The 72089-nt window shown below is 43.0% G+C and overlaps 1 protein-coding gene across 1 annotated transcript; it reads left to right on the forward strand.

Moving 5' to 3' along the window:
• The first annotated feature begins 23837 nt into the window (after nucleotides 1–23837).
• Nucleotides 23838–42450, forward strand: CD7 (CD7 molecule). Its single transcript, XM_075720149.1, has 8 exons — nucleotides 23838–23862; nucleotides 25076–25387; nucleotides 26897–27001; nucleotides 28786–28818; nucleotides 36411–36749; nucleotides 38906–39253; nucleotides 41189–41298; nucleotides 42340–42450. Exons 1-8 carry the CDS (start codon nucleotides 23838–23840, stop codon nucleotides 42448–42450), a joined length of 1383 nt encoding a protein of 460 aa, XP_075576264.1.
• The last annotated feature ends 29639 nt before the right edge of the window (nucleotides 42451–72089 follow it).

Consider the following 72089-nt stretch of genomic DNA (forward strand, 5'->3'; position numbering starts at 1 on the left):
GTGGTGAGCAATTGCATTGTGCATCACTTGCTTTGTATATTATTATTGTTATTATCATCATTTTACCTTATTTCAATTATTAAACTGTTCTTATCTCAACCCAGGAGTGTTTCTCACTCTTACTCCTCCGATTCTCCCCCACATCCCACCGGGGTAGGGGTAGTGAGCGAGTGGCTGCGTGGTGCTTAGCTCCTGGCTGGGGCTAAACCATGATGGGTGGGTGTTGGTCTCTTCTCCCAAGTAGTTAGTGATAGGACAAGAGGAAACGGCCTCAAGGTGTGTCAGGGCAGGTTTAGATTGGATATTAGGAAAAATTTCTCCATGGAAAGAGTAGTCAAGCATTGGAACAGGCTGCCCAGAGAGGTGGTGGAGTCACCATCCCTGGAAGTGTTCAAAAAATGGGTAGATGTGGCACTCTGGGACATGGTTTAGTAGGCATGGTGGTGTTGGGTTGACGGTTGAACTGATGATCTTAGAGATCTTTTCCAACCTAAATGATTCCTAGTTTTACTTTCATTAAAAAATAATCCAGCCACCAAGCCAGGAAAAATGAAATTACTTATTACTCTACCCTGAATTGGTTTAGTGGTGGATTTGGTAGTGTTATGTTAATGGATGTACTGGATCATCTTAAAGGTCTCTTCCAACCTAAATGATTCTATGATTCTAAGTGGAAGGGATGGTCCAAAGAAGTCCCCAGGAGAACTGAGCTTGGTCTGACATAAAAGCGCATACCCTTTTTGGCATAATGGGAATGAATCTAAAGGAAATGTGGGGTTTGAGGTCTTGATATAGCTCCTGATTGAATGTTTATGTTGCCAGTGTTTTGCTGCAGTTTTGTGGTGTGAATTTCAATGACTTATGGGTTTGAACCAACTTTGTGTTAAACTAGATAAACTCTACATGTAGTTTGGATGTCTTTCAAGTGTGTTTAATTATGTGTTCTAAATAGTATAAATATTTGTATGTGTTTTTATGTATGAAAATCCAAACACAATGCCTTTTGGCTAAGCCCATTCTCTCCCACCCCTAATCCTTCAAAACCTTGGGGCTGATTGGATTCAGTGCCTGCTGCTTCAGCCATTTCATCCATTTTTCCCCTATCCTCTTCTGATCAGAAAAAGGAACCAAGTTAAAACTCCAAGACCACTTATACTTCTCTTTACTTCAGAGATAAAGAACATCTTGACTTGGCACCTGGTGAGACCAGACCAGCTCCGCTGGCTTGGGCTGGATCCCAACATCCCGCCTATAAGAGTGACCATATATCTGCAAGTGCTTCGCAGCCAGCATATCTCTGGGATGTATCTTCGTAGTGGGCAGCAGTTAGAGTCTCTGAGCTGGAGTTGACATTGAAGCCATAGTGTTTTAAGAGCTTCTGTTACTGCACCTTCTTCCATAGATCTGTCTAATCCCAAATGTACTAATAGTTTCTGGGCTGGCACTTTGTGCTTCTCTTGATTGTTTTAAGCATGCAGCACAACAATGGTTTTTGTGAACCCCACTTTCTTGCCCTGCAAGGACAGGGGAGGTGATATTCCTTATTTTGTTTCTCAGGGTCATTCACAGCTTCATGGACATCTCTTGCAGACCTTTGTTGCTTTTCTGGGCCCTTCCTCCTGCAGCCCATATTTCCTCTGTTGCTTGTGTTTGCATCTTTTCAAGCTCTATTTTATCCTGTTGGAGCACAAGCTAATATGCACACAGATGTGGATACACTGTGGGTTCTATTATTTTGTTCTGTATTTCCTTCCTAATAATCCCTGATGCTCTGTTTCACTTTATAACTGCAGGTAATGCTGCATCAGGGCCCCTGATGTCTCTGTCTTTGAAGGGTTGATAGTTGATTGGGAGCTTACCGCTGTGATGGTCAGATATTGAGTCGACTGCCCACGCTTCCTCCCTTCAGTCCCCTTAAGGCAAAACTCCTCTCATGCTTGTGCCTTCACACATGTGCACCTGGATAATGGATCTATTGCCATATTAATTGAGGGGAAAAAAAGCAGTAAAGGTGTTGTAGGTCTATGTCTGTTTCTAGAGCAGGAATGAAAATTTGAAAGGCTTCAATTTGTCCTCCAATTTCATTTCTACTGTCCCTGCTTGGTAAGCAGTCTTGGGGTATAATGAAGCTGTGAGTTGCTGGGCTTGTACTGCCTGAAGTCATGTTTCCCTCAAACTCAGATCCCTTCTATGTTGCACAATTGACAAGACTTCAGCTAAGAAAATGTTAACAAGAATGACAGCAACGAAGAAAACACATGGTGTGTCAGTAAGTGAGAGTCCTGAGGGACTGGTCTGTAGCATGCTGGCATCTGACTGTGTCTTATGGAAGAAAAACTGCTCTGCAGAGGGAAAGGTTCCAAAGGGTGAAAGTCAATGTTGGAGGAACTGGTGTGAATCCTTAGAAAGCTGCAGTTATGGCAAATGGAGTCAGAAAAAAAAAAATCTCTCCCCTTGGCAAGGGTCAGACTTTGGTATGAAAAGGCCAATTGAGAAATAGGTCAAAGTCATCTTTGTGTTGGGGAAGAGAAACTATGCTCAAATGAGAAAGCCCTTTGTTGCAAATAAATCCACAAATATGGCATTATGCGGCTGTTGATTTTACACAAGAAGTCTATTATAAGTCATTGAACTGCTATGACTTTGTATTGCGCTTTCCACTGCCTAGAGCATGGACTTGTGAAGAGCTAAAGCTCAGAACTCTAGTGCGTCTTGGCCTCAGAGTCAGGCAATGGCTACTCTGGGATGCAGCACTGCTTCTTCTACTCCTTGATCCTTTTTGCCTTGTGCTGATGTGCTCTGAACGGTTGCAGCCTGAGCAGGACAGGCTCCTGCAGGGCAAAGGGGTCCTGTGGGAGCTCCACTGCCCATCATCAGCCTGGATTCTGCATCCTCCTTCTCTCCCTATTTTGATAACAGAAAGATATTCCACAGCAAGCAATGGCTTAGTGTCCCTTGCTGGGAAAATGGAAACTGTAGGATGGGTACTTTGGGGTGCACTAGCTACAGGGTTTTTCCTGTAGGTAGCCCCCAAATGAAGGATGGGGTGATTTACCTGGTGTTTACTCTGGGGTAGGACAAAGATCATTTTACTGTAAAATCGATGTCTTCCTGCAGGTTTTACACTTCAGCTCAGCCTGAAGTAGTTTGTGCTCTCAAGTGTCTCATGCTCAGACAGATTATGTCAATAAAAATCTTGTTTAAATATTTCACCTGAATGCTTAGAAAAACTCACCAATCCTTTTGTCTGAATTTGATCATTCTTTCCTCTGCTAGTGGGGGTGCATGCGGCAATCCTCCGGCAGTGCAGGTGCCGCTCTTGGAGTGCAGGGCCTCTGGCTGCGCCCGCAGCACCAACACCCAGTGGGAGAGGCGGGTCTGGAGCAGCAGCAGTGGGGAGTCCTCGAAGTTGTGTCTTTTATAGGCCAGTCTCTGCCTCTGGTCTCACCCCCTTGGGGACTTATATGCTTCCTGTTCCAGAATGTTCTTCATCTTCTGCACAGGTGCTATTGTGGGGGGTGGTCACGAGGGGCCTTTTGGGGGGGTTGTGAGCCCCTTCCCCAAATGAACTCCACATGACTTCTGGCCATACATGGTGAGTTGTAAGGCACAGCAGAAAGCAGAACTGTGCATCCTCTGACATGCCCCCCTGCTCCACACCAATTGGCTTCTCACATGTGGTGCTATGCAGACCCTAATTTGTTGCTATGGAGATGTTAACTTGTCTCTATGTTTGAGACATTCAACATACATTAACTCTTTCAGTCTCTCACACCACCTAAGGCTGAAGGTTATCTAGAAAGGAGGAAACTCATGAAGCCAATAAATCTGGGGTCATGCTTAATTTGTGAAGATGGAAGAATGTGTCTCCTCCCTTCCTGGTGTGTCTTGCAGTGGCCAGAAGCTGTACTAGAATGATGGCGACTTTTGGCATGGTATTTCTCGTTGGGGAATTTGAGGTTCATGAACCATGTTGGGCCTCTTCTCTCCACTGCATCTCTCCATGGGAGGATTTCCTTGTGGTGCAACCTTGGTAGAGATGTTGTCTCACAAAGGGAATTTGTTACCTGGTGTGCAACAATCCAATTCACACGCTAAGTCGAGATACCGATTTTATTTCATTGCTGCACAGAGGTGGGTGCTAGGTGGTAATTCCACAAAGCTAGCACACCGAATGAGACTTTCTGTGCCTTATTTATACACAAAACTTAGAGTTAGCAATTGTTCTTTTTATGATGATTGGTTAGTAATTACCATCCTATCTGCTATTGGTCAACTATATTCTAATTAGCCTTTCTTGCTATGTAAATTAGCACATATGCTCCTTACGGGTGTGTGGGGGGGGCAAATCCTTTTGGTCCTAAATTGAGTCGGTGGTCGCGATCTCCCCCTGCTGGAATTACCTTTCTCCCAGTTACTGTTTTTCAGCACCTTCTGGGGTAGGATGTTCCCTTTTATCAGTTTCTCAGTACTCCTTCAGGGTCTAGTTGCTCTGGGATATCTTTGGTTAAAGGCTACTGATTATGGATGATTAAGTGTCTTTTACTCATCAGCTTACAAAAACATCTTGGCCTGATGTGATGTTAGCTAAGTTTCAGAGTTAGCCTTCAACAGAGAAGGGGAGTGTGATTATTCTCTGAGGAGTTAAAAAATGCAGAGGAAATCATGAGACTTGGAGATCTGATAGGTGGTTAAGCTGGAAAACAGCTCTAGAGACAGCTCTTTGCTTGGGAGGTAGCTGTAAGAGAGGTTCTCCTGTTGGCACAGCTGCCTCACTTTAGAACCACGGGCAATCTTTTGTTGAGATTCCTATCTCTCAGTCTGATGGCACTGAGATCTGCCCTGATGCTTCAGAAACAGTGTTGGCATCTACATAGCCATTGCAAGATCCTTTTTCACCGTGAGCTGAAGTTGCTCCATAGCTGGAAAGGAGACCCCCAACACCAGCTTGGTCCAGGTGGGAGAGCAGGGAGTGAGCACAGCCCAGAGCACACCAGAGAGGGAAACACAGTGCTGCAAAGGGAATGCTGTCTTAGTTTTTCTGCTATGCCTGAAGTAGTGGACCAACAAGCCTTGCTGCAGAAAGTGTCTGTGCGGGAACTGTATTGGAGAGAACGTGCAAGTCCCTTGCAGTGTCAGGGGTTTTCCCCACCTAACTCCCCATCTGCAACAGCCATCAAAGGGCTTGGGTTGCAGTGGGATTGACAGCTTTTATCTCCTCTGTCCAGTAAATATAATAAAGTCTCAGGCTCGTGATTAAACATGCCTTTTAAAGAGAAGGAAAAAGGGTAAAAATCTCCAGATTCCTGGTACCGATGCAATCTGTATAGTAGGGGAGCAGAAAACAGGCCCAATGTTATCCTCTAGAACATAGATATAAAAAGGGAAACAGTAACTGGTTCTTCATTTCTTGCTGGAAGCAGTGACAATATCTCAGGGAAGCGTTACAGTTCCTTGGATTGCTGGACTCCAGTGTGAGATGGGAGGTCAGGGAAGTAGGAAATCCCTTGTATTTCCTGCAAGGGGTGAAATAATTTCCTTTGAGAGTGAAAACCATATCACACACCCTATTCTTATAAACGGCCAAATTAAGAGCAGTCGTGTCAGATGTGAAGTATGAGTCATACAAGGAAAAGTTCCAGAGGATGTAGTGTGTTCCCAGATGGTTTTTGCTAGCGGTGATTGAGGAAGAGGTGTTCTGTCCGGGAACCTCTGGAGAGATATCTCAGGGCAGAACAAGACATCAGGAGGCAACAGCCCCTCTCAAACCCTATTTCCCACCCCCCAGAATGGCTGTACTGCAATGGGCAAGTCTTAATCCCTGGTCAGAGTTGGTGGATCCAGAAGTCATGGCTTGTTCATGGGAGGATCCTTTGTCTTAGCCACCTCCTGTGTTTTGCCATGCACTTTTCACTGTTATTAGTTTAATTTCTTTTCCCTCTACACTGACCTGTCTGCATGTACTCTTTTCTGGTTTTGCCTAGGAGAATAGATGGTAGCATGTGAAGAGCCTATTCCAGCCTTATGACAACTTGTGAACTTCTTTGCTGTCCCTGATGCTGGTGATTGCCTGCTCCTGCCCCTGTTTAATTTTGAAGACTTTAATTCCCACTGGCAGGTTTGTTTGGTGCTGCTGAGCAACATGCTTGGCTTTTTGCTAGCACACAGTAGGACACCTACAAGAAAGCAGGTGTCTAAAACCTCAGTTGTTCTGTTGAATTGTGTTGTGAGAAATCATTTAACTTCTTATTTTCATACTGAGCTCCTGGGGTTGTGGCTTTGGCTTGTGAGCTGTTGCCCAAGCTGGCCTGAGAGGTCAGTAGTGCTGGGATTAGGACTGAAACTCAGGGACACCAGGCATAGAACTCTGTATGTGGTCTTGGGATGGTTTCCCTGGCTTTGCTTTTTGAGGAGTGCTCCCTACCCCTAGGGGTAGCCTCTGAAGCCCAGGGGTCTTTGTGCTTTTACAGAGGGTAAACCAGAATACGGGAAGGGTAAGTTGCTCCAGATCATATTGTGTGACCACCTAGGAGCTGGGATGTGCTCTTTGGTGGTCTTGGCTTTTAAGCTTGCAGGCTTGTCACATAGTGTATATTTACTTATGGATATATGTTCATATTTTAAGCCTACAAATTTTCCAGGCCACCAACCCCCTGCTGTCTAATAAATGTTCCCAAGGGAATTTATAGCTGATTATTTCTACCCTCTGTTCTGGCCAAAGAGTACAAGAACAAAACATGTGGCCAGGACCGGTGTTCCCAAGCCTGGAGTGGAGCAGAGCTCCTGCTGCAGGTGGTCCTCCCACATGTGCTCTTTGTCTGCTGGAAAACAGATGGGGAAAGCTTGACAGTAGCATAAAACTGATTTTCTCTACTTGAGCATTTCCTCTTGTGAAAGGGAGATCCCATCCTGCTGCTCCAGGCAGTGCTGTATTCGCTTGGCCTTGGGCAGGGCAGGCTGATGTTCAGTGATTTTTAGCTGGCAGAAGCTGAATGAATCCTCTTGTGCTGGGGCTGAAAGGATTGCACCGTTATTTTCTTAGACCTGTAAATCTATTGGTGAGATCCAGTCTCCTGTGGATACCAGATGATGTGGTTAAAAAAAATTAAAAAAAAAAAAAAATTCTGAAGTTGGGTTATTGATCATTATCAGGAGCTACCTTCTCCTGTGGTCCTCATCCTGTCTCACACTGTATAAGCCTCTAGTTTGGGGAACCAAAATAATTTGCTCATTCCTTAATGAGAGTCCCTTTCTTCCACAGACTGCTTGTGACTTGCACTCGAAGTGCTTTCAGTTACGGTCCAAAATGCATGAGTCAACTTTTCAGCTTTATTTTGGTTGCATGTACCACATCCAGTTGTGCAGCAGTTGTAAAGCAAAGAGAATAATACATGTACTTAATTAAACCTTGTCTATACAGTTCAGAATACAATAAATAGATAAAGGAGAATGGGACTGGTGGCATATATTCTTTAGTGGTGAATTTTCAAAGAAGTGCTCAAACAAGCCTGTCAAGCTGTTGTAGACTACAAGAAAAAAGCAGAGGTTAATTTTCCTCTTGGCAGCTGAAGAAAGAACATGAAAGTCACACACCACACACTCCTGAGCAGGAACAAGATTGGGCATGGAAATAACCTCCTGGAATTGAGTGGGTAGGGGTGCAGCCTCCAGGTTCGTGAAGGGGCAAGTCTGGATGGCTGAGACGCTCACAGCTTCTCTGGTGATATCCGATGGTGGTCTTGGGCACAAGGGGAGAGCTCACCTTCCCTGCACCCAGATGCTGTGGCAACAACCCAGACTGTAAATCTCCACTGCATCCATTAACTTGAAAATAAACTTGAGCATTAGCTAAGTGCTCATGTTGCAACAGAAAGCAAACATTGAGAAGAAAAATGACCTGGGCAGGGGGAAGAGGGAGGGAAAATTCAGTGGGTTTTTCTGGAGTGCTCCTTGTCCCAGCGAGTCAGAGCTGCTGCGGGTTAAGCTGTAACCCTGCAGTGGCATGTGGGTCTCTGTTATTGACAGTCCGACGTGATCCCACTGCCTGGCAGCGTGGCCATGAGAAAGGCACATTGTTGGTTCCATCTCTGGCCTTGGATGGTGGGTTTTCATGATTTCCATTTCTAGGGCAAGGTGCTGGGGTTGACATGCACATCTTTGGCTGATGTGCCTGCAGTTGCTGGCTGGGGCGGGCAGGCTGTCTGTCTATTTGTGAGTCCATCTGAATGCACTATGAAGAAACAGGATGGTTTTTTTGGACTCCAGTGTATAAATCCTGGCAGACTTGCTGGCTATGGGGCAAATCAGCAAGCAGGTGGTGCTTATCTTAAAGGGCATTAAGCCCCCTCTAAATATATCTATGTTTTAGGACAAGATGGTCAGGGAAATACCAAATTTCTTTAAAATTATTTTGAAGGAAGTTGTGTGTCTCCATTTACAGGCTGCTTGGAGGATATAGTTTTAAAAGTCTTAAGATGATTAGTTAATGCAAAACAAGGTGTATCATTTTGTTGTTAATAATGAAGTCAGAGTGCTGGCAGTCAAGGCATTTAATAGAAAATCAATATTTCATCCGAGGAGGTGTTTTAACAGCCTACTGTATATCTCAATATGCCACTGGGGTTTTTAAGGTATTAAACCATGGCTTTCTTGGGGGCAAGGGTGGAAATAATCCATTAAAACTTAAAATCTGTGTCACCAGTAAGGTGCATATATGAGGATCATGTACCAAGATGTTACCTTTTAGGAAACCTTAGGCAATGGTTAGACGTTCATATGTCTATCAGTCAGAAACCCCAGGTATCGCATCTGCCACGCAGTGGGAATCCCTGGCTGGAGGAAACTGGGGGAGACTTGTGTGCTTTATGTGTTGATGGGATGCTGCTGGCTGCCCTAAAATGTTTGTAATTTTTCAGCATCCACTTGCAGAAGGCGCAGTTTTCTCTGTCTGTCTTCCGGGTCACGCTCCACTGACTTTTTGGTATCTTGACAAAGCAATATTTTAACCTGAAAGGGGGAAGAAAAAAAAAAAAAAAAAAGTAGAAAAGCCTGAGCTAAAGCATCTAGGAATTTTGGAAAGAAGGCAGCAGCCTGGACTATAGCTAAGAGTAGGCGGATGGGGGGGGAAAGTAGATGTGAGAATGTACTGAAGCGAGATGTTAATTCAGCTTTGTGCGCATGGTTATTACATGCCATCTCAAGCAGGGCTGGCATGTCTGCCAGAAAAAGACAGGGGAATTGGTTGGATTTTTTTTAAACGGAACAGCTCTAATTTAATGCCCTGAGCCTGGACCATGAGAGTGTAATGGTAGACAAATGACCCAGAGTTAAAGTATTTTTCTAATACAGAAGCTGCAGTCTTGAACTATGACTGTAAGAGCAAACCAAATTATCCACAGATTCTCCTAAGGGGCAGCGGTTTTGCAGCACTGTGATTAAACTGAAGGCTGATCATTTATGTATGATGTCTGCTGAATAAAACCCTGAAATTGTGTGTCCCTAGGCTCACCGTCTACCTCTTCAACTACAAGGGCTCAGCATGGGATGGTCACAGAAGGCTAAGCACATAAATCCTTTCAGGAACACTGCTTTCTTCTCAGAACACAATTTGCAAACACAATCAACTTGTTTGGACCTTTTGGTCTGTGGGTCATGTGATTGAAAATAGGGACAAAGTGCGAACAAACAGCAGCTTGGGTGTGGACTGTGGACTGGGAGGAGGCATTGCGCTTCTGAGGTATAGCCCAAGCTTGTAGCAGCATGGAGCTGGGACTGCTGCTTGTGACTGGCTGCACGTTGCACTGCATAGGGTGGCTGTGTACTGCATGGCAATGGTGAGGGACCAGAAAAGGTCACTGTGTGCCAAAAGGAATGGCCAAGTCAAGGAAAAGAGCTAGTGGCTCTGTGGAGCTATCTAGGCTTATAGGGAAGAGGGAAAAGAGTGGGGTCAGCCACTCTCCAGGTCACATTCCTGTTGTAACCTTCTGCTGTGCTTGCTAATAGTTGAAATGAACTTTGATAGTTTGATTTGCTTTGTCTATAGTGTTGTTGGCTGTGAGTGTGTCTGCAAAGCTGGATCTCTGCTTCCTGTTATTCTGATCTTCTGAGATGCTGTTGGGTGTTCATTGTGCTATAGCTGTGACCCCAATCAAAACCAGGCCCCTTGAACACTCAGCGTGCACAGATACTCAGAAAAGGATGGTGTTTCTCCTAAAAAGCCAACAAAACACTTCTTGGCTAAAGTTTCACAACAGCAGATATGGTTTCTGTTTGGCACCCTTGGAGGGCTTAGTGCTGTTCTAGGAAACACTATGCCTTTTAGAGGAAGCTCGTCTGAGGATGTTGCAGAGGCTTTTGGGCATTGCCTCAAACACTGGAGTTGCTAACATTTATTTCTTGCAAGAGAAGAGCTTGTTTACACCCCATCGAGGAATTTTCCAAATGCTGGTATTGGCCAGTACAAACAAGACTCGGCTATGGAAGAGAGCTGCTTTATTCATACTTGTTGTCTCCCCAGATACGGCAAGATTACTGTTTCAACCTGGCTCAGCTAACATCTGCACCTCTAAACAGGTCGACAGTGAAACAAAGCAGAAGCACAAGCAGCATGTGAGCTTGGCATGTAGGGAGAGCAGTTTTTATGCAGGCTTCAAAATAACTCTCCCATCAGTTTTCTTAAAACAAACAAGCAAAAAAAAAAATCATAACAGAAGCTGCCTGATACTAGGGAAGGCCAAAAAGGCAATTGAATCGTTCTGTGGTGAATTCAAATGCTAGTAAGAGTATGATTCAGATTTGTAAAAGAATGTGTGAAGAATATGAACGTTTTCCAGGCTGCCACAAGTCCCTGCAGCTTCTCTAAGGCTCTTGGTGGAGGGAACCTCGTGCAGATGGGTGAGAGTGATTTGGCAGCATTTCTGCATGGCTGCATATGTGCATGGTGCAAGCTCCTGGTAGCAGTGGGTGGTCAGCATGCCATCGCATGACACACACCTGGAAAGCAAATCCTGGGTTGGTCCTTGCTGCCTTGTGATGTTCAAGATCACCTTTAATTTGCACCTTCCAGCAGCTTTGTGATGTTAGGTAATTTTGTTGAAGGAAGTTTGATAATATCAAGATGAAGCCCTGCTGGCTCATCCAGTAGTGTGCGGTCTTCTGGAGTGGGAGACATCATGCCGTTTCCGTGCCTGTTCACAGCATCTTGCATCAAAAGTCATAAAACTGGTGAAACACTTGTGTCCTGGCAGCGGGGTTCTACTCAGCTGGTATGCAGCTTCCCTGTGTGGCCCACGAGCCCTGTCTAGCCTGGGAACTAATGAGGCTGAGGATTTATATGGCATCCAGGGTGTCGTGGTTTAGCCCCAGCCAGCAACTAAGCACCATGCAGCCGCTCGCTCACTCCCACTGCCCCCATGGGATGGGGGAGAAAATTGGAAGAGTAAGAGTGAGAAAACTCTTGGGTGAGATAAGAACAGTTTAATAATTGAAATAAAATAAACTAGTAGTAATAATAATAACAACAATATAATAACAATAGTAATAATAACATACAAAGCAAGTGATGCACAATGCAATTGCTTACCACCCGCTGACCAATGCCCAGCCCATCCCTGAGCAGAGATCACTGTCCCCCAGCCAACTCTCCTCAGCTTATATACTGAGCATGATATCATATGGTATGGAATGTCCCTTTGGTCAGTTTGGATCAACTGTCCTGGCTGTGCCCCCTCCCAGTTTCTTGTGCACCTGGCAGAGCACGGGAAGCTGAAAAGTCCTGAACTAGCATAAGCACTACTTAGCAACAACCAAAATGTTAGTGTGTTACCAATGTTATCCTCAAACTAAATCCAAAACACAGCACTATGCCTGCTACTAGGAAGAAAATTAACTCTATTCCAGCCAAAACCAGGACACAGAGCCATAATTGGCATGAGGTGATCCCTGTGCTGTGCTACCCCATGCAGCAGTGAAGAGTAGCTCCTCTAGTAGAGAAGGTGCACCCCTATGGTTGCAGCATGCATCTCTGTTACTGACTATGGTCGTGAAGTCAAAGAAGTCAAGGATCAAAATTATGGCTACAGTCCATCTATCTGTGGGGTTAAGAAGATAATCTGTCCTTATTCTTGCCCTTGGTCTATCTTCTGCTTCAAGGGCAGTGCCCTTGAGATAGGGGCTACCTCATGGGGTGTCTGCAGGGGGCTTAGCACAAGTATGGATATCCAAGTATGGATATTGCATAAGCGCTGAACAATGCAGCATCTGTGGGATACAGAATTGGGAGGGTGGAATTGCTAATACAGTGATATGGAAACCTCAGAGAACTGCATCTGGTGAATCTTTGCTCAGTTGTCCACTTGGTGAAGAATAAAGTGCTGTGTTTCTTTTCAAAGCAGTGGACTCACATCAGGGATAAATTACGGCCTTTTAATAAAGGTTTTAAAGACTCAGTATATTAACTAAAATTAATGTGGTTCTTAGACTAACCTACAAAAGCTCTTCCTCTAGCAACACTTTGGATAGTTTCATTGATTTCTGTTGCAGTAAGTCACCAGTGCCTAGAGATATGAGACTGCTGTTTTCCATAGCTTCTATTACTGTTCTTGTGAACAAAGTTTACTGTGTATACTCAATTTTGTAAAGCAGCTTTTCCAGAAAAAGCTTTCTCTTTTCTTATGTTCACAACTGTATGTGATGCCTGACTTGGTGAATTACTTAGCAATAAAGATCACTTTCATGATACTACGATGATTGTCATAAACAACTATGGTTGTAATTTTTATGTTTCAGCCATAAATTACTGCATGTGCTATTTTCTTGACGTATCAGTGCCTCGCAAACATGAAAGTGGAGGTTTTGTAGATAAGTGAGATTTGGAAACCAAAACCAATGGCAAAACATGCTGAGACCTATGATATAATGGGACAATGTTTGTTAATGCTGAGACTTGGGATAGATCTCTGGACCTTATTGTTACTCTCTCAATTTCCCAGAACATGAAATAAGATATATAAAAAAACCCCAGGTAATAGTTCTCTGAAGTGAAAAAGAGTAGAAGCCCAAAACACTACCTGTAGTCGTGCATGTACCTAAGAAAAACTTTAGGTTCTTCTGTGTTCACAGTATTTGATTTTCATCTCATGTCTTCTGGCTCATTTCTCATGTGGAGTTTCTGGGTAAAGTTCCAGCTAAAGTTAATGTTAATATTCTGGGCTGGTATTTCTGGATTAAAGAAAGGGGTTTTGTGGTGTCAGGGTGGATCAAAGTAGAAGATTCCTTGGCCATAGGAGAAAGTTCATGTTGGAGGTTATCTCTTTTGGAAGTCAAAATGAAGCCTGATTTAGGAGTAGAATTTCTAGGATTATTGCAATATAAAAATACAGTCTAATAAGGACCCTGATAGTGGTGACATCAGTAAAACAGAATACAACTGTCCGTCCTTCATCCATCAAGTAAGTTGTCTGTAAGTTGGTTGGGCTTTGAGGACAAATTGTGTAAGGAATTTGAAAATTTTGCCTTAAACAGAAATCGGTGCATATGCAGGAGTAGGCTGACAGTCAGCTGTCACAGATACTCAGGAGGTTTTACAAATGGTTTAGCAGATACACAGCATATTGTTTGTGACCTTATTTCTGGAAGATCTCTTGTCACATAATGCAAGACAAGAAGGTTCTTCAGCCCACAAAGAAAAATAAATTCCTAAAGCATATTTCTGAGTGAGTAAGAGAAAGGGAAATTCCTCACTGAAGACATAAATTAATAATATTTTTTTTCTGTTTATCAGGTATTTAATTTATAGTCAAAGGATGCAGTGCAAGCTCGTTCTATATAAACTAAAATAAACTTCTCAGAACAGTTCTTAGATACTGAAGTTCTTTGCCTGTTCCTGGAAATTTTAGTGTAGGCAGAATATGTTTCCTCCAGATTTCTGTTCCATGCTTGTAGAAAGCAGGTGTTTGAGGAACTGGGTATCACTCACAAGGAACACTGAAAATGAAGAACCACATGAAAACAGGGCCAGGGGAACTCAATACTGTGGCCCTTAGGAAGAGGCTAATCTGAAGCACCTCTCGTGTGACTGGGTATTAACACATTTTTGTACTTGGAAACTGACTTCTTGTTCTGTGAAAAATGAATCAAAGCAACAGAAAAATTAAAATTTTGAGTCAGATTCTCAGAATATTGACATTTTTTGCACTGACAGCTTGCACTGGAATTTGAACATAGATGCTATTTAGATGGGCTGGATTTGAGTGAAGAGTTTAGTCATGTTAGCAGTTCCTCAAACCATTCAATTCTCCAGAGGTGCAAAAAACCCCAGTGTGCATCTTTGCTGCTATGTTGCTTGGCTACAACGTGTTCCCTTGTGATATTTGTGTCACACATTAAAACATGTTAAAACAGTGCTGGCCAACTATTTTTCTTGGCAAAGGTGGGGAGTCTGCAAATAACTGTTACTGTTTCCCTAATAAATAACTAAGAGTCTTGTCGCCTGAGTAAAAGGGTTCATCCCGATTGCCTCACAGCTGAGGGATGCTAAGGCGCTGCTCTTGCTTGGAGCAGCCAAAGGATTGACAAAGTTCCAAAGTGCTCTCCACCCAGCGCTGGCTGGGTTTTCAGAGGTCATATCCGAGATGGGCAGTGGCATGCAATAGTGCATGTGGCTGCAAACTTCTTCTTGAAATGTGAGGGGATTCAGCTCAGAAGTAGGGAGCTGCAGTGCATTTCTCTTTCCCTTGTTTCTGGCTGTTCTTTGAGACCACTGACAACCTGGAAACAGGATCAACAGATGATACACAAAAGAAAGAGGGTAGGTATGGATTCATGTGGGGGCAAAAGGGCTGTTGTCTCCTAATGGAGGTGCTGTGTGTTGTGGTACGTAGGACTGAGGCTGTGTGGGGCAATAGCAGCAGCTCAAACTCATGTCACTGTCATATCTCTCCCTGCCCCCCAGGTAGAGGTGTTGAGTCAGCAAGGTGTTAAAAGGTGTTTTCTCCCTTATCTGCAAGTCAAAAGTACATCTGGCACCATACACCTAGGGAAAACATCATGCACAGGGCTTGTTTTAGTTTCTTTTTTAACTGACTGCTTGAAGGCTGCCATGTCAGACCTGTTGTTCTTCTATAATGGCAAGTTACTTTTTAATGAGTATTTCCAGATTGTTTCAAGTGGCAGGGAAAGGTGCAATGTGTGATGGGTTAGCTCGGGGTGAGCTGAGCAACTCAACCCCACCAGCAGCAGCCAGTGAGTGTTAGAGATGTTTGCTGCCAGTGGTCTTAAGAGAGGTCTAACCATACCCCATAATATGTGGATGTGTAATCCCACCCATGGTAAATTCTGGAGCCTTTCTCGTATAGATGTGTTCTGACTATGGATTGAGCAGAGAAGATGCTTAGCCCCGTTTTGGAGGAGAAAAGAGGGGATTACACTGTTTCTCCTGGTCATGCCGGGAGCGCTAGAATGTAGAGCAGAGCAGCCACTGCCATTGCCTTGCAGCAAGCCTTGCTCCAAGCTGCTTTCTGACTATGGGTCTTGCCTTCTCAGAAATTATTGTGACAGGAAGCATTTCTGAATAAGTGCAGAAATGAAAGCCCTTTTCTGCATTCCAGATTCAGAAGGAACAAGGAAACAATGATTTGGCTGTTCATTATGAAAACAGACTTAAAGACATTTATTTCCTCTTTTGGTCCACGTCTGTTTATAGGGGCATTGGGAACAAAGAGAAAAGAATTCCTCTCCCTGCAGCTACTTAGTAGCAGGTTGCAGAGTGGGATTTTGGCCTGTCTCCTGACTGTTCCCTGGTTTTGAGATGAGGCTCCCCACTTTTTTTATCTGCTGAGAGGTGCTGTTTACCCTTCAGTACTGTGCAGCTCTTTCTCTTGTTCAGGAGCCATGTCGCACAACTGGTGTTGCAGGCTTTTCTCAGAGCGCAACGTATTTTAGGAGGAACATGGAGGTCTTTATCCTTGAGGAAATGAAAGAAGAATGATCTCTAATAGAGGTTATGCAGCTGGGCTGGGACTGGCTTATTATACCAATACTGATTTTTGGAACAACTCTCTGATAGCTTATTATCACTTACTGTTTCTAGAGAGCAGCTGGCTTAACCTATGGCCTTTTCTCTCTGCTGAACATGGTATGAGCAGAAAAGTCTTTGTTCTTTTTCCTAGTGGTGTTTTCTGACTACTTCAACACACTTATGGGTGTGGGAACCAAATACTGATCTGAGAAAGACTTCTTTCTGAGTAGGCAGTCACCCCCAATGTGATTTCTTGTGCCACTGTAAGACCCTAAGGGAAAAGCTTTGTGGAAAAATTGAATCGAGCCTGTGCGGACACAAAATGTGAGAGGTCAGGTAGACGCATCCCTGATGAAGGAAAACTATGAAACTGAATCAGATGAGAGGAAGTGTGGGCAAGGTACTTGTCCTGAAATTTGAGAGCGAGTAGATGAAAGGGAACATGGAAAGGAAATCTTGCAGCTGCTGTAATAATGCTGCTTTGAGGAAGTTCTCGTGTAGTACCTGTGCTGAGCCCCAGTCAGCTGGGACCTTTCTTTGCTCTTTCCTGAGCCTGATTACTGGAGGATGTGCTCCCAGCTGCAGCCTCCAAGCAGGCAGTGTGGGTGTAGAGAATGTTCCCTCTCCTCACCCTTATCTTCATGGGGAATAGGATACTCCCTGCTGAGCATACATGTCTTCCAGCGTTGCAGGGGGAAAGGAAAAAAAAAAAAAACCAACCACCCTGAGCGGTGATCACTGCCCCCCGGCCAACTCTCCTCAGCTTATATACTGAGCATGACGTCATATGGTATGGAATCTCCCTTCGGTCAGTTTGGATCAACTGTCCTGGCTGTGCCCACTCCCAGTTTCTTGTGCACCTGGCAGAGTGCTGAAAAAGAAGCTGAAAAGTCCTTGACTAGAGTAAGCAGTACTTAGCAACAACTAAAATATCAGCATGTTATCAGCATCATTCTCATACTAAATCCAAAACACAGCACTATGCCAGCTAGTAGGAAGAAAATTAACTCTATCCCAGCCAAAACCAGGACAGTATCCACCCATTATTCTATACCATCTATGTCATGCCCAGCTCCTACCCTTTCCAATGCATTCCAATTAATCACCACCACTTTTCCTGTCTTCTGATATATACACACAGATATCATTCCCTTTGTCTATGGCCCATCCCTCTAAAATGTCCATTGGGTTCATTTAGTCCATGACTTTGGGTTCCGTCTGTCATCACAGTCTTTCAGGGCAGGGGAGATGGTGTGCAGTGTTGGATTGTTGCATGCTGAAACCAGTTCTGGTTCCAACACTGCTGCACTTTGTTCAGTTTCATCAAAGTTCATTCTTCATTAATCTGGGCGATTCTTGCGGTAATACCATTGATGTGGCATATAGCAACCATAAAAGAGATGACATACAGTATTATATAGCAATTAACATCATACAATTCCACTCATTAGCTATTTTCACCCCAAATCAAATCCCTCTGAGGTATACACCAGACTTCCCACCCTTTTGCATTACCCACCAAGTGCATATACATGCTGGAGGTGATTTTTCCAGGCCAGCATGGGCCCTACCTGAAGGAAGGGTACAAGATGAGGGAAATAAGGAAGTCACTGTTTAAAGAAACCTCCCACCAGCCCTATTAGTCCCTGCAGAGAAGATAAACTGAAGCACAGCAGACCACAGAGTGTGTGAAATACTGCAGAACAGGTCCTTGAAGCCTTCATTCCATGGTCAGAGCTAATAAATAACATTTTCTTTATTAAAGAGCAAATGTAAAAGTGGCCCATTGAAAAATGAATACATGTAGCATTAATCTTAAAGTGCTTTGCTAAGGCCAATGAGCATTATTTTACCTGAATTGCAAAAAGTCTGGGAATTAGCAAGGTTTCATTGATTTACTGAGGGCTGTGCAGACTCTCTGCCCTCCCTCTGGTCCCAGCTGCTCATGCCAGGTTATGTGATGGACACAAATTCATTCAAACAGCAGAAGTGCTGCTGAAGCATGCATGTTTTGGCAGGATATCTTTCAATACTGATCCCTGCCAGAGAATAAGCTGAGCTCAGCTCAGTGCTGCAGGCTCTCCTGCGCTGGGACCCCTTGCATGGCAAGTTAGCAGCAGACCTAGGAGCAGATCTCAAATCCAATCCATTCACATCACTGTTGCAATACATAAAGAGACAGGTACCCATAATCAGGTTCCTGGGAGGTTTTCTGTGTGTGTGATTTTTTCCATGCTTTTCAGCTGCAAAGTCCCATGCAGCAGCATGGACTTACCTTACTTGCATTGCTCAGTGACACTGCTGCCCTGTGCTCCGTAAGAAGCTGTACTGGGTTTGCGTGTCAAGGTTTTGTTAATGGGGGAGGCTACAGGGGTGGCTTCTGTGAGAAGCTGCTGGAAGCTTCCCCTATGTCCAATAGAGCCAATGCCAGCTGGCTCCAACATGGACCCACCGCTGGCCACCGCCAAGCCAATCAGCGACAGTGGTAGCACCTCTGGGATAACATATTTAAGAAGGGGCGGCGGGGTGAACCCACAAGGGGACACAAAACTGCAGCTGGAGTGAGAACATGTGAGAGGAATGACTCTGCAGACACCAAGGTCAGTGAAGAAGGAGGGGAGGAGGTGCTCCAGGCACCAGAGCAGAGATTCCCCTGCAGCCCCTGGTGAAGACCATGGTGAGGCAGGCTGTGCCCCTGCAGCCCATGGAGGTACCCGGTGGAGCAGATATCCACCTGCAGCCCGGGGACGACCCCACGCCGGAGCAGGGGGATGTGCCCAAAGGAGGCTGTGACCCCATGGGAAGCCCACGCCGGAGCAGGCTCCTGGCAGGACCTGTGGACCCATGGAGAGAGGAGCCCACGCTGGAGCAGGTTTTCTGGCAGGACTTGTGACCCCATGGGGGACCCACGCTGGAGCAGTCTGCTCCTGAAGGACTGCACCCTGTGGAAGGGACCCACGCTGGAGCAGTTCATGAAGAACTGTAGCCCATGGGAAGGACCCACATTGGAGAAGTTCATGGAGGACTGTCTCCTGTGGGAGGGACCCCATGCTGGAGCAGGGGAAGAGTGTGAGGAGTCCTCCCCTGAGGAGGAAGGAGCAGCAGAGACAACGTGTGATGAACAGACCACAATCCCCATTTCCCATCCCCCTGCGCCGCTCGGGGGGAGCAGGTAGAGAAAATCAGGACTGAGGTTGATCCCAGGAAGAAGGGAGGTGTGGGAGGAAGGTGTTTTAAGATTTGGTTTTATTTCTCATTACTCAGTTTTGATTGGTAATAGATTAAATTGATTTTCCCCAGGTGGAGTCTGTTTTGCCTGTGATGGTAATTGCTGAGTGATCCCCCTGTCCTTATCTCGACCCACAAGCTTTTTGTTATACTTTCTCTCCCCTGTCCATTTGAGAAGGGGAGTGATAGAACAGCTTTGGTGGGCACTTAGCATCCAGCCAGGGTCAACCCACCGCAGAAGTGAAAGTGAAAATCCAGTTGCCTTTTAAAGAAGGGAGAAGCCAGTGGTGTGCCTTTTTCTCTGGGATCCAAGTGGCTTCTGCCTCTCCTGTGCAGGGCTCTGGAAGAGGAGGTGAAGGAACTGGAAAAGCTGCTTGGGCACATGGAGAAGGGAAGGGAAGAGGCACAAAGGCTTCCTTGGAAGCAAACAAGTTTTGAGGTACTCACACTGCCGCCTTCTTTAAGGGATCTTGTCTTACAGCCAGTCTTTTCTCTTACAAATTGTTGCTGTTTCCTCTTTTTAATTAGGCATTTAGAAACAGGCACTAACAAATCTGTGGCAGAAGGGAAATGATTAGCATGTTTCGCATTTTCTCCATAAGGAAGAATGTGTATTACTTGTGTGCGTGATCTTGCTAAATAAATAACACTGCTTTTTACTGCCCTGACTGCCAACTTTCATGTAGTTCTGCACTGCTTTCACATTGCTTGTGTGAATGCAAAAACTCAACAGCTTCATTAAGTGGTGCATTTATATAGAAGTATGAGTGACCATAGAAGTAACAGAATAAATCTATTACAGCATTTTCACCTTCATGTAATTCCCAAATAATTTTTCCCACATCCAATTAACCTTTTTTTTTTTTTCTTGTAGCTCCTTAGCATGTTTTGCTCATATCTCCTTTTCCAAAATTGCCATCCTGTCATATTTGCAAATAAAGGGTAATTTGCTAGGAGGGTTGCAGTAGAAATCTTTCCAACTCTTTTCTTTTTCAATGAGAAGCTCCTACCCAAGCTGGAGCTGGTTGCGCATTGTTTTCCCTGTGGCTACTGCTCCACTCCCAAAAGGGACATGTGTGGACCCTGGTTGCTCTGGCTTCAGAACAAAACAAAACAGAGAACCAAAACAGAAAGTGTCTGTCAGTAAGGGTATTGGTTTTAAAATAAAAGAAATTAAACCAGTGAAACAGTTCATTCTACTTGCCTTAATGTGTTGCAAGCAGAAAATAAAATGTTAGTAGTGTTTTCTAATGGTTACTGTGGAAAATTTTTAAGAGCAGCTGCTGGGAAGCCATGTACTTTAGTCTCAGGATTTTTGCAGAGATTTCCCAGCTCAAGCACAGTGTCCTGCTGATTGCTTTCTGAACTGGCTTGTTGGAACTCTGGAAACAAACTGCACTCATAGGCTTGCTCTGGAAATAGCTGTTTTATCTCTTCCTTTGATTTTTTTTTTTTGTTTGTTTTTAAATTGTAAAAGCTTGTTGAGCATGGTATTCAACAGATCAACAAGGTGAAACCAGTACTGAAAGTAGTAAAAGAATTAGCTCTTTATGTAAATTCTACTCCTTTTCCAGGAAAGAACTTAGAGTGGAAAATAAAATCTGTCAGATCTTCTGAAGTTCTTTGATTTTTTTTTTTTTTTGCTTCCTTACTTCCTTCAATAGTATTATTTTCTTCAAACTGTTTTAAACTTAAATCATCTCCATTGGATACTTAGGGTACCAGATAAATCTTTTCTGAAAATGTATTGCATTATTCCACCAAGACAGTTCTGCCTGACCACATAAGCTATATACTGAAATGTTCATAAAGCTATAGACCCCCAGGAGGTGTGGCTGGAAGAAAGAGAAGAGGCGGGGAAATGCAGTGTTTACAGTTGGAGAATAGCACTGGATCTCATGGGTCCATGACTGCACTTCATGGTCGGTTGGAGAGGGAAGTGCATCTAAACACCAGGGGAGCAGCCCTGCTCTGCCATCTCTTATGGCCGGGACTTTGGGTGACCTCCTGCCACAGCTGTGTGCTTGTCACTATGGGGGTCCCCACTGAAGTGGCAGCCTCAGCTGAACTGTGCCAGAAGCAGAGGTCGCTAAGTCTGAGGATGCACACTGGAAAGGCAATGAGCTAGTTTAACTTGTGATGGAGTAGGAAAATGCAGGTATCTAACCGCAATGTTCCAGGTCGTTAGCTTTTAACTTCTAGAGAGGACCTTTCCTCTGGTGGTAATGGTTCTATTGCATTAATGACTGACTTTCTTGTCTTGGTAAACGTTGGACTTGTTTATTGTGTTGTATTTGCTATGAAGTTATGGGAGAAGGAAAAGCAGGAGAGTTTCAGGTATTGATTTTTACTCAAATAAATCCTTTCAACAACAAAACCAAAAGACCTTGTTAGGGGCTCTACAACTTTCTGTTTCTGGTTAAATCTACTTCCTCCTGCCAGTGATCTCAGGTTAGTTTGTCAAAGCTTGTCAGCTAGGTGTGAATGATTGGTGTTTGGTGAAGGAGCTCCAGATCCTCATGGTCATTATTTTACTTATCTACTGCTTGCAGCTGATCCACTTTTAGGGTCTGGCATTGCTTTATTACAGCTGTGTAGACAACTTCAGTAGCTCTGAACAGTGAAGGTTTGTATTGCCCTGAAAAGAAAGGCAAGCAGGCAAAAAACTTGATGAAAAATATTTTCTATCCAAAAAGCATGTTTCATTTTAGACTTGAGTGGTTTATTGTTAAAGTTAAAACTGATGGCAGGAGGTGGCCAAGACAGCTGAAGACTCTCAGAAATGTGCTAAAAAAGAGGATTGTAAGAGACCAGTGGGAGGAGGCAGAGATTTGGTGGACAGTGTTCTGGCTTTTGAAAATGAAGAGAAGGGTAGTAGGAAGGAATGTCACCAGAGAGAAGAGGAAGGGAGATGTTCTTTGTGCAGAATGAGAGAAGGGGCAAGGATGAGGCAAGAAAACCACAAAAGAGAATAGAAGACAGAATGAACAAGGACAGAAGGTACAGACCTCAGGCTGAAAACTACTGGGGGAAAAAAACACTTAGTGTCCTCAGCCTCTGGGTAAATAACTCTGCCAGATGTGCTGCAGCTGGTCTGTGAGGACTACATCAGGCTGGCGAACATGCTTTGAGGAGGTATAATACTCTGGAGGTATCTAAAAGATGTGTAGACGTGGCACTTAGGGACATGGTTTAGTGGTGGACGTGGCAGTGTTAGGTTAATGGCTGGACTCGATCTTAAGCGTGTTTTCCAAACTACATGATTCTGTGATTCAATGATTCTAAGCTTGGTGACAGTCCCTTGGCACTCTGCTTGCCTGCAGAGGCAGGAGGGACAGGCATTGTTAACTGGTGCGTTGCAAAGCAGGAAACAGAATAAAGTGAGTAATGTGTGAAATGGTACTGATAGATCTGTTTTTGGAAAAAAAAAAACCCCACCCCAAATCAAAAAGATAGGAACTGGTTTTAGATGTATGGAAAGAGGATGAGAAAAGATGCTGAGCTCATTCGATGCTCTGAGTGTTATTAATACATGGTAGGGCAAGAATAAATTCTTGCCAGTTTGTATAGGTGAGAAGGAGCACTGTGCAGAAAATGGAGGAATTGGTCCCTCGTGTGGTGTGAAGTGGAAGTGAATGGGTCACACCTTTGCGGGTGTTCGTGGGGCAGCACCAGGACCTTGGCTGGGTCCAGCATGTCCTGGGTTTGGGCCATGTGTGGGGGTGTCGAGAGCTTGGGACACTGCGGAGGGGCCCCAGATTTTATTCCACAGAAAATTTTGCAGACGGTCTCAAAGATTGCCTCCTGTGCCTGTTGGCGGCTGGAAAGGGCTCATTTTGTAGATTGTGTTCCTTCTGCCTCATGTTTCTGGGAATTGGGGTGGGACTTTCAGCCACTCTAGACTAGCACAGATCACGAGAGATAAGCAATTATTAACTTCCCCTGAAGAATTAATGCATAATTAGTAATTAATGCATAACTAATTTGGAAACTTCACCAAGGCACATCTCAGGTAGTGACATACCAAAAAAACATTTTTTTAATGGAAGCTTCTAATGAAAAGCCCCTAGGGGCAAAACAGTTTGTGTTTTCCAGAGCCAGGCTAGTGAGGAAAGTTAGGTGATTTTTCCAGACTTTTTTTTTTTTTCCCTCCTTTGGAAAGTGAAACTTGTGTTTTACCAAAACATATTTCACAAATTCATGATAGTTTCATTGAAATGATTGAGGACGAATTTCTCACTAGATCCAAGACATTTTGGAAAAAAAAAATAAATTAAGGTTTTTTTTGTTTTTTGTTCATTTAATTTGAACAGTTATTTCCCATCAGGTTTTCTAAATTAAAAATAAAATTAAATTTAACAATAAATATTTAATCTTAGGTCAAGCAAAACACTCATTCAGCATGAAACTTCTTTCTTCCCTAATTTGGAAGTGACAGCAAGTCAAGACGTTATTTGTTACATGTACTACTGGGTGATGTGTGCAGGGCCACTGCCTTGAGGAGCCCGGAGGACCTGGGCATGGAGCCTCCTGCCTGGCAGGCTCAGGAGGGATCTCCCTTTCCCTGCAGAAAGACCATGTGTCTTCTACTGCCATGACTGACCCAGAGATGGAAAGGGGTGAGAGGTTGGCATTTGCAAAAACCATCTCAGAGCGCAGTAGCAGCTGAGCAGCATGAGCGTTTCTTTGCCTGTATTCCAGCTATCTTGGATAGAAGAAGCTTTACGCACTTGGCCTGGAAGTTGTTTCCTTTTTGACTGGATAAAGATAATAAGAAAGATAACAGGTGCTAAACACTACATTTAATGTCTAAACAGGGAGATGACTGAGGGAGGAGCCTAGTGAGCCTGCCCTGGAATTGTGGAGGATCTAGGAGAGCATCCAACACTGCTGGAGCTGAGCACCCAAGGCAGCCTGATGGACTCTTCCCACTTCACGTGGTTATGTTTCCTGCTTCTGACCTTTGCAGCTCCCCATCCAAGTGAGTCTCCTTGTTTGATCTCAGTGCTTTTCAATGCATGTTAGTAGCTAAAAACTTTTAAAATGTTATTAGAAAGCTCAGTTGTGTCCAGTTAAAGCTAAGACCACAAAACCACTAAGGTGAGAAAATAAATTAAAAAGGTGAAGGTTGATTTATTTGACCTGTCACAATCACCTAACTTGGGAAAAGTAACTTTTTGGATCTGTTTGCAGTCAGATGAGGCGAGTCCTCTCTCAAAGAACTGGCTGATTACCAGGGCAGTCTGAATGAGTAAAACCTCTTTGTCAGATCTCAGCACCCAGCCTCAGCATACTCCAGCACTGCAGCCAGGCTGCTTGTGCGTTTTGGTGTGGCTGTAAAACTGTTGCATGCAGGAATACTGAACTGAATCAGCGGCAGTGACCTGGGACACTGCATCCAGCTGTCTGTAGTCTGGCAGCTCAGCTGTGAACTTAATTTGTCCTGGGATCTGGATGTCTGCTGGAGACATACCTGATAGGATTGTGCCAAGGAGTTTTGGAAGGAAAGAAAGTAGGAATGGATGATTCATCTGAGCCTGTCTGGGCAGAGGACCTCTTAGCTCAACAAGAGAAATGTCTTTCAGTTGACTTCCCAAGCTGCCAGCTTCCTAGTTAAAACCCCAGCGGCAGCAGTGGGGGAATTATGTTGTATTTCTACCCCAAAAATTATTCTGGAGACACTGCCCAGTGCCGTATAAAAATTGCCCATTGGCAGACAGTGTCTCCCAGGCAATGACGGGATTTGTCCACCAAAACTTGTCCTGTTCCCTGACACTAAAAGTCTGGGAAGAAAACTGGTAGAAAATAATTTTTCTTTGTTTTCTCCTTTAGATATTGCCATGCCCAGTGATCACTCTGCTGGGGGGACACAAGACTCTTCCGCTGGCAGAACAAATGTGACAGTCTACCACTGTAAAGACTGTGAGAGCAATGTATGCAAATCATCCAATTACGAAGACTTTGTAAAAATTGGTGAAACACAAAGTGCAACATTTTCAGATGAAACAATTCACTTGGTGACCAGTGAAACAGAAATCATTATGTGCATTCAGCAAAAAAATACCTTTCCTGAAGGAATTTATGCCATCGTCTGGGAGAAGGCTATGGGAATAGGAGATTCATGTGGCACCTTGAATTCTGGAGGTATGCTCTACTGGGAGCCTGGCTATCAACATATGGAAAACATATTTCTGGTTACGAAACTGAACTGTTATATATTTGGACTGACAGTGAGGTTAATGAGTAAACTAACTCATCAAAACGAGTTTCTTTTGTGAAAAAAGTCATTAAGTCATTTATAAAAATGAATTAAATTCTCTCAGGTCAAACACTGCTTAGAACTATACTAGTAGAGATTCAGATAAATCCATGTTACCCTGATTTATAAAAATACTTTTTTTTTTTTTTTTTTTTGTGGGGCAACAGCAATTCTCATGGTCAAAATCTGTGCCAGTTTGCAATGTAAAAACCCCATCTACTTCAGTAAGTACGCACTGAAATCCAGGTCTAGTCTAAAGAGCCATTCTGTGTTGCTCTTGCATACAATTCAGTAAATAATCAGGATGTATCCTTCCAGCTTTCTCATAAAACTGTCAAATGCAGAGATAAAAATGCCTGTCAGTACATGTAGCAAGTGGCTCCAAGAGCGCAAAACTTCATGGTAGATCAGGTTGCACAGGCATAATTTAGTTGAACTCCATCCAAGTCAATGGCATTTCACTAGTTAACATCCGATTGAATATGTATTTGGCTTTGACCTCCTGGCTATAGATGATTCTCGGAAAGCAGCTTTCATCACCTCTCTTGCTAGACTTTAAGCTTCCTTTCTAATCTTATTGCTGACAGAAGAAAACAAGAAAAAAATCTCAGCCTACATATGCTCTTGTTCAGCCTAACAATTCCTCATGTATTTAATTGCTGACCACTGTAAACCATTTCTCTCCTGGATTTATGCTTACCACTGCAAAATATCTAGATGCTGTTACCACTGTGTAAAGCTTGGATGACACTAAAATACCCATAGTGAAAACTGGACATTGCTGTAGACATAGATGCCTATATACCCTTGAGAGGGTAACAGGTGGATGTGCTGGGTGTGGGATGTGTAGGTAGGAAGGAGTTTTCAAGGTAATGGCCTTTACATTTCACACCTCTTTAGAATAGGAATAAGTTATGTAATGGTACAGTGGCATGCAGGCTAGGCGGGAGATGCGCTCCAGCGTCTCTGAGATTTATACAGCTGCTGGTCTTGCTTGTTCCTCTTCTTTGGTTCCTGTGGGTAAATGGAAGGTCCAAAATTTTGTCAGAATTATTATTTGAATAGAATTTAAATGCAAAAAGGTAATGATAAGCTTTTTTACAAATTCTTTGGTGTTCTTAATTACATGCGAAAACTTTTTTGCCTTCTTCAAATTTGATTTCCATCATTGGTACATAGAACAGTTCATCAACTTTAATGAGAAGAAGATCTAAATGATGACTGGTGGATTTGAACAGTTGGTGAATTAAATATGATTGTAGCAATCTCCAATTTTTTGTGGCACATGAAGGATCCACTTCTTTAACCTATTAACCTCTTTAACCTTTTTAACCCTTGATTGAAGATCTTATAAATGATCCTTATTTATAATTAAAACTTCTTTTATCTTTCAGCTTCCTCAGAAAATGTCAGGGGTAACAGCATCAAAATTTGCTGTAACGCACAGATAAACCTCTCAGTGCCCAATCCTCCCCTGAATTGCAACGCTGAAATGTCAGGTGAGAAAATCAGAAAATCAACAGCCAACATCACTGATGAGGGAAATCTAGGTTAATCTCTTCACGTGTTTGTTTGTCCTTTGCTTTGAGAGAGTTTTGCCCAGACAGCTGGATGTGAACAGAGTTTTGGGGGAGGGGGGCGGATATACTGTACATTCATACCTTGGACCCACACATGCTGTAGCCATCCAAACTCAGAGACTTTCCCCTAGCCCAAGTAGGTGCCCAGTCCCTGGAAATATATATCCATAGCTATAGGTTTCTGTAACTGTAGCTATATAGCTATAGATACAGGGATGCTGAGGGAAGGCAGCACATGATGGGTGTGCAACAAGTTTCCAAGAATTCCACTTACCAGTAAATGATAAATGAGACTTTACATCCAGACTAAGAGGACATTTGTCACACACAGTTATTTTTATATCAAAATTTCTTTCACTGTAGAAATCCAGTTCTTCCTAGCTGGTGCTTATGAGGCAGGCTCATTTCTTGGCACACCTCTTTCATTCACTTCGACTCTTCATTTTCTTCTACTCTGCAGGCATTCCTCGTATTTCAATTGACGAAAAGAGCAGCGTTGGCATAATCACCCCTGTACTGATTCTTAGGATTTGTGCAGCAGCACTAGCAATGTATTGTGTTTGACAACCGAAATGGTCAAGGTATGGTCTGATAAAATCATAGAATCATAGAATCGTTTAGGTTGGAAAAGACCTTTAAGATCATCCAGTCCAACCATTAACCCACACTACCAAGTCTACTCTAAGCCAATCAAGGGTAGACTAGACTAAACCATGTCCCGAAGCGCCACATCTACCCGTGTTATGTTAAAATGTTATGTTTCCTATGAGTAACATGCCTTACAGGCTGCACTGGTAGTGAAAAAATCATACAGGGTTTTCTTTCTGGATCTCATTTCCATAACATTGTTTACAAGGTTGCTAAATGATGTTCACTGTGAAGGGGATGCTGGGCTAACAGCTGGTATGTACTCCACCTCTGTATTTGATGCCATGGCATAGTTCCCAGTCAGCTGGTTTTATTATGAAAAATAAGCACAGAATAAAATTCCTCACTGCTACAGTAATACAGTCAAGTGATTGCACTGCTCAGCCTTACCTCAATGGGATCCAGTTCCTTGGAGTAGTCTCAGACTGCAACATTGCTGTGCAGCTTCCCCTGCAGAGACATATCCCAGCCCAGGAGACTGCTGAACATCCAGATGTGGGCTGGCAGGTCCTTTAGGTGAATGGTTCCCACTCACAGCTCTGCACACTAAAGAGCCAATTTTAATTTAAGAAAGAATATTTTCCCCTCCTAAGGGGGAGTTTGTTTTGCAAACTAATATGCATGGAAAGAGCTGGGATAGGCTCTGTGGAGTAAATAGGGAGTCATGTGAATAAAATCTTCTGGAAATATCTGCCTTCCCTCGGTATCACTCTCTGCTCTTCCCTCCTCCTTCACAACACAGAGACTGCAGTGTTCTTAACGTGAGATGATATTAAACCACCTCTTACTTCAGAATTAGTTGTGCTACAACAGAGTGTAGAACTTGGGATGCAACTGTGCTGTCATATGGCAAAGTATAATACCTGCCATACATGGTGGGGATTTGTAGACAAAAACACAAGGCCTGTGGATCTGTTTGAGATGGATACCAGTAAATTGCTCAGGAATTTCAGATAAATATAAATTGGAAAAAAAACAACTGCAAGTCTGTTAGTTTTAATTCTTCTAAGTAAATCCTTGTTAATGCTGGTACTTTTTTGCTATTGTTTTCCTAGGACCTGTCATAGTGATCAATCAGATTTTTAATGGTAAGTTTTGACTTTTGGGGGTTTAATTGTGGTAAATGATAAAATCACATTACTACAATGGCAGGAGGGCATTCAGTGAAGGCCTAGATGTGTTTATTAGGACCATGTTCAGTGGATGCCCATTTTCTCCTTGCATCAAGTCTGAGTCAATAGATTTTAGCCCCTACATGACTTTGCAGTGGTTCCAGTACTCATGTGTTGATCACTTACTTCTACAGACACTCCTTGACCCTGACATACAGCTTCCCCCCTATATCCTGTAGCCAACTTGGCTCCAGGGTTTTTGGGACCTTGCGTAATGCCAGAAGCTGAGACATCTCTTCTCAGTTACTGAACTAGTCCATCCTTTAGAAACAAATGTTGGTTGTTTCTTTCTAAGAGTCTAAGAATTAAATTTCTAAGTCTGAATTTGTTTAAGGTTAATTTGTTGGTTAGACATTATTTAAAGCGTAAGATTTTTATCTTGTGCTCCCTTTCTAGTGAATGGAGAGAAATAGCTGTCTTGAAGATGATTCATCTCACCTTAAAATGGTTTTAAGATGAAACAGATGAATTACCTTGTGAAGGTGCCTCTTTCTCTCTGGTAACTTTAAAGGAAGCCAATGGGAACAAGCTGAGATGTTTGAACATCTACAGTTAGACATAACGCAAGGCTATCTGTGAAAAATATGAGTTGCACAAGTTCTTGCAAAACCCAGTAAAGATATCTCGCCGCTAGTTTCACTGCAGTTGTTACATTAAGACATATTAATAGATATGTTGGTGTGATAGGTAAAATATTTGCTGCTAGTGGCTCTCCTGAGGTCCTGCCCTGTGGTGTAACACTCGGTGATGCTTCAGGCCTGTCCTAGAGCCCCTCTAAGGCAAAGGCTGACAGGCCACAGCAACCAAGGCAGGGTTTCAGCCAAGATGCCATGAACTCGCCAGGCAATGCAGCTGCAATCCTTTCACCTTTCAGAGCAAGAGGTGGTCCAGTAGCAGATGGGACAGGGTAGCTGCCCTGAGAACTTCCCACTCCAGATTTCCAGGGTTAAATACGGGCAGTTGGATTATAATTCTCACTGAAATCAACCTGTGGTGGCCTCACAGATATTTTTCCTTCAATTCTGCAGCTGTTAGAAAATCCAAATGGGCTCCTGACATGTAAAACCTCGCACCTATTTGAAAAAACATCTACAAATGAAAAAAACAGGCCTCTATGCCAGCAGCATACTCCTCAGTAATGACAGTGTTCAGCTGAAGAAACAGATGTTCATTTTATACAAGACATCGTGGTAGCTTTCACAAATGTACCTTCACCAAATCCATGCGTTCACTGAGGATGTGATTGCCACAGTTGTCCAGCTCCAGGCCTTCGCGAGCAACATAAGAAGCTCCCTGGATGTCCCATCCTCTCCCGGTGCTTCGCTGAGGACAGCAGTCATTGCAAGATATATGGCTGGCTCAGCAGCACAGGTTTAAACCAGTTGAATTCTCTCAATAGTTTTCATGATTGAAACTATCAGTTCATCTGAACTTCTTCAGAGAACTGCATCTTGTCCTCAGGAAGGATGTGTTGAGCCCTGAGGCAGATGCCCTCTGCATGTCTTCCATTTTGTAATGCAATAGTATGCCCATAGCTCTTTATGTTTTTTAAATTCCAGGTGGCCTCTAGATCCAAAAAAGTATCTTGTATAGGTGACTGGTTTGTTGAATTAGGGGGGTTTGGCCTTTTGAACAGACATTTGATTTTTGCAGCCACCTGCAGGTTGAGGATATCTCCTCTGCATGCTCGTTCCTGTGCAAGGACAGGCGGGAGGGCTATATCCAGCTCCCTCAGAAACGGCATCGGGTCATGGAGGCCATAGCCCTCTCCCAGGCTGAACAGAATTATGATATCAATCTCCCTGATAAATTAGGTCATAATACTAGCAATTTTAGTGTAGGACACTTTCACCAGTAACTCCAGTGGGTAGGAAAGCATATTGATGTACCTACTCTAGTTCCTTATCAGAAAAGACTACAAGATTTCTGCATCTGAAGACAGGTTTGGGTATCCTGTATGCAGATTGTATGTGATGAATACTGCACTTCAGGGATTCCCATTTGGTAGTTCACAAGCAGTATGTCATCTTCAAATGATTTATCATTCATGCTTGATTTGAATAAATCCTCAAAACTTTACATTAGACCTAATATAGTATCAGGCTTTTGAGCAAAAATCATTAGCAGCACAACTGGAAAAGCAGACCCATGAAACAGTATGAATACTTGCTGAATCATTTTTACATGGTTTAATTACTCACAAACCTGTAGCTGAAACTTCCAGCGGGAAATCTCAAAGGATGTAGGATGTTGTGTGACTCTTGAAATTTGCTACAATCAAATCTAAAGGGAAAAGTTCATAATGAAAGACAGCTAAAAATATGTTATTAATTAATTTTAGAAATACACAAAAGCCTCTGTGTTTAAATTTGGTTCTTGTTTGGCATAGGAGAGTAGTGCTGTTACAGGGTGGGGTTTTTTCCCTCCCCAGTGGGGGCTTTACACTCATGCTGATCTAAGATACCCTTTTAACTCAGCTCTCAGCTTATTTGTTGGATTTTGTCCTTTCAATTTTAATGTGGTGGAATCCAGGCAAAACTTCATGAAGAGATGGAAATCCCCAGCTATTTAAAGGCTTGTAAGTATTTACTGAGTATGTTATTTTGACTGATCTGGTTGTTAACTCTGTTATATAATGATGAATGTTATAATATGTTTATTCAATAAGCCAAAGCTAAGGTTACCTGTAAAGAGTCCAGACTGTGCAAGGATTTAGAGATAGAAGGAAAAAGACTTCTCCTTATACAGCACCTTAGCACACCTGCAGTTCCTGGTTTTTTTCCCAGAACAGCACTGCTGCAAGCTTTAAATGCAGTAGAGCTATGTCTAAAAAGAGTGAGGAAGAGGGTTTGGAATAAAAGCCATCTTTTTTGGAAGAAATAACATATCTGCTGCTATAGCCTGGGAAAGGAACACTCAAATCGGGTATGGGCCTTCCAATTTTTGACCCCACTGCAGCTATCATGGATGTTGGTTTTGGTTCTGTTTCCCTCTGGTGTAAGTCGTTGCTGTGGGTGCCTTTGAGGAAGTGCCAAGTGATCCAGCTTACACAATCAAGCTGTATACTGTGCCTCTGGAGATTTCCAGTGATGTACACGTTATTTTCGTATACCTAGAAAAATACTGTCTTAAAATTGAAGGCCATGGCAGTTCTTTTGTATTGTCTTTTAATGAGGAAAACCAAATGTGTCTATGTATATGTGTGGAAAAATCTAGGTGCGTGTGTATATATGGTGTTCCAATCAATGGCTGACACTGGGTGGCTTTGGTATAGACTCAGATTTTGAGTTCTTTGGAAAAGGGACAAAGTGATATTTGAGAACTCACGCTGTATTAACTTGAGGGATTCAGGTTTATTGATGTGCAGATTTAATTTCTACTCTTTAACACCAGTTGGGGCCAGAGAGCTGGACATGTTTTGAGAAGAAAAGTTATATGGAGACCCTGCCTAGTGACAGTGGCTTAGCTAAATTAGTCACAAGATGCAAGTTACAGATGGATCTTTATGGCTCACTCAAGCACACTTTCCTTTACATCTCTTCTTTCTACTGGTGATTATACTGATTGTGATATTCAGAGGCATCACTACCAACTGCTTCACTTTGCCCCTCCTGAGTTGTGTTGTGCTGGTAGACACCAATCATCCCCTGTCTCAGGAAAAACTGTTACAAATAGCTTTAAATAGCTACAGTGTTTGTTCTAAACAACTGCATTGTGTTGTTTTACAATTTACAAATATAGGCAAATATTTGTTTATGAAATAAAAGAATGACTAAAGATACTAAGCAGTCTGACTCACCAAATGCCATAATTTGATAGTTGTAATTTCATTTTAATGTTTTTTTTTGTGCGTTGTTATACTCATTACAATAAAATACCAGCTTAAAAACTAGCTATTCATTGGTAACGCTGTGTTGATCGTATTGTTATTTGGTATGTTCATCTCCTTTAAAAAGAATCACCATCACATGATTCTCAAACTCATAATCCAGTATTATTGTCATGCTTCACTTCTTAAATATTGCAAAAGCAAAGACAGGGGTAAGAGCTGTCTCCTGGCATCTGCTTTTGTATCCAGTAGCGAGCCTTTGTAGGGCTAATTGAAAGCTCATTTCACAACATACCTGAACTCTGTTTTCTTTACAATAATTGATGGAATTTCTAAGCTTTCAAGCATTCAAGAAACTCTTTGGGAACACCCCCTTTCCCTATGTATTCACATAGGGAAAAGTGCCTGGAAGAAGACCTTTTCATCATATCGGGGAGGGAGCAGGAGCTACATGTGAACTGTAGTTGAGATTCCCTTTTCCTGGTGGTTAGCAGCTCTTGTGTACTGCAGACACTACCAAATGTGTTATTAGATGTTGTTGCAGTTTAACCTCGGTTGGCAACTAAGCACCACACAGCTGTTTGCTCACCCTCCCCCCACCCTGTTAAAAAAAATTAAAACCCATGGGTTGAGATAAAGGCAGTTTAATAGTACAGCAGAGGAAGAGAAAATAATAATAATGATGACGACGACAATAAAATAACATACAAAGCAAGTGATGCACAATGCAATTGCTTACTACCTGCTGACCAATGCCCAGCCCATCCCTGAGCAGCGATCACTACCTCCCGGCCAACTCCCCCCAGTTTCTATACTGAGCATGACGTCATATGGTATGGAATGTCCCTTTGGTCAGTTTGGATCAACTGTCCTGGCTGTGCCCACTCCCAGTTTCTTGTGCACCTGGCAGAGCACGGGAAGCTGAAAAGTCCTGGACTAGCATAAGCACTACTTAGCAACAACCAAAACGTTAGTGTGTTACCAATGTTATCCTCAAACTAAATCCAAAACACAGCACTATGCCTGCTACTAGGAAGAAAATTAACTCTATCCCAGCTGAAACCAGGACAGATGTGAAGCCAGGAAGCACACGAGAGGTACATACCATGCTGTTGCTTGGAAATTATGCATGTTGTCATTGCCAAGATGCAGATCAAACCTGTGGGTTTTGTGAGCATGTTTTGTATAATATTTTAAGGTTTACCTGAAGTAATGGAGCATCTCTCATCTACTTGCTCCTTACAAAGCCAAGACTTTCGCATTTGCAGCCACCAATGAGGCAGCCTGCTAAGCCCGTGGGAACACTGTCAGATTGAATTGATTGTACCAAGCACCTACATTTCCAGTAAGGCCACAACAGGGAGATAATTGCCTGACTTTGGCACTGTGAAGAGCAACTCTGAGCCTATCTTTCCTCAGTTGACTGTAAAAGGAGGCAGGTGCTCACCATAGAGACTCTTTCTAATCCTGTCCTCAGGGTTGGGGGTTGTTCAGTAGTAGGAAACCATGGGCGTTTCACGTGTGAAGTCAAAACCAAGATGTACCTCTCAAGAGACATCTCTCTTCCCCCTCTCTGTCACACTCGTTGTGATACTAAGACAAAAGAAGCATGTTGCTAACTTCTTTTAGTAGGCAGCTGATGTAGCTGGAAGAAAACAGGCCAACTTGTGGCATACAACCCTTTCTTCGGGTCTTTAACTCATCAGTCAGATAATTGAGAACAACTAAAAGGACCTTTGAAATGCTGTGGGTATCACGTCTCCCAGCTGCATCTCTCTCTCTTCTGCTTCTCCCGTGCTTCCATGGCCAGAATGGTATGTACAACATTTCATTTCACAAGTTTCCATGGTTTTTTTCCTTTTTTCTCCCCTCTCCCTCACCCCCCCTTAGTTTATTGTCTCAAAGAGGTTCCTGGCAAATTCACCATTAGCAAAAACAGGTGGAACTTTGAAAAACATTCTCTGAAATTATAGAATGAGTTTTTAGAAAAAAAAGGGAAAATTATTGTGATAAGAACTTTTATGTTCTACACAGAAATTACTCTCTGTAGAAAGAGTGGAAATGGTTTTCCCAGTAATTCAACATGAACTGTATCTGTATTGTTAAGGTTGACAGGGGAAGCCCACTACTGGGTAGAAATGAATATTGATATTTACTAGGCACATATTTATTGAAGGTTTAATAAAATCTTACTAGAAATGTCCATTGCTGACTATTGTTGTGGCTATTGAGAGTACAAGCTGGAGGCATGCTCGGGGAAAACAGTGTGAATCTCTGAGGAAAACAGGCTGAGGAAAAAGGTGTCTCCGAACAGTCAGCCCTTTTCCCCCTCCATGACCATTGACAATAACTGGAAAGGATGGTGACTTGAGAATAAAATATTATCCATAAATCAGCATGTCTGAAAGGAAGATGCAGTCAAACTGGTGAGAATATTTATTTTGAGTGTCTTTGCCATTCTTTAGTTAGCAGTTGTTGAGGAGTCAATACTGATGTCTGCAAATATAATTTAACTCTTCAACTCCTACCCTGATCTTTTGGAGAAGACAATTGATGGGCTGTGGCTGCATGGGTTCTTAGATAATGTAAGTGTGGGTAAGCTTAGAAGTATTGATTTTAGGCTGATGGAGATGAATTTCCTGGGCTTTCCTTCCCTGCTTGTAAAGGCTGAGTGCTCTGCGTTTCTCCAGCCTTCTCTATCATCTCATTTCTCTGCTGCTTTGGAAGGTAATTGCTGACAATTCCTGGGTTGCCTTAATTCCTTCTCTAAGTATTGTCAGAGGAATGTCCTTGTGTCTGGTCAGGTTGGATTGACATACTGTATCTAAATTCCCATGAGCTGTTTTTTCTGCGTTTGGCTTGTGCATTTGTGCACAAATTTATTAAAATAAATTGTTTTAAGTATTAGGGATCCTTAATTTGCTTGTCAACACTGAATAATTCTATCCTTTCTACACTATGTTTGTCCTAGGTATGCAATATGCTATATTTAGTTTTTCTTCCCTTGCTTTTAATGTAATTTCTTTTAGGTGTTCCTCATTTGATCCCTCTGTTCTGTGCTATTCATTACATAAGTACTTACTGTTCAGTTTCCTTTGATATTGAGGTCATTAGAGAACTCAAAGGGTCTCATTACACATTTTTATACTTTTGTTTGTTAGTGTAGGCTGGAAGTATACCTTCTGCAGTTCTCTTCCTAAGAGGCTACATTATTCATTTTTCTGATGTTGCTAAAGTCTCCTTTCTTTTTTTTTTAAAAAAAAAAAGTGTAATTTTCTTCCATTCTCTGCAATTTTTTGATACCTTTGAATTCCAGATTTAGATCATCAACCAGCTCCATTATTGGGCTGAGTTCAATTAAGCTTGTATTTTGAGAACTAATAGATCATACTGGGAATCTACAGAGCAGACTAAATTTTTTGCATGGGTGACAGAAAACACTTTTTAGCCAAGGTCTTTTAAGCTTTGGGGAGACGTTGAGTTGCACAGGTCAACGGGCATGAAAGGCACTACAGGTTTCAGGACAGCCAAGAGATGATATATACAGGATAGCAAGACTAAGGTCCAGTCTTACAGAGCAGTTCTGTTGACAGAGTAGTCGTTTTTGAAAACTACTTTGATATTAATAGATCAGGAAGAACTCTGATATTATAATTTCAATTGCATTTCTTATTTTTAGGTGGAGAAAGTGAACAGTCAACAGACGTTATCAGTGTTTGGGAAGGAGAGTCCATCAACATAACTTGCTCAATAAACAGTTCAGAAAATGAAGTGGGAACACGCTTGACAGCTATGATACAGCCAGTCAATGTGATATATGTTTCCAAGCAGAATACTTCATATATCCTTCCTGCTTTGGCTAAGCGCATCCAGTATTCAAAGGAAGGAAGGGATCTTAGGATAACTCTGCACAATGTACAGGAATCTGATTCCAATATCTACGTATGCACTACGTTTATTAAAAACAAAGACCATCACAAAAAGCTGAATGGGAAGACAACCATAGTAGTGGTGAAAGGTATTGCAATTCCATCTTTTATGTCATGAATTAATGAATACAGATATATATATATTAAATCAAAGATTGGAAGAAAGTATAATGGGAGGGAGAGTCTGACAGAACTTTACCCATGTCTGCCCAGGTAATGTACTGATTTGAAGGAAAGTGTGGGTCTGTTCCCTGAAAAGATGAAGAAAACACATTAGGTAGAACAGTACCAAGAAAACCTCTAGAACATCAATGCATGACTAATTTAATCCTAGTCACAGGTTTTCACAAGTCATATGTTGCTGCAGCAGTTTGGAAATACTGAGGACCCATAGCTCTTTCCAAAACAATCAGCCAAATCTTTATGAATAACTAGCAAAGCAATGAGCCTTTTTTGGTAGCGGTTTTTGCAAATCTCTTTTGTTTTACTCTTTCATCTTAAATGACAAATTTATAATAATTGGGAAGCTGGTGCTAGGCAAGGTTTGCAAGTTGGGCATCAGTGGATAAAGGGATGTGGTTTTTTTCCTCTTCTTAACAAACATTTGATGAATAGACACAAGTGCTCCTTTTGGCAGTCATTTCTGGTTAGGGGAAGAATTTTTCTGTCTTTTTTTTTCTTTTTTTCTTCTGCATTAGAAGAGGCTTGAGTCCACAACATTCTTTGGCAGCTTATTCCTCTACATACCTACCCCATTGATGAGACCATCTAACCTGAAACATCTTTACCAAAAATTACAGGGTTTTCTTCCTTTCCTATCCCCTAGGCATGCAAAACCAAATTGATTGCTGGGTCAGTAATAGTGATTTATATCTATGAAGACTCATAATCTCCTTCCTTAGGCTTCTCTTTTCAAACTTCTTGACTGTGTTTTCTCAAATTAAATCCATCTTGTTGATTATGTACTGTTTCTCCAAATTATTTTGTTAAATTACCTTGTATCTTTTTCTGATTCTGACCCTCTTCTCCAAATTGCTTGCCAACTTCCCAGAATGATCTTTTGTACAAATGTGATAAATTCTGTCTTCATTCCCTCATCCACATTAATGATAATGTCAAAAGAGCAGGGCCTGTCCTCAGAGGACCCCACTGACATGTCTTCCCAGCTGGACAGCAAGCTGTTAATAACCACTTTTTGAAGACCATTTTCAACATCGATGGCACCCACATTGTATGATTTCATCCAAACCAATAGTGTCCATATCTTGAGAAAGCAGGCAATGATCCATGTCTCAATGGCAAGCTGATGAAGCTGTATTCCCTTAGAAGAGTACAGTATATGTATTTTTTAGGTAGGTAGAGACCCTTTACAACCAGGTAAACCTGTTCAGTCACTCCTATTTTCAGATCCTGGGGCAGGAAAACATGTTAGGGTGTACTAACATATATCTTTCTTCTCAAGGCATGCATTAATCATAGAATCATAGAATCATTTAGTTTGGAAAAGACCTTTAAGATCATCCAGTCCAACCATTAACCTAACATTACCAAGTCCACCACTAAACCAATTCAGGGTAGAGTAGCAACCCCACGCCTCCTGGCTTGGTGGCTGGATCATTTACAATGAAAGTAAAAACTAGGAATCATTAAGATTGGAAAAGATCTCTAAGATCATCATTCCAATCATCAACCCAACACCACCATGCCTACTAAACCATGTCCCAGAGTGCCACATCTACCCATTTTTTGAACACTTCCAGGGATGGTGACTCCACCACCTCTCTGGGCAGCCTGTTCCAATGCTTGACCACTCTTTCCATGAAGAAATTTTTCCTAATATCCAATCTAAACCTCCCCTGGCACAGCTTGAGCCCATTTCCTCTCGTCCTATCACTAGATACTTGGGAGAAGAGACCAACACCCACCTCACTACAACCTCCTTTCAGGTAGTTGTAGAGAGTGATAAGGTCTCCCCTCAGCCTCCTCTTCTCCAGGCTAAACAACCCCAGTTCCCTCAGCTGCTCCTCACAAGGCCTGTGCTCCAGGCCCTTCACCAGCCTTGTTGCCCTTTTCTGAACACGCGGCAGCACCTGAATGTTCTTAAGGTAGTCTTTAAAAAAAAAAAAATCATTTTATCTAAATTTCTGTGGTCTGTTCTTTTTGTCTTTGACCTCTGTATTTGCTCCCTAGTGAAAATGCACTGTGTTAAACTATGTAGTAGCCATTAATTTCTCTTGTTTTTTAGCAAAAAACAGTGGAATTGTTGAACAGTCACCACTCTATGTCAATCCTCGGCAAGGCCAGTCTATCAACATTACCTGTGCACTGAAAAGCTCACATGAAGATGAAGGGATCTTCTTGCTCAAGACTCACATGCAACCTGAAAGAGTATTATATGTTTCAAGTCAGAATGCTTCAACTATTTTTCCTACTTTTGCTAATCGCTTGGAGTATTCAAAGCAAGGAAAGAAAATAGTGATAACTCTGCATAACATACAGAAAACCGATAGTGATATATACGTATGTGCTGGCGTGTTGAAAAATACCTCTTTCCTCTCAGTGAATAGAAGTGGCACCATGATTCTGATTAAAGGTACTATCCTTTTGCTTGTTTAATCATAAATAACTATACGCATATTGTAATACAAAAGGTGGACTAAAAGCTTGCGGAACTTCAGTCAGGAGAGGTAGAGCACTAATCCATGGCTAGAGTTCTTCCAGTGCCTGGGAGAGTTTGGAGAGAGTGCTCAGACTCCTCTGCACCCTGTTGTACTAGGACACAGAAACAGGCACTATGTTTCTACCTGCCTTGTACAACCAGAGAGAAATTATAAAAGAGAAAGCTTGCTATAATCCCACTTTTTTTTAAAAAAAAAAAGGTCAAAATCAGACAACAAACACTTCAGTGTGTCTGTGAGTAATCTGTCAGTCTTAGGAAATGAATCAGTATTTTTAGCATCAGTTCTTTGACCTTAATGTGACCCAAATGTCTTTTAGAAACCATTCCCTATAGCAAGTCTTTGTGTTTAAAAATAGGTCACAATAGGGAGTACAGATCAAGCCCTCAGGAATTTACTTAAAGTACCACAGATAATAGCAGACATGATCTCACACACCCTTATTATACACTGAGCACACTCTGAGCATGTCCTGGTTTTGGCTGGGATAGAGTTAATTTTCTTCCTAGTAGCTGGCATAGTGCTGTGTTTTGGATTTAGTAGGAGAATAATGCTGATAACACGCTGATTAGTTGTTGCTAAGATCTGCTTATGCTAGTCAAGGACATTTCAGCTTCCCATGCTCTGCCAGGTGCACAAGAAACTGGGAGTGGGCACAGCCAGAATAGTTGATCCAAACTGACCAAAGGGCTATTCCATACCATATGGCATCATGCTCAGTATATAAGCTGGGGGGAGCTGGCCGGGGAGCAGCGATCGCTGCTCGGGAACTGGCTGTGTATTGGTCGGCGGGTGGTGAGCAATTGCATTGTGCATCACTTGCTTTGTATATTATTATTATTATATTGCTATTATTATCATTACTATTTTACTTCATTTCAATTATTAAACTGTTCTTATTTCAACCCAGGAGTGTTTCTCACTCCTGCTCCTCCGATTCTCTCCCCCATCCCACCGGGGTAGGGGGAGTGAGTGAGCAGCTGCGTGGTGCTTAGTTGCTGGCTGGGGCTAAACCACGACAGAGCATATGTTCCAAAGACGGGGGGGGGGGTTGTTTTTTGGTGTGTGTCCCCCCCCCCCCCGCGGAATGGTGTTGTAACCATTTGCTAAGATGAAGACAAAACCAGCAATATAGTGCTTGATTTTGATCTTACTGGTGCAGCTTAACGATGTGCATTGGGCTTTGATGAGATCTTTGAGCAATTAAAATAAAGTTTACATGGGTGCTAAGAGTTGCAAAGGATCTATTTGCAGTCTGCAAAAAAGACTGTGGTCTCATTCTATGCTGCTAGCCATAACCTGTACCACAACTCAGTAACCTGAGTTGGGGAAAAAGACAGCTGCATATCAAAGCAGCAGGGTGATTACCAGATTTTACTCAGATAATTGAGGTTTTAGAGAACTGTGACCCTTTCCACTAGCACTGTTTTGCTCAGCATATATACTCTGGATCACAGCAGCCTCCTACTTCTGTCTGTACTGCTTGCAGCCTGACAAACCTGGCTGTTACATAAATTCTATATACTTCCGGCTGAGCCCTCAGTATTGCTGTAATACTGCACTAAAACATTTTCTGTTTCCATTATGAGTGTGTGGTTCTACTTCTGATCACTGGTATGGAAGCTATCGCATTTGTAGAGTGCTCCTCACTGACCCTTCACATGCCAGCTGCAGTCATCACCAGCCTCTAGAAGAGCACAGGGAATGCCAGTGAGAATACTAATGCGATGACAAATGTGGCTGTGTGGTATGCTGTTGATATCTGATTTCTTGCTGACCAGTAATTTTTTTTCACAATAAAAATGGAATTCTACCTTTTCATATTAATAATAATATAATTTCACATGCAGAAGTGGAGCAGACAGACTGCAGTAATAGTTCCTGGGTCATCTATGGTCTTATCATCATGGTAGCACTACTGTTTTTTGCGCTGATATGCTGCACTTTGTACATTGTCAATGTAAGTATGCTGTTACCATGCCAAAGCAAAACTGAATCTGGGTTGATTGAATAGGTGCCTTTGATATTATTTGTAAATAGTGACTGAGTCAAGCAAACATTTGATAAACCTAGGGAATCATGGCTTTCTGCTGTCTCCTCCTTGCCCTTGTTTAACATGTCCCAGCTGTAAACTCTTGGCAGTAAATACTGTGTCTTCTTACGTTTCTGTAGCTCTTTTAGTAAATGAGATATTGTTTGCCTTTGGATAACAAACCTCAAGTAAGCCTCACAGTCAACAACACAGACATGCATTGTATGTATTTCCCTGAACATAGCATCTCACTATTCTGTTTTCCTTCTTTTCTTTTTTTTTTTTTTTTCTTGGTCAATTGGGAATGGAGCTGTATATACCAATCTTGTAATAGATGTAAGAGAATGTTTGGAGGAGGACACAAGGACAATAAAAAGTCATAAAATAGCCTGATGTCTGAAAATAGCTGTAGGACAACAATTTTACCCTGTCCTAGAAAGAAAGGCAACCAAGAAATTTTTCCTTTACTGGGTTTATTAACATTTATAGTCTGCAGAAAGTGCCCAGAAATTATTCGTCTCTGATAGATCCTTCTGCTCCATAAAGATTATTAAAAATTAACAGAGTGTGATTGACAGGCCAGCATCCTATCTCATGCCTCCACATAGGGCTTCAGTACTGCTAAAAAACAGTAGTACAATATCATTCTGGCAAAGCCAAGCGGCCCTGTGGGAACTGGTCTCTTGTTTTATCAGTAACAAACTAAGGGTAAGAATTATTTATGTTGGGACCACAGTCACATCCAACCCTTGAAGGAACTTTTAGTGAAATTACCTCAGACTGACAATAGAAAGTTAAATAAATAGGTTGACAATTTCCATCTAAGCCTTTAAGACCTCACTGGGTTATTAGAGGAATTTTAAAAGTACATTTCCACTTCAAACAGGTGGACTCCTAAGATGTAAATTGACTCCTTGGTCCGGGTCTTTTCAAGCTCTGTTCTGAATGGCTGTTTGCTTTGTTTTGCAGATAAAGAAGTATTTCTGGAAAAGAAAACCAAATGCTGTATATGAAGATATGTCTTACAGTTCTAGACGTAACACCTTGATCAGAAACAACATTTACACCACTGGCAATTAAGCTTCTGCCAGCTGGGACCGTGTGTAGATTGACCATTCCTTTACAGGTCTCTGAGAGCTGCCTTAGCAACCTGATGCAGTAGCTGACCTGAAAATACTATCATCTACTTTCTTCAATGGAAAGAAAAACCTGCCTCATTTCCAAAGCTGTTTCTGCTTTTTTGATTGCTTGTGAAATGTCTTTTTTTAAAAAAAAAAAATGTATAGAAAATGTAGAGAAATGCAAGTACCCTGCCCGTGTGTTTGCAATGTAGTGTGGAAAGTAGTATTTTTGGACTATACATTTGGCTAGATGCAACATATGGACTCATTTATTTGACTGATAAATAACCCTTTCAGGGAAGGTGTGATAGATTGAAAGGTCTGGTTCTGAGCTTTGATAAGTGCTCAGGAAGACTATAACAGGCCTGTTTAATAATATGCAAGGGATCCACATATGCATGGATTATTGTTCTCTTATGAATCCTTGTGGGTCTGCCCAAGAGCTTAAGTAGCTAAAACTACTCAAGAGTTACAACAAAGAAATCTCTTCTGAAGAGAATTGAGAAAATTTGTGGCAGAGAGCATTACAAGTGAAGTGCTAGGTATGTGTGGGCTTACCTATTCAAAGATCATTATGGCCCCACAAAAATGCAATCAAGTCTAGATTTTAAATTACTGCCTTTGTCAGGGATAATGGTTGCTGTGGGTCTTGATGTGGTTGACATGCAAAATGACTAGGCTTGGGGCATGATGGCTTTGCAGGACAGCAGAAATATTTGTGGCATGCTGATGTTGTCTCAAACTCCAGATGTCTCAGGACTACACAGCAGAATGCATTTCTCCAGGTCAATGAGTCTACACTGTACAGTACAAGGTAAACTAATCTGGAATAAAGCCAATGCTTGCATTCCAAACTGGGCACAGGTGAGTGATCCAAAATAACTCTTAACAAGGAAATTTATCAAAAAACTCACAGCAGTCAAGTAGAAATTAAATTTGGTTTGGTAGTGGCTTAGAACAGGTTTCTATGATGAGTTTACCTCTCCTCTAGCTAAGGAAGGGCTACAGCTTTCTCCAGGGGTGTTTTGGTTTTGCAGAGCTGGGTCCACTGTGGAAAGTCAACAATCTTGCACATCCAGAGGAATATCAAATTGCCCTGTTATGAGGCAGAATTGATGGGGTTGACTTGTGGTTTCTGGGAATAGGCTGAGACTAGAATTTTTCTTTATTGATGCATTAGTTTAGTTTTTGAGGAATTAGGGCTAATTTGCCGTTGATGAGAGTGCATAGCTGGAGTGGAAGCAGGCAGAGGGGATCCCCCCTCTCTGGAGGTGAGCTCTGCCGAGATCTCAGCTTGCCAAGCCAAGCCTGCCACTCAGGAGAGGCCATTTCCCTTCAAATGTCACTCATGAAATGCTGTGCACCAGACCTGAGGGAGAAATCTTCTCACTTGGGTGGCTGGTGGAGGGATGGGCTTACCTTGTAAGCAGAGAAGTGTCTGTTGATTGCAGACTCTGCAATCTTCACATAGCTGTACCTGAATAAACTTATGATTGTGGTTGGGGCTTTGTACAGTTGCTTGATATTTTTATACATGCATTAAAGACTACTTCATATATCTTGCAAATGAATGCTAGTTATTGAATGGACTGTTTCTTTTAGTGGTGGGGTTTTATTTAAATAGAGTGATTCAAAGGTTTCTTGCAAAATGCGGTATAACTTGCTCCAAACAGCACCTCAATAGACAACATAATAACTATTTTCCACTTTATTTACATAATGTACATGCGGGGTTTTTTTTTTTTCATTTTAAAACCCACCACTGAAGAAAATACCAAAGAACACTTCAGATGGTTTTATATTCATGCAGTCCTTTCATAGCAGCTGAGATAAAATTCCTGAAGACCTAAAATTGTCATAGAATTATAGAATCATAGAATCATTTAGGTTGGAAAAGACCTTTAAGATCATCCAGTCCAACCATTAACCTAGCATTACCAAGTCCACCACTAAACCAATTCAGGGTAGAGTAGCAACCCCACGCCTCCTGGCTTGGTGGCCGGATTATTTACAATGAAAGTAAAAACTAGGAATCATTAAGATTGGAAAAGATCTCTAAGATCATCATTCCAATCATCAACCCAACACCACCATGCCCACTAAACCATGTCCCAGAGTGCCATGTCTACACGTTTTTTGAACTCTTCCAGGGATGGTGACTCCACCACCTCTCTGGGCAGCCTGTTCCAATGCTTGACCACTCTTTCCATGAAGAAATTTTTCCTAATATCCAATCTAAACCTCCCCTGGCACAGCTTGAGCCCATTTCCTCTCGTCCTATTGCTAGATACTTGGGAGAAGAGACCAACACCCACCTCACTACAGCCTTCTTTCAGGTAGTTGTAGAGAGTGATAAGGTCTCCCCTCAGCCTCCTCTTCTCTAGGCTAAACAACCCCAGTTCCCTCAGCTGCTCCTCACAAGGCCTGTGCTCCAGGCCCTTCACCAGCCTTGTTGCCCTTCTCTGGACATGATCCAGCACCTCAATGTCTTTCTTGTATTGAGGGGCCCAAAACTGGACACAGTATTCCAGGTGCAGCCTCAGCAGTGCCGAGTACAGGGGGACAATCACCTCCCTGCTCCTGCTGGCCACACTATTCCTGATACAAACCAGGATGCTGTTGGCCTTCTTGGCCACCTGGGCACACTGCTGGCTCATGTTCAGCCAGCTGTCAACCAACACCCCCACGTCCTTTTCGGCCAGGCAGCTTTCCAGCCACTCTTCTCCAAGCCTGTAGCATCGCATGGGGTTGTTGTGACCCAAGTGCAGGACCCGGCACTTGGCCTTGTTGAACCTCATACAGTTGGCCTCAGCCCATCAGTCCAGGTAGATGACATCCACAGCCTTTCATTCATCCACCAGGTGGGTCACGAGGTCATAGAAGGAGATCAGGTTGATCAAGCACGACCTGCCTTTCATGAACCCACGCTGGCTGGGCCTGATCCCCTGGTTGACCTGCACTTGCCTGTTGAGTTCACTCAGTATGAACTGCTCCATAATCTTCCCTGGCACCGAGGTCAGGCTGACAGGCCTGTAGTTCCCCGGGTCCTCCTTCCAGCCCTTCTTGTAGATGGGCATCACATTGGCAAGCCTCCAGTCATCAGGGACCTCCCCTGTTAACCAGGACTGCTGGTAGATGATGGAGAGTGACTTGGTGACCTCCTCTGCCAGCTCCCTCAGTACTCTTGGGTGGATCCCATCTGGCCCCATAGACTTGTGAGCATCCAGGTGGCGTAGCAGGTCATTAACTGCTTCCTCCTGGATTATGGGGGCTCCATTCTGCTCTCCTTCTCTGTCTTGCAGCTCAGGGGGCTGAAAACCCTGGGGATAACTGGTCTGGCTATTAAAGACAGAGGCAAGGAAGGCATTAAGCCTCAGCCTTTTCCTCATCCTTGGTGACAGTGTTCCCCCCCACATTCAGCAAAGGATGGAGATTCTCCTTGGCTCTCTTCTTATTGTTCATGTACTTGTAAAAACATTTTTTATTCTCTCGTACAACAGTGACCAGACTGAGTTTTAGCTGAGCTTTTGCTTTTCTAATTTCCTCCCTGCATGACCTAACAAAATCCCTGTACTGTTCCTGAGTTGCCTGCCCCTTCTTCCAAAGGTGGTAGACTCTCCTTTTTTCCCTGAGTCCCAGCAAAAGCTCCCTGTTCAGCCAGGCCAGTTGTCTTCCCTGCCGGTTGCTCTTACGGCACATGGGGACAGCCCGCTCCTGCGCCCTTAAGACTTCCTTCCTGAAGAATGTCAAATAGAGATGGGTAAGAAACAGATGGCACTGGGGAAGCTCAGCCCATCCTTCGAACAGCACCTTGCGCCTGCTCACGAGGACTGAGGGCCACAGGGTCTGCTGACTCTGGAGCAGGGGATGGCACCTCACCACTCTAGCCCCTGTCTAATGTCCCCACAAGCATGGCCCCAGCAGGGTCCGATGTCCTCTCATGGGGGTCCCACACTGCCTCTCTCCATGCCCTGGGTGAGCGCAGCCTTCATCCCTCGCCACTTGCAGTGGGCCCCATTGCTGCAGTAATGGGCGGCCTTGTGGCGCCCATGGTGTGGGCAGGCTGCAGGCTGGGCACCCAGCGAGCACCACTGGCCCCTCTGCCCCACCTCGCTGCATGGGGCTTCACCCCAGGAGGTCCCGGAGTGGAGATGATGCCATCTGCGTTGGGGTCAGGTGGACGACCCTGACTCAGAGAGGACTGGACCAGGGCAGACCCTGGGGGATGAAGAAGGCTTTGCAGCCCCTTGTCAAGTTAAGAGAGGCACACTGCAGCACCCTCTCGTGCAGGCCCCAAAGCTGCTCCCAGAGGACTGCCAGGGTCCTCCCAGGGCTGCTGTTTGGGGAGGAACAGCTTTCCTCACAGGGTGAAAGAGGGAGGCCCTCCCACTGGAGCCTGCATGGTGCCTGAAGGCCCGGGGCTGTGCTGACCCACTGCAGGAGGGCCCGACATGGCTGCTGCCACGTTGTCACCACAACATCCCTTCCTGCTGGGCAGGCCCCAGCATGAAGCTACGGCTGTGAACATCCCGGCCTGGGCAAGGCAGCGCTGCCCCTTCACCAAGCACAGGGACAGCAGCAAGGCCAAGCAGATCATGTCTAAATGTCCCCCACAGCATTTAAACCATTTCTGTCTTTGTCCCTGGACAAGCCCAGCTCAGGGGTGGATGTAGAGCTGGGGAAGATGATCTAACAAATTAGATACTGATATAGGAACTGAAGTGCCCATAATCAATCACTTTTTGTTACATTTTTGTTTTTGAAAAAAGGTGCAGATTTACTGGAAAAGGGCAATAGTCCCAGAGAGACAATGTATGGAGGTTCGCGATGAGCAAACTAGCATTTGACATCAGCTTTCTGTAGCAACACTATTGTGCAAACATGACCACAATTATGAAAAAAAAAAAAAAAAAAACCAAGCTGTGAAAGGAAACAGTAGCAGAGGTGGTTTCTTTGGCCTGGTGTAAATAAATTATTTTTAAAAAAGTAAAACCTAGCCGAGGAAAATGACACATAGTGAGACATTTCATAAGTTGTACTTGTGTGGAGGAGTAGAGAACGTCAGATTTAACCCAAGCAGTGGTGAATGAACTGCTTGGAGAGAACTGCTGGGGAAATTAGCTCAACAGTGTCAGAGGAAGGTGTGGAGTATTGGGCTGTTCAAGAGTGTCAGGGAGACCCCAAGATGCAGTGCAGTCTCAGAGCTTCCCTGGAAGGCAGGCAAACTGAATTTTTCATCTCCAGAGTTGAAGACACAATTGCTCTGGGCTTATCCTGTTTCCTTTGCTGCTTTTATGTCTCCTGTCCCTGTACTGGGGAGGGACATGATTTTCAAGGAGAGCCAGGAAGCACAGCATAAGGCTGTGAGACTGGGCCAGCAGCCACAGAAGTGAGAATGGTATCAGGGTATTAACGACATCCCCTGCCCCATTTCAAGGGCTAAATAGCAGAAACTGCAGCTGGGAGCAAACCAGCCTCAGGTGGGGGAGCAGAACTGCAGCTCTAGTATCAGAGTTTACCGAACAGGGATGGAGAAAGTGAGGCAGCTGAGCAAGGACAGTATGTCAGAAGCAGAGAAAACATGACAGGCAAGGTACAAGCCATGTCAGAAGTGACTCAGCGTGCTACGGCTATATGGAGTGGCCTGGGTTGAGCTCTCAGGAAGGGGAGGCTCCTCAGAAATAATTTTTGGTCATTTGCAAAACTGGAGAGATCAGCCAGCACATGTAGATTACTGCAGATGGAGCCCACAGACTCAGTAAAATTTAACTGAGGAAAGCACTTTAACCCTTTGACTGAGGCATGTCTGACAAGTACATGCTTGAACTCAGATGCCAAAGAGGTTGATAAGCTGAGTTGAGCCACAAAACATTTTCCAGGAGGATTGTATATGGGATAGAAGTAGTTTCTCATCTTGTTGTGGCTTGTGATATATTGTAGGACATTGGATTATTTCCAGTGACTATCCTGCAAACAAATGCTTATACGCTTCTAGCAGTTTTAAATGCTACATGACATATTTCTAAAGCGTACACTGGCAGAATTGCCCAGAGTTAGTTTCTTACCCATCTGTCATTGGTTGCTGTTTGTGATCATTCTTCCATCCAGTAACTCATGTAGGAGACTTTCTGCAGTTATTTGGAGGATATGACCAAAATATGTCCAGCAGTGCTGGTTCTGGTGAAGACAAGCTATGGTCTGGCGATTTCTCAAGGTCCCTGTGTTAGTGAAAAAAAAAAAAAATTTCCATTTGCAGCATACAATCTTTTGTAAGCACTTGTTTTTCAAGGCATTCGGTTTCTTTTTGAATCTTTTGTAACACTTAGCTTGCAATCATGTGTTAACAGTCAGCTTACAGTTGAGCTGAAAACATGCAGGTTTTTTTGGTAGTTCACAGATTTGGTTTTCACATGGTTTAGAGCTCTGAAGTGCTGAAAATGCCTTCTTGGTGCCATTTTTTAATGACATCTTTGGTTAATATGCTTCTGCTCTAGTTAATGAATTCTTTGACTGCTCAAGATCTAATTTTAAGACTGTGTTGTCATGCATGGTTTATAACACTATTTTGAATGCTTCAGTAATGACTGGATACTGGCTATGTGCAGCATGCAAGAAATCCTCCAAATTCCACTTGAAATCTCAACAGGTTTTAACTTACTTTTTGGTAAATCACTGATAGTACATTACTGATCTTAACTCTCTTATATAGCCAGAGCATCCCACCTTTTCTACAGTCCTCATATGCAGAGGATTTAGGCTTAGTATTAAGAGAACATAATTTTTTCATTCAAGAAAGTGAAATAAAGCAACTAGCCTAAATATTGATCAGAGTGAATGAAACACTGTGTCCTAACATTAAAATTTTACAGTGTTGTCATCATCTATCATGCACAAGTAGAGTATCTGTCCAGCTTGAGGACGGGAGAGGACTCCACTATACATAAATGAACTGCTAGTAGGGCTGAATGAACTCTCTGGATGGTGCTAATTCCTTCCTGTGCAACTACTTCACAAGAAAAATTAATTTGCTCTTGGGTGGTATTTGACTGCAAAAGCTGGCTGGCTGTCCTGGTTTCAGCTGGGATAGGGTTAATTTTCTTCCTAGTAGCTGGTATAGTACTGTGTTTTGGATTTAGCATGAGAATAATGTTGATAACACACTGGTGTGTTAGTTGTTGCAAAGTAGTCCTTACACTAGTCAAGGAATTTTCAAGCTTCTCATGCCCTGCCAGTGAGAAGCTGGGAGGGGGCACAGCCAGGACAGCTGACCCAAACTGGCAAAGGGATATTCCATACCATATAACATCATGCTTAGTATATAAACTGGGGGGACTTGGCCAGGAGGCAGCGATCGCTGCTTGGGGACTGGCTGGGCATTGGTCGGTGAGTGGTGAGCAGTTGCATTGTGCATCACTTGCTTTGTATGTTGTTATTATTTTTATTATTATTATTGCTACTACTACTACTAGTAGTATTTTACTTTATTTTATTTCAATTGTTAAACTGTTCTTATCTCAATCCACGAGTTTGCTCACTTTTACTCTTCTGATTCTCTCCCCCATCCCGCCAGGGCAGGGGGAGTGAGCAAGTGGCTGTGTTGCTTAGTTGCTGGCTAGGGTTAAACCACGACACTGGCATATTTCTGAAACTCTCCCCAGAGAACATGTCCATGTCTCCAGAGAAGATATCCACCTGAGGTATTAGAAATGGTCTGCTATACTCTTGTGCTTCAGACTATAATGAGAATAATATCTAAACATTGCAGATGCCAAGTGGAAGATGCTCTCTGAGTCTTTCTGTGAATTAGTAACAGTAATTAGTAATGCTGGGAAAATCTCTAAGTTTATTTCTCTCAGCAGTTCATGAATCCCTGAGACATTTGGTCCATCTCCTCTTAACACAGTGGAAAACTACATTTGTTTCTTCAAGGAATCTGGCTGAGCTCTTGGGTTCAGGAGCCAGTATTGCATCCACAAATCCGTTAAGACATGGAGGGCTAAATTATGCAGCCATTTCTCATTCAAGTTCTAAAATCTTACTCTGGGGCTACTTGTACGAGTAATGCTTTATCAACAGAAGTAATAATTTCATCCTCAGATGGCAGAATTCATTGTTCTGCTCCAATATGACAGAAAAAAAGAGAGCTCTGTTTTTTGGGGTGTTCTTTCTCCATACATATTGCCTTACAATTCTTAGACAAGCCTTCTGAGAAACCACAAAGGTCGGTTTACTGCTCATGGTTTGCACCTGCATTATATTATCTTTGATCAGAGACAAAATTGACAGCAAGCTTGCGGGTGAATGACATTTAAGGTATATACCTATGTTCTCATCTGGTTTTTAAAGGTGGATGGTGAGATGACATTTTGCCCAAATGTCTGTGATTTCTGAGAAAGAGACTTATTTAAGAAATACTTTGTAACACCCCTGTGGATTTCTCTGCTAATCTCCTTCTCATACACGATAATGCTCGTAGTGCAAGCTTTTGTAGAGAATCTCCTGAAAGCGGTGGCAGTCAGTGACTAAACTATAACAGCTTTTGGACTCAAAACTTTCTTTCAAAAAATAAAAACTGTTCAAGTTTTCAAAAAAAGCCATTAACAAGAAACTGTGCATGTATGTGTGTACACACTGCAGGTGAAGAAACTACAGTTCCTAATGACTGTCAAGGCTACAATTAAAAACACAGGCCTTCCTCAGAGAGCCGTATGCTCCTCCCTTGCAGAGGCTGTTTTGGAAATAAAGTTGTTGCATGCAGAAATAGATAATTATATTTATGTCTTAGCCAAAACAGGAAACAGAGGAGAGCTTCTAGGATGTTTTCAGCTCACAGAGAAACTCAAATGAACAGTCTGAACTGAGGCTTTGCAACTTTTAGACTTGTTCAGAATTAGGTGAACCAGGAGGGGTCCATTCTTGAAAGGATGCCTGTTGTCCTTCTGGTTCTTTTGTTGGTAAATCTCACCATTAGGATCATGGCAAATCAGCAAATAGTCTTGGTGTACTTGGCTGGAGGCAGAGATGGGCTGTTCTTTCATTGCTAGTTACTCAATGGCAACCTCTAATGCTTGGACCTGAGGGCACCACTTTGGTGGAACAAAAAGAGAGGCAGAAATAATCCTAATAAAAATAATTACATTCATTAATGACATCCTTTCTTCAGCTAGCATCTCTTAGGCTGCTCTCATGCCTCAAGAAAAAAATTGTGGTCTTTGTGGTAAAGATACCGAAGCCTGGCTGCTGCAGGGATGCTTGAGGTGTTATGTTTCTATCTGCCACTCAGCACTGCTACACAGTGGGCTGCTCAGTGGTCTGGCTTATCACCATCCTGAGAGAAGGACTTGTGATAACATTCTGGCAGAAGATTGTGGGTTTTATGCTAGGAAGGGCTGTCGCGCTGCTTCTTCAAAGCAGAAAGACTCAGGCGCATAAGCTCACTGAACATAGCCTTGCTCGTCCTCCCCTGAACCATCATCAGCCTGTGACCTGGCCTGCGGTCCCTCACTGTCACTCTCCCACACTGTGCTCTGTATTACAGTTGGCCGTGGTCATTAGGTTAGCCAGTGGAAACAGTTCCTTCCTGGCCCAAGTCCATCCTGCCTTGACGATGTTCTCCTTGTGGTTTACTAACAAGTTTATGTCAAGCATGGGGTTCAGACCATAATAAAGAACTGTGTGAACACATGAACATGCCTAGCAGGCTTACTACAGCCATGGTCAGCTCTGATAGTTCCTGCAATTTGGGCAGAGCTGCAGTCCTACTGGCAATGGCCAGTATGTGAATAGGACTTGATCTGCTCAGAGCATTATGCATTCACTAATTAACTCAATCTTCTGCTTTTTCCATTTTAAAGAAAAGAAGCTGAGGCACTAGCTAGCTGATGCCACTGGACCAAGGCCATGCAGCAAGTCAGAAGCTGAGTCAGGCAGTAAAGCAGTTTTCATTCCTGCGTATCATGCAAGCCCACCAACATAAACACGTCCTTCATATTTCTGTTCTGTTACTATATGGAATGAAGTAGAGGAGGGCAATGTGACAATCAAGCCTGTTCAGTTGTGAGCTGGCATTACTTTCATTGCTTCACATTTAAAGGGTTTGATTTTTAATCTTTGATCTTATCTATTTCCTAGCACAAAGACCTAAGAGAAAGCACCTCCTGATTTTACACCATGCCTGCATTTTTTTGCAGCAGAACTTCTGGCATGTGCCAGTGGTACATTGTAAGTGGCTGGTCTCTGTGGCTGGTGACTGTAACATCTCTGTCATCAAAACATATTATCAGGCAGTGACCTTGCTCTACCAGTCACAAATGTTATGATCTGAGATTTTCTCTTTTGGTGGGCTTTTATTTATCTCAAATAGCACCTCTGAAGATTTGGTGTATGATATTTATAACCACTTACATATCCTGTGGAGAGAAAGAGCCTTGCAGCTCACACACTACATCACTTTATTTGGGCATTTCTACATTATACTTGTACACCTCTCCTTTGTGTATTGCTAGTTCAGATATTAGCAGCAGTCTTGCTGTTGCAGCCCTAACTTCCTCTGGGCTCAGATACTCCACCCACAGTTAGACCACTTCCAGTACACTACTATGCTTAGGGCTTGTCTAGGTATTGCAGGCAAGGTATTGCAGGCAAGGTATTGCAAGGGTACCTCAGTATTGCAGTGTGGAGCTCATGTAGACATATCCATTAACAGTGCTCAACTACTGATGTAGCAGTGCTGCCTTTCACAAGGCTTGGCATTTGTATAGATCCTGAATAAATCCACCGGCACCTGGCATGCACTGAGCTCCAGCATGCCCCAGCTATGCTGTTATCAGTGCCTGAGCTTGCTAGGTTAAAGCCACGTATCTCAACTGCTGTGTAGATGCACCCTGCATGATGCAGAATCATGAGCTCTCAGTCTGACAGAGACAGTGTGGAGAGGGAACCACCACAGTCTGGAGTATTAACAAAGAAGCTGCTTAAGAGATGGAGACTAAACAAGAATTTTTGTGCTGTTTGTTTGGTTTTTTTAGTTTAAGCAGAGCTATTTTAGTGATTGAAAACTGATTAGTGATGAAAACTGATGTGATGAACTGATTGTGAACATTAGTGATGAACTGATTTAGTGATCAAAACTGGGAAAAATCATGCTCCTACATATATAGCTATCTGTCTGATAGGTTCAAAGACATTCAACAATTATGTTTGAAGGGTTATAGGGAAAGTAGGGATATTCATTGCAGTACTGGGCACTTTCAGGTATGAACCCAAGACTCCGTAGATCAATAATTTGAGATGGAAAATGTTATCCAATACTCAGTTCGTTTAAAAGCTGTGCAATTACTTTTCTGCAGCTACGCTTGTGCATTGATTTGCTGTGCTTCCTGTCTGCCAGCCCTGGACTTCTCTTGACCACAAACTGTACCAGTCACTCTAAGCTGTGATGTGACAGCCATGGTCTGCTGTCGAATTCTGTCAGCTGTTAGGTGGCCCAGCTGGTTGGTCATCCTAATGTTCGTGCTAACATGCTCATATGAATGAGGTTCTTGGAATGCTCTTCAGCCCAAGTCAGATATGGACCAACTTGCATCTTATTTATATCTGCTTGGACAATATATTATCAGTTCTGAAAGGTCCTTTGTGGGTTGAAGCAACTTTTTCGTAGTAAATTTTAAGTGTGCTCAGCTTTAGTTTATATTCCTCTTTAGGAGACTCTAATTTACTGGCATGACGCAGCTGGGTATAGAGGCCATTGCAGACCAACAGGAGGCAGGAAACTCATTCCCCACTTAAGGGTTCTTGCAGTTTAAACGGACAGGCAAGGAGGTGCAGCTGAGGCTTCCTTAGGTGTACAGGGATTCACAATATAAGACAGAGGAGAAGAAGGAGAGGATACCGGTTTGTTTGAGCAATCAGTCAGGCTTTTCAAGTAGGTGCTGCATTATTCTTGTTGGTTCTAAAGCTGTATTATTTAAAAAACAAAAAAGTAGCAAAACATTCTCTAGTCCTGTCCTACATTTTCTTCTTTGTTTTTTTGTGGCTTTCTAGTAATTACAGGTCCTACAACTCTAGGTTAGAAATTCTGATAGACAATAGCTGACTTTTTGTTTCCTTGGGGCAGGCTCTGGTGGTTACGGGGAAGAACCTGATTAGATAGGTGTATGAAGCACTACTGCTGTATTCCAACAGAAGCTTGGTCTCAGAAAAGCAACTCAGCTCTGGGTGCTAACCTGCTGTGTTACATGTGTGAAACATGAGTTCATGTGGCCAGGTAAAAAGTAAATTTGTGAAGCTGAATTAATTGTGATAACTGTCAGTGTAATCCTGGAAAGAGTGAGAGAAGCTTATAGCTGCAGTTCCTGAGGTGTTTGGAAAAGGTAGGGAGTGAAGGTGCACCAGAGTAATGTTGGTTGGAATAAAGTGCTGTACTTTCCCATTGTCTCCAGCAAACCCAGCAGCCAGCATGCATCATGCTTACTCTGGAAGTGGTCTCAACCAGGCTTGCATGCAAATGAGGTGATGTTATAACCTTTTGCATCTCTGCTATGTCTTAGTTGCTGTCTTAAATGCAGCAACTTGCATCTTGCATATCAGCTGTCATCCCCTCCCTGATATGCCTTCTCTGTGACTGTCCTTTGTCTAACAGATGTCTAAGTTAGCTCCTAAGATAATTTCACCCTTTTCAACTATGCTGCAAGCCTGTGATCAAAAAGATGGGCACATGTAGTGCCTGAGCAATTAGACAAGGTATTGTGAATTTTTCCATAATGTTTGTGTTGGCAACGTATTTCCTCAGCAGCAAGTTTAGTTTCTAAGAATTGGAAGCTCCATTTTTTTATTTTTGTGTCTTTCCCTCCCCGCTTCTGTGTGTTACTTGTTTCCTTTGCGGCAAAACAGGACATGTGTTCAAGAACCACGAGAACAACAAGCTCTGAGGTACTTCAATTCACTACATCAAATAGCTCTTAAAGCTACCTTTAACACTGTCAAAAAGCCTGGCCAGTTGAGGAGAAAGGAGGAGAGCTGTTGTTACTGTGAGTTTCTTTACAGCTGGAGGAAAAGGAAATACCAGAGGCTATTAGAAGGAAATCAGTGGTTAATAGTCTGTGGTCTCAAACGGTTTCACTTTTTGCTTTTTTTCATATCTGTGAAAGCATATTTAAAAGACTTTAAATGGTGGATATTGTAGTAGGAGTTGGCATCAATAAACAGGAAAACCCTTGATCACATGTTGGTGTTTAATGGTGTAAATATACAAAGGTTTTTGTTAATATCTGTTTCTATGCTTGGTTTGAGACACCACTTGCCACCCCTCTGGGCATCCCCATTAATGAGGGAGGGAACTCTCTGGCTCATTAAAAATATGTTCTTTTAAGAGAATGGAAAAAAGATATAGGATGTTACTAAAGGATGGGAAGAGGCATCTTGAAGGATGCTAAAGCAGAAGTAATGGGTTAGGGCCGGCAAAGGAGGTCAGAGCTGATAGAAGTGCAGAGCTAGAAAGGACTCTGAAAGGTCAGCTGGTCCACACCTCTACTACAAAAAATAATTAGCTGTATCTAGGTTTAGACCATTCCAGGAGTTAAGTGCTTGCTCAACCTGTTTCTGAAGGCTCCTGCTGGTAGTATAATTCATAAAGTCTGTGCTAGGGCTTAATTTCCTTGTAACTTGTCTGACCTGTATTTTGAGCTGTGTTCAATATCGGTATGTAACTAGGAGTGTCAGGCAAACAAAACTACTCTGTTCTTTGAATAATATCAGTGGAAGGGTTTGGACTAGAACAGGGGACCTTGAAGGTACTGCTGCCTGAGGAGAGAGAATCATAACAAATCTTGTGTAGAGCTGGTAGCAACACAGAAGAATTATTATGAGAGAGATATTATTGATGTGCAGTTTGCACTTAACAAGAAAACATAATTCCTACAGCAGTTTAAGACAGAGCAGGTAGATGTATCATGTGGAGGGGCTTGATAAGCAAGTGGGCTCAAGGGACAGACTGATTCGCTGATTCATACCAGTGAACATTATAGTGAGAAGGAGGATGTGCTCCCTGGCTGGGCAATGAAAACAGAAGCTGTTGGTTGTGCTCTTGCATGTCAATGGCAGTGTCTAAATCTCTAGAGCTTTCTGCATGTACATACAGACACATGTGAGTGTGAAGGCATGCTCTCCACCTTCCATCCTGAGCCTATTCCTATCAAATATTCATCAGAGGAAGATTTTCATCTGTACATTTTGCATTATTCAGGCTGAGAAGTATTTCAGTGACTTTCATGTTGCCTACAGGATTTAGATACCAGGGATAAAACAGAAGCCTCTTTAATTTTCTACATTTAGGAATTCTGCTTCATTAAAATTCTTTTGAAGATTAGTCTTAATGATAGATCTTTAACTTGGAGTCTTCCTCCCAGGAAAAATAAGCTCACAACTGAAAACAGATGAACCCACTCTAGAGAAATCTCTGCAATTTGACCATCAGCCATGGATGGATAATGCAGGTACCTGTATTTCTTTTTGACATTTGCCTTACCCCAAAGGGCCTGCATTTAACCCCAGTGTGTAATAGATTGCTGCTGCTTCCACACACTCCCCCAGGTAAAAATATGAGAGTATTCTCCTTTGAGTAGTTATTTCTGAGCCACTGTAACAAAACAGGAAATATTGAGCCAGTTTGAACTGTATTTTAAGCTATTAGCATTCTGTACTGTTTTTTACATACAAAATTTTGGCTTGATATGTTATGGTGCCTGATTTTTCAGAGATTGTGAAGCACCTGACTTGCTGCTTAAAGAGATTAAGGATGCTTCCCATGCTCTGAAAGGCAGGTGTGTTATTTGCTGCCATAAAACTTGGATTTTAGGGGCAGACAACAGATGGCCCCAAATTTATTGAGAACATAATGATACTATTATTTTTGGTACTTTATAAAGGGGGATACAGAATTCCTGAAGAGGTTAACTCACCTATCATGCTTGATTACTCATTAGCAAACAAACCAGGATGTTTGACATGAAGAGAAACAGTTATAGCATCCGTATATACAAGCACCTCAGACTGATTGTTACCTCTCTGTGCTCTCCTTTGTGGCACAAAGGGGAACAAGAGGCACCAACGTGGTCAGAACAGTATCTTTGGGTGAGTGATGCATAGACTTGTGCACATCTTCCTCTCTACTGAATTTGGTAGAGTAAGACTGTTATATTGGGTAACAAGCACTGACAACCCTAAAATACCAAATGAGAGAAACAGCCTCTGCTCTGAACACAGCCTAGGCAGGCTGGTTCCAGAGGACATGGGCTTTGGCTCGGACTGGTGCTTGACATCTTCCTTTTCAGATCTTTGTTCCAAACATTCACAATTTCTGGCTTCTAAGGGGAAAAAAACTGAAGCACATAATTCTCTGATAGGACACAGATAATTAAGTTATGGTATTTTCAAAGACCACTTGCTATGAGGAACCCCCTTGGGAAAGGCAGGCAGACTTGCTTTGCAGACTGCTCTGAGGAACTCTTGGGTTGTTTCCTTAGTTCTTAGCAATAAATTTTCTAACTTTATCAGCTTATGTTGGATTCTGCTGCAATTGTGTCTCACTGGTTTTACATTAGCAAATCTTACTTCAGTTTAGCAAATGCATTAAAAGGATGAGCTAGTCAAGTGCTTTTAACATTGGGTAGTTAAAGCAGGTTGAATGTTTTGATCTGAAGAAAATGAAAACTATTAGAGCAATGTTTATTTTAAACCACAAGCAAAAGATAGCAGCTTAGTAGACTAAACTACAGATCTTCAGATCTTGCAGACAAGCACCAGAGAGTCAAAGAACTGCTGAGCTTCAGCAGCTGTCATGAAATCTCTCCTTATGTGCCTACCCTATGTGTATATTTGTTTCGGAGCTGGTGTTGTGGGTATGTGTGTATATGTGGGAAGAGCTTGTCCACATTCTTTCCTTTCCATTTTCTGTAACTGTTTGTAGTAGCTTTTCTGGTACAAGGATCTCAGCAAGGAAGAAGAGTTAAATTCTCATAGTTGGAGGAAAACAAACAAATCTTGGGCACACTGCAGGGGTCTTCATTTTTGAGCAACATTTCCAGTTGCTGTACTGAGAGCTGAAATTAATCTTAAGATGCCTGATGTGGTGATGTCCAAAAGCTGCCAAAGCTTCTGCATGTAACTGGGCTCCTGCCAAGGAAGAGCTACAAAAGCTCCTTGCTTTTGTCTCTCTTAATCTATACTAACTGGAGGTGGTGAACAGCACACAGCTGTCTCTTATGCTATGTGCCAATTAGCAACTGGAAATAGCTTGACCTAGAATGTTTTGTCAGCCTTTCAAGAAATGGGTGAGAAAGTGTAGAGTTAAAAAAAAAAAAAGCCAACAACAAAAACACCCCCAAGTGATATAAATATACTTTAGGCAGACTTCATCTTGCAGAACTTCAGTTGTCTACAATGGAGAAGAGGCCACTTTTCAAGTCTGCAGAAGCAGCAGGATGCTTGCAGCAAAAGATCCCGAGGATCTGGATTTCTTCTGTGTCCTACAGAAGAAAACACAGTACCCCCTGCTACAGTCTATTCCTCTCCATGGACTGTAACAGAGAGACAGTCAGTTCAGATGCAGATGTCCGCACTGCAGATAACAGTTTGGACTGGTGGACCCCAGCCCATGCAGTGGAGTCTCTTTTCAAAGCACTGGCAGTGGAGCTGGGAGCATTCCAGCAACACTGGCATTTGGGGGAGAGGGATGAAAACAATGAAGCAGCTTCCAGTTTTTTCATTCCTATTAGGGCTTTCATGAAAGGACTTCAGTATGCTTTACACTGAGATTGGAAGAGACTGTTGTTAATTAAATAATTAGCTGTTTAAAATGTATTTACTAGGGCTTAACAGCCAGGCCACAGATATGCATCAATTACAGAGCCACAATATCTGCAATAAATGTTTTTCACCCCATAATCAAATATGGCTTAATTAGGCAAAGCTGGGAGAACAGTCATAATAAATAGAATGGGTAAGACTTGCCTTTATAATTGAGATTTAATCAGCAAACTCTTGTATATTCATTGAATAATTGATTATTCTACACATCTATCAAGGATTAAAAACTCAGTGGTAGATATGCAAATCCCCTTGTATTAAATACATCTGAAATTCTCAAATACCATTTAATACATATTAACATTCTGATTAAATCTAAATTATATACACATTGTAGATCTCGCTTCTGCAGTAGGCTATTTTATTGCTATTTATCACTTTTTCCCAAGCTAAGCTGCTTGTGTGCTTGTTGCTTTGTAAATCATTGTAGGAGATGGACAAGAATAGGCCAAGGGGAAGTGAAATGGAGATAGCATCTTGTGCATTCCTGGAATGAGCGAGCTATCCTGGATGGGACAGCAGGAAATATTTTTACACTGGCTGCTAGTGAGCAGACTAAACCAAATGACTCCACCAAACACATCGGAAGATGTGGTAACTCTCCCTGAAGAGTTACTATCATACTTAGTGCTATGTGTGTTGATAGAACAAGCATATAGAGACGTCCGTGGACAAAAGGAAAATAAAAAAAAAATCCAACCAAAGAATAAAACCCACGTGTAGAAGCCTTCATGATTGTGTGAGATGTGGGTGAACTGTGCCAGTGTTATCTAAGAGCCAGCACAAGGTGTTTCCCACTGGCTGGTTCCAGTTGTTGCTGGAGAGACACCACCACACTGCAAAGCCCATGAGAAGATGAGAAGCAGCCCTGGGCCTGCTGGGGGGACACTTTCTCAAAGGAAACCAGTTTTACCTTACTTAAGTCATGCTTGCAGACAGTTTTTTGCTAAGCATTAAGGATGGAGTAAGAATGAGAAGGAACATGAAATTGTGGTTAATGATGACAGCTCATGTCTGAAATGAGAGCTGAATGACAGATTAACATCCCAATTAAAAGTGAAAGCACAATTTAACCAAGGATAGGTCACAGGACTGCAGCTTGGCAAATCCCCCTGCGCATTTTTATCTCGTGCAGCTCATACCCTGTCACATGCAGTGCTGGGAGCACAGAAAGTATCTCAGGTTCTTGGAAGTGAAGCACAGAAATTTTGTAGGTGGGAGACACACCAAGTTAATAGATTTTGGTAACAGTTTATCTGTTAGTAGCAGAGCACTAGTAACAACAGAGCTAATAAATATTTAGTTCCTTTGCATTGATCCTTTCCTGTATTCATGATTCATGCTGGGCAGCCTGATAGCAGGAGCAAGTGTCAACCCTGAAGATCTCTGCTAGTATGCAAGGCTAATAACTTTCCATGCTAATTGACTTGTGTTTTGGTGGAATTGGTGCTTTTCACCTTTTACAACTTGTAGACTCCTAAACGTTTTCAAGTGGGGCTGAGACTCTCAGTTAGTGAATTTGTAACTGGTAAGTGGTGTACATTCCTTCGCTATCTTTTGCAGGTGCTATGGAGGGTAGGTCCTCTACCCCTCCCCTCTAGGCACCTTGTCCACAGCCTGATGACCACTTCTCTAAATTCAAGAATAACAAGCCAAATAGCCACTGTGCAGCTTTTGCAATGTGGATGGCTTGCTTTTGTTTCCACTTTTGGAAGCATTTCTTGCTAGCTTCAGCTTGGACACAAGAGGGTGATATTTCCTCGTGAATTTGTCTACCAGCGTGTTGTATGGTGAACAGGCTCGTCGGGGAGTGTGCTCTAGAGAGAAAATAACCCTGTTTTGTTTTCTTCTAACCTGGCAGAGTTAGCCTTGCTCCTGCTTGACATTGTGGTCCGGTGCTGGATGGCGCTCTAGAGCGGGATGGGCACTAGCACACGCTGCCCCTGAGCTACTGCCCATCTCGGAGCAGACCTTCTGCCTGGGAAACTGCAGAACTGTTTAATCTGACCAACAGCAATTATTCCAGGTTTTCCTCACATGACCAAGACCCTTGCGAAGGCCCCTTCCCTTACGTATTTTCAGAGCTGCAAGCTGTTGCCATGTCTCTGGGTCCTAGTCATTCCTGCAGCGTGTACATCTTTCACCTCTGGTGCACAAATGCCTGAATTCCCATCGCTGACTGCACCACCTTTAAATGCTTGACAAGCACAGAGCAAAAGAAACTGTTTCTGCCCCAGGCAGGGATTATGATTCCTGATAATGTATGGAGCAGTGTTGAGAGAAGAGCTATCTTCAGGATAAGTGCATCCTGTTCCTGCACATCAGATCTTGCTGTCCCCAAGCCAGTCTCACTTGCAGAGTGGTGGTTCAGGGGTGTAAGTCTTAGAGGGCAGGGGGCAGTGACGGCTCTTCTGAATTCCAGTCTGTTTGTATCTCCAACTTGGAAAGAGGCCACAGCCCCTGAATTATCCCTTCTATGGGAAGTGACTTACGCTCAGCTTTAGAGGTGTTTGTGAAATCCTATCTGCTGCCATGAAGTATCCAGGAAGTGAATGCCAAACACCACTGTTCCACGACCATCCTGGTCTGCCATTCTCCTACCTCTCCCTGGCCTGCTCTCAAGCCTTGGTGCACATCTACTCTGTGCTGGGTCAATGCAGGTAATTCTTCAAGAATATTGGTCTGCTTTGGTCTAACAGGTTTACCTCCATGCTTAGACTGGAGACATTGGTTGGCCAAGGAGCAGAATAAGAGCTCTTTGGGAATAATTGTCGGATGTTCAGTTACAGCCAGGTTCTGGCCCCTTTATAGGTGAACAAATGAAAGGGGTTGGACTCCTTAGGACAAGGTGTCTGACATCAGTGACAGCCATTTGCCTTCAACCATGTACCCCAGTCCAACCTTTCCTTATAAATTAAAGGCAGCGAAAGAGCCTGAGTTGAAAATGTGGGGGGTTTTGGGTGGCTTTTTTTGCCTTCTTAAAGACCCTATGGTGACTCTACTGTGTCTCAGACCCTATGCTACAAAGGGCCCATGACTGTGCCCTGTTCAGGGCATTCATTTTGGAGGACAGTAAGATAGACTGCCAAGGGTCCTTGGTATGCTCACAGCATTGGTCCACTCCATGAACATGCTAAATGTTAACTCTCACCCTACTCTGTATGCTCTGTCAGTACAGACAGACATGGATTTAGGACTGTCTCCCTGCCTTGCCATTGGCCTCCTCTGACTCAAGTTGTGCCCTGGACCAGGTGGTCTCTCAGCCTGTGGCAACAGCATCAATCTCTGATTGATGCAATCAGCAGCATTGAATCTCTGAAACTCCCGGCTTTTACAGGGAGTGCTGGATGCCTCACTGGATATGTAATTCCTGCACTTGGAACCTGCATGAGACAATGCAAAGCAAATTACTGCAGACTAAATATATGGTCGGGATGTGCTGGAAGTTGGCAGTGTAGCTGGCCAGGGTAGCCAGGGAGGGAGGAGAGAAATGGTCAGCTTTCTCTTTCCACGTTGCACTAGATAATGTTTGGGAACCTTTAAAAGACTTTAACATGGTTTTGGAAGGGAAGAGCTGGAGGAGATTCAGCTATAAAAAGCTGGATGAAGGCTGAAGGGTGCAATGTGCCTGGGAATTCTGAGAAGGGATCAGCAGCTGGCTTTGAGAGGGAGGATGAATTTGGGAGCAGATAATCTTTCACAGCAGTTCAGAACAGGGCTTTGGCACCTCCCTGTGAATCAGGAGATGGACTTCTGGTCCATTCCATGATCCACCGCTCCTTTTTGATCCTTTGTATGAGTTATGCTACATGTTGGCAGCAGTTTCTCTGAGGCACTGTTTGTATCCTTCTTAAAAGAACACAACCAAACTAAAGATCAGTTTTCTTGCCTGTTTTACTGTAACTAATTGCTAATGTTGTTACAGTGGGAAGAATGCTATAAAACTGAGTTAGAGCTTTGTGTTTTAATTGACTTATTTTTGTATTTCACCTGGTTTGCTCAGTGAAATTTGAATGGACTTTGCTTACTTTTTCTGTTCAGAGTCACTTTTGGGCCCTTTGCCCAGACCAGAAGAGCCCCAAGCTCTCCACTACTGAATGCTGATTAGAAGTGGGGACAAACTCTACTATAAAACACTCTCCTTTGAATAAGGAGACAGCTGTAATGATGATGGTGACCTTTACTTTCCTACAAACTGGAAAATCCAACTTGATAGTGCTTGAAAATCTTAAAATTTTGTTACTGGGCAGTGCTTCTTATTGTGAGTCGTGATAAAAAGGGAAATTAAGAATTCTTGTTAGTATTCTGAAGGCAAATAGCCACCTGAACATCTTGGTTCTGCAACATTTAAGAGGAGCATAACATGTTGGATGGGGTCTAAAGGTTGAAATGGCCTATTCAGCTGAGCATCCTGCCGGTGGGCAGCGCATTACCAAAACAGCTCCTCAATGAGTCATGCTGATTGTACTTTTGTCTTTTCCCTGTTAAGTGAAGAGAGAGTGCTTCAGCTCAGAGCTTATTCATGAAAGAAATTTATGTTTGGTCACCTTTGTCCTCACCCTGCAGGTAGAGTGATATGTCAATAGATCTTATTTTAGGGCTTCAAAGGTAACATGTAGCTTCTGGAGTGCTGCTCAGGCTGCCTAATAAATTCCCTGTAAAGATCACTTTGCTTGCTAGGTGTTCATCCATCCTGGGAAAAGGCATGGAGGGCTCCACACCCACTCAAATCCAGACCATCCATAGGCACAGAAACTTGTCTGATAAGCACTTTATAGAAAGAGGGAGTAGGCAGGTCAATCACCCTCTACTTAGGGCAGTGAGGACATGGAAACAGCTGTTGTATGCTCAACAGACAAACTGTAGCTTGTCTAAACTTAGTTAAGTTTGGCTTAAAATACCATAGGTCAGCTGGTATAAATCACTTCTAATGTCACTAGGGCTGCGCAGATTTCCATCACCTGAGGCTCAGGTTCTGTATTTATTTGAAAAGTTCCCCAAGGTGACCCTGCTCTGGCTCTGCTGCCAGCTGACTGAGATTTGTGTTTCTCAGGAGACGATGCTATCTCAAAATCAGTAGGCACACACATGTCCTTCTGCTGGAATTTGAGGGCATTGTCACCTTCTGTGCCATCAGCTCTTCTGAAGCCTTTCCTGTGCTTTTATGGAGATGCAGATGGGACCTGGGGCATAGAGGAACTTGTATGCTGGTTAGCTGCTAATGAGATGGGGTTTGTACTGTGCTGGGAGGCACATGGCTGGGCAAACAGGCAACCTGGAGTAGGCTGGGTAAAGTGTGCTGTAGGTGAGGTGGTAATAGCACAGAGATTGCAATGTTCCTTATGTTACAGCTTTCATTAGGCTATCAGTTGGTTTATCTATAGCTTTATGTATCTGCTTGCTGGAACATATTGAGTAACTAGTTATAAATTATAGTCTTTGCTGTTGTTAGCATTTCTGGTGTTGAAATATTATGCTAGTGCTATTATTTTGCACATGTTGATGCATGTTCACATATACATAGTTTGGTCTCCTTCATACACATAAGTTAAGCTTCTGAAGGAGAGACACCTCCTGTGTGTAAATATACACAGTGCTTAAAATGAATGTGTTTTTACAACATTACTTCCTTTTCATAAGTGAACATGACCATACTTGCAGCCATAAATAATTTTACACCTTTCTTGTTTGCAAGCTCTCCATGTAGGACAGAAATAGTAAATAGATATCAGGTATTATCTCCCTAAATGGCTAAGGGGGGAATAAGAAGGCTTCAAAATCATTCAGAAGATATAATGCTCTGTTCCTATGATTTACAAAATTTAATTCTGCCTAATGAGAAAGGGCACAGCCATGGGATTGAGCACCCAGAGGACAATGCAGAGCTGGAAAAAGCCCAAGAGTTCTCCCAGGATAAAACACATAGAATGTGAAATCTGCAGCTTCCAGCAATTCTTAACTGGATATATAAAGCTGCTAAATAACAAGAGTTCCCCTTGCCCTTAGTGGTGCAGTACCTAGACACACCATAAAGTAATTCCAGTTTCAACAACCAGTTTGGTGTATATAAGAAGTAGTTTACCAATTTCTTTGCCGATTCAGCTGATTTGATTATAATCAAATAAGGAAAACTAGGTGGGGGGGTAGGAGGAAGGGGATTAAGATCCTAGACTCAGCTAGGGTTTTGTTCCCATGGGCAAGTGCTGATGAGTGTTCCCCATTTTGTTTCTTCACTGATTAAAATAAGAAACCAAACCAAAGGACACAGGAGAAAAGGGTTAAAGAATTAGGAGATGGTCTTTGAACTGCCATGTGGCAAGGTAATGAGGCATGAATTATTAAAATGATTTCAATTATAACTGGCAGCCACTTGCACTGCTTTTTCATTGGCCTTCTTCCTCTCTGTAGAAAGACAGGTTTGCAAGTGCTCATGGTTTCTTGGAAGAGATACGCTCTTCCAGAAATGTTAGTTGTATAAACAGTGTAATTTGTTATTGGCCAAGCTGCTTTTGTGGTTAGATAAGTTGAAATGTCAATGAAATGGCCACGGCTCAGCAGCAAGATGAATTTTCTCCTTGAAAACCTATAGGGATAGGTGACTACCATGTTCCTGAAAGGACATGGGTATTAGCGGCCTCTAATACTTGAATCAGAATGGTGAGCTATGAGGCACTGGTCATATACTGCTAATAATTATTAAAAAAAATGCTTTGGCTTTAATGGAAAAAGCAATATGTTTATACCATGTATTCTTTTGTTTGTGCATATTTTGAAAGTAGTGGCTCCAATTACTCTGTCAGAGATTTGTAGACAGTGATCAGACTGATTTATGGTCAACCTCTGTAAAGGCAGGCACCACACTGCTAGCTGACTTTCCCATATTTCTTCATGAGCTAAATACCTATAGAAATTGAAATATCAGGAATAGCTCCATCTGGTGACTGCTAAATATTTTGCACAAAAGCCTATATTTTGGGTCAGAATGAACAACCTTAGGTCTGACTCCTTGGGAAAGCTCATGTGGTCACAAAGACCAATCAGCACAAGTAAGGCTTGCAGTGTTTGCTACAGCAGGTGGCTGGTGAGGTGTTCTGGTAAGATCAGAATTTGATGAATGTTCCAGAAAGAATGATTTACTTAACACATTTATTTTTAGTTTTATTTTTTGCTACTCATAGATTGTGGGGCAGGAGAGAAGGACAACTGAATACACTGGGGCTCAGATCAGTGTGAAAATCATAGAATTGTTTAGGTTGGAAAAGACCTTTAGGATCATCAAGTCCAACCATTAACCTAACACTACCAAGTCCACCACTAAACCAATTCAGGGTAATTAATTTCATGTTTCCTGAATTGGTGGCTGGATTATTTTTTAATGAAAGTAAAAACTAGGAGTCATTAAGGTTGGAAAGGATCTCTAAGATCATCAGTCCAACTATCAACCCAATACCACCATGCCCACTAAACTATGTCCCAAAGTGCCACGTCTACCTGGTTTTTGAACACTTCCAGGGACGGTGACTTCACCACCTCTCTGGGCAGCCTGAAATGTGAGGTATCCTGAAGCTGCATCTCTGAGCAGTTTAGCTAAACCATTCATTTCCACTACTTTTCTCCACACCAAGTCAGTGTTCATCCTCAGAATTCAGATGTACTCTGTTCAGAAAGGTGATGGCTAAAGGCCACTGATAGGTGAATGCATCTCTAGTTACTTTCTGTACTTTTTATCTTAATAGGGAAAGAAAAACGGAGGCAAAAAAAGTAGCATTTGTAGTTGGCTTTGATACACACAGAATGACCTCATCAGAAAGAGGAGCGTGCAAGACTGGCTGCAAAGTTAAATAGATTAAAGCTCTTAACCTGTTGCGGACAGTGACCACAGCACCTAGCGGGGACTGCGTTAGTGCATCCGTCCATGGGGGAGCAACTGATGTATGGACCAGCCACGAGAGGGCAAGACAGTAACAAAAACCTGAGTGAAAACTAATCTGTCAGGCAGAGAAACAATTGCATGAAGGCAGCCGCTGCGCCAGACTAGCGAGCCTGGGAGGAGAGTGGGGCCATGAGCCAGGCTGGGAGCTCGCTGGGCGAGCAATGAATGAGAAACCTCTGCAGGGTCTGGCTGGTGCCATTGTTCACAGTCACGGCAGGCAGCGCTCGGCCCCTCTCCTCTCGGAAATATGAGTTATTAAAATGTAACAACAGCAGGAAGGCTTTTGCACTAGGGCTTGTACAATATCCCTTTTATAGTTCCTGGGTTTTCCTCCTCCTTGGAGCAGAGCTGTTTTCCTTTGGCCATGGGTGAGATGAGGGTTTGTTCGTGCCGCGACCCTGACAGCAGGTGACCATTTCTCTAGCTACTCTGCAGAGTTTCCCTTTGCAGCCTGTGTGGAAATGGAGGCCAGATCCCCCCTGGGGTTTCTGGATGACAAACAACTTTTTCCGATTTGTTCAGCGCAACCTCGTCTCGAGCAACTGAGAGGCACAGGGGGATGAGGAGGGAGAAAGCATTCCTTGCTGCTACATTCACATAGTTCCTGGCACCAGCCAGCTCGGCAAGCTCCTCCTGAAACAGCTCCAGACTCTGAAATCATTTCTATTAGGAAACCATTCATGCTCTAGCTAGAGCCCTAGCTGACTAAAGCCCAAAAAAACACTGAAACACTGACAGTGGTCAGGAGCCTCTGATGCTGCCTGGCTTGTTTTGGCAGGGCTGAGGGTCTGGGCTGCAATGAGACCCGAGTCCTCTGTTGTTCTCAGGCAGTAGTTTCCCCACAGAGTTTTGCACTTCCTGCCAGTTTGCACAGAACGAGAATCAGACTCCAGCTCTATTTCCTTAGCTGCCCGTAATGCTATCCTTGTCCCTTTCTCAGTAAGAAGAAAGGCAGCTTTGCACAGTGCCACTGTATTTACTCAGTTTATCACCGGTGCTGCCATTAGAGGAACTGCCTGCAAAGTGTGAGTGTCAGCACTAAAAAAATTGCCACAGTTTGTAAAGCTTATGATATTTTCAGGAACTGTGTAAGGGGAAAATGCATATTCAGGCTCTAAGGTGCTTCCCCAGCAGCCAGACTGGGACTGTCCATTGTGGGGACTCTGAGGATCTGGGCAGGAGAAGCCTCTTGCTAACCATGGCTCTGAGACATGCTCCCTCCACACTCCCTCCCAAGCCTGCTTTGAAGTCCCTCTTTGAGGTGGGTATGTTAGCCTGATCATGCTGTTACCTGCTGAACTGCAGCAGGCTTGTTTCAGTGTTTAAATTACTTCTTTGCTTGTTTCTCTCAAGTGATGATTCATTTTGATTGATCAGCTTTGAGCTGGGCGTGAAGGCGGCCCTGGCTGCTTCATTACTGACACTGCTAAGCTGTGGATCAAGCTGATTTTTACCTTTTAAAACCACTGCTTGTTGCAGCTCCTCTGCCTGTTAGATTTGCTCCTTTTGCTGTCAATGGGAGAATGCCCTGGGCCTTTCTGGAGCTTTCCGAAGGTATTTGTACCCAACTAATTTGGAAATCCTGGACTTTTAGGCTTAGGGCTTGTTTGTGTATGAGTTGATTGGAAATGAGCATATTGGTGTTGAGAGGTTGGTCTGTCCACTGCCCTAAGTCTCGTGCAGGTATTTTAGTTGCTGCTAGTTGATGGCAAAATCATCCTTTTAAATTCTGGAGTAAGTTATATAGATGGAAGATAAAGAATAATGAGAAGTGAAGCAGTGCCAGTGTAAGAAAAGAGAAAACAGTGCAATTATGCCCTTAGCAAGGAAGGCAGAGACATAAGTGATGGCTAAAGCTGGGTGACAGTATATCACAGAAAAACGTGCATCTGTTTCCAGGAATACTGAGAGTTATATGTATAATAATAGTCCAGGGCTATAACTCAGGTATAGAGTTAAACCAGCTGCTTTCTGTAGCCCTTTTGTGTCTTAGTTTCCCCACCTGTAAGGTTCGATAATAGTAATTTCCTCCCAGAAGGGCTGCCAGTGCTGGCTAGAAGCTGCGCTGTGTTATAGCATCAAGGAAACAGTGGCTATTATTAATCATGCCTCATATTTTTTCAACATTCTGCATAAATAAATTTTGTTTTGGTTTTTAAAACTTGGAATTGATGGCTGGACCAAATTATAGCTGGAAGCTGAGAGGTATAAGAAAAGACATCCAAAATGCTGCTCATTTTGCTCTGTATAGGACAGAACTGCTGAGGCTGCATCACTTGCGGCTCTTGAGCCCAGTGCCAGCATACAGAATTCTCCCCGTACAGCTTTTCCATTTCACATGCCAAATATCTAGCTCTTCAGTCTGTTATAAATCTTCCCTAATTCTGTAATTGCTTTGGTAGTGATTATAGGCAGACTCTTGTTGATCCTTCTGTGGTTTTCCTTTATCCACATTTTCTGTGGGCTCTTTTGTTGTTGTTGATTCTTTTTTCCAGTTCCTTGCTCCCCTTTTCCAGTTCTAGCAGGCCCCATGGCTCCAGTCCAGTGTCTTCCCTCCAAGTGACAGGAAGAGCCTCCTCTGCATCTGGGTCTGCCTTTCCCTTAAGAACTGTCAGGGGGAAGGGGCACCTTGTGCCTCTTACACACTTGCAAATATGGGAAGCAAACATATAAGTTCATGAATTTAAGAATATGCTCTGAATCACACTTGCAGGACTGGGAGTTGCATTCAGGGACGGATTTAGAAATCATGGCAGGCAGACAGTTAAGCATAGCTTTAAGTATGGTTGTACTGTTCCCTAAGTAGCCATGGATGTCTCTAAACATAAGCAGTTACAGCAGCAGCAAAACAATCGTGCCTGGCTGTTTGCTTGGCACATGCTCAAGTCAGCAGCCAGATTGGTTGCTACTGCTGAGGAGGGGTGGGAATAGGTGGTGTGTGGTCCCTCTCCTCTGGAGCAGTTTAGTCCCACACTTTCTGTGCCTCCCTCCAGTGCAGCAGGGACAGTAAGCCTGGATTTCTGGAGCTCCAGCACTCTGCCTCTGTTCCACCTTTTCTTGCTCCCCAAGGATGTATGTTCACTTCTCTAAATTGCACTTGTGAAAAAGTACCTGATAATCCAGCTTGACCAAGGGCAGGCACTGGGGTAAGCCCTTGCCCTGGGTTATGTATGATGCTTGGATAAAAAAACAGTGATATATTCTCACTTGGTGGCAAGTGAGATCCAGATCTCTTCTGTACCACTGTGGAAGGCATGAGTAATACAAAGCTATGGTTGTTGCTTCATTCCTCTAGTTTCAACTAAAACTCAGACCATAAAAGCTATAAAACAGGGTTGTGTATTTGTGAAAAATGGATTAAGCTGTGAGGGGTTTGAGAGTTTGACTTTGACCTGGTCTTGTTTTTCAAACTTGCAGCTAGTTTCAGAAGTGCTCAGCTGGTATTTCTGAAAGGAGCCCAAGAATTTTACAGTCATTCTTAAGGGGGGGGGGGGGGGGGGGGGGGGGGGGCTGGGTATTCATGTGGGTCAGCTCATGAAGCACCTTGAAGAGTTTTGTTTTCAGATACTGGGGCTATTCAAAATGGAAAACACTTATGACCTTCCATTCAGACTTCCCTTACATTCAGGGATTTTCCTTCTATTGAATGGGCATTGACTACTGCCTTTAATTTTGATCTTATTGTCTGTTAATACACTCTTCAACTTTAATTTTGGGTTGAAGTATTCCCTTCCCTAACAATGGGAGGGGCTGTTCTATGAAAATAGCCATCTGATGTACCTTGTGGTTGAGCAGATGTTATCTTGTTTGGTAATGAAATTCTGCCTTGAGTAATTGGCTTCCTGGTTCCTCATAATTAAGGCAGAAGAAAAGAACCAAACCTGCTGATTTGATATGAGCAATTGCTTCATTAAGTTATTTGCTTCCTCACCATAACCATCAGCCCAAAGAGGAGAACAGCATGACCATCAGACCATATATGATGATACAGTAATGCTGTGGGTCTTTGGTGCTGTGTTGTCAGATGGAATCACAGGGAAAGGAGTTAGGAAACACACTGCTGAATTATTTACTTCTTAACCATATGCACTTAAGACCACAGAGAGAGTCTGGCTGTTGCTAGCTGTGCTGTGTCCTAACCAAGTGAATCAGTCCTTGGAAAAAGCAGAGAGCTAATGTATGAGGCTTTAGGTCAACACAGCTGCCCTGCCTCCTGTGTCTGAGCATTGTGAATTGATGCTGAAAGGCTGAACATCTGTGTTCTACTGTGGAGAAGGGAAGGGGAGAGCTGCATTAAATCCTGGTCACTGGCAAGAAGAAAGTGCCTCAGAACTGGAGTATGGCAAATCTTGGCTGTGGTGATGGCTTACGTCACTGCTGTTCTTTGCATTTAGTCTTCCTGGGTTTGGCAAGCAGTTTCTCACATGCATTTGGGTACACAAGGACTCACTGGTGAACACACTGTCCCCAGTGTCGCTGAGGACAGGTAAATGGGCCTTGTTTACTTATGGACTATGGTTACATGGACTTAACTGAGACCTCAGCCATAATTTTAAGTAGGAGACTCTCCATCCATGTGGACCCAAGCTCCTCTCATGCTCATCTGACTGCCCCATCTCTATGATTCAGTGGTTTTGTTGCTCATGAATAACAAGGCCCCCCAAACGCACTTAATAAACCTATCCCTTATTGCAAGCTCAAGAGCCAGGCTGCCGAATGGGAGCAGCTGCAGAATTTATATGTGCCTACTGACACAGTCAGGGCTTGGAGGTTCCTTGGATGTGAATTCTGCTGAATTATCC

Source organism: Pelecanus crispus, chromosome 12, assembly GCF_030463565.1.
Source record: "Pelecanus crispus isolate bPelCri1 chromosome 12, bPelCri1.pri, whole genome shotgun sequence".
Classification (NCBI taxonomy): Eukaryota; Metazoa; Chordata; class Aves; order Pelecaniformes; family Pelecanidae; genus Pelecanus; species Pelecanus crispus.

What these genes read in the sequence shown, in the direction of transcription:
- CD7 (XM_075720149.1), top strand. Translation starts at nt 23,838, where the DNA reads ATGACTGACCCAGAGATGGAAAGGG. An exon ending in AACCATAGTAGTGGTGAAAG is followed by an intron (nt 36,750 to 38,905) that starts GTATTGCAATTC and finishes CTTGTTTTTTAG; the next exon opens with CAAAAAACAGTGGAATTGTT. An exon ending in GCACTTTGTACATTGTCAAT is followed by an intron (nt 41,299 to 42,339) that starts GTAAGTATGCTG and finishes TTTGTTTTGCAG; the next exon opens with ATAAAGAAGTATTTCTGGAA.